The sequence below is a fragment of the Macaca fascicularis genome, chromosome 2 (assembly GCF_037993035.2).
Source record: "Macaca fascicularis isolate 582-1 chromosome 2, T2T-MFA8v1.1".
Lineage (NCBI taxonomy): Eukaryota > Metazoa > Chordata > Mammalia > Primates > Cercopithecidae > Macaca > Macaca fascicularis.
The window spans coordinates 109,280,082-109,346,702 of NC_088376.1; the positions used below are offsets into that span (position 1 = coordinate 109,280,082).

Sequence of the window (66,621 nt, forward strand, 5' to 3'; positions counted from 1 at the left end):
GACTCTTGGGATGACACACTGCTGCATCAACCCCATCATCTACGCGTTCGTGGGTGAGAAGTTCAGAAGGTATCTCTCGATGTTCTTCCGAAAGTACATCACCAAGCGCTTCTGCAAACAATGTCCAGTTTTCTACAGAGAGACAGTGGATGGAGTGACTTCAACAAACACGCCTTCCACTGCGGAGCAGGAAGTCTCGGTTGGTTTATAAAATGAGGAGCAGTTTGATTGTCATTTATGAAGAGAAATAACAATCTGTATATAACAACAAACTTCAAGGGTTTTTGAACAGTAGAAACCTGTAAAGCAGGTGCCCAGGAACCTCAGGGCTGTATGTACTAAGACAGACTATGTCACTCAATGAGTATCCAACATGTGCTCAGGGAATAATCCAGAAAACTATGGGTAGAGACTTTGAGTCTCCAGAAAACTCATCTCAGCTCTTGGAAAATGCCTCATTACCTTGTGCTAATCCTCTTTTTCTAGGCTTCATCATTTCTTCACTCAATCTCTGATTCTATCAATGTCTTGAAATCAAGGGCCAGCTGGAGGTGAGGAGGAGAATATGACAGGCACAGATGAATGGGAGTGAGGGATAGTGGGGTCAGGGCTGATAGGAGAAGGAGAGGGACATAAGCATCACTGAGCCTGGACAAAGACAAAGGTGAGCAAAAGGCTCACTCACTCAGCCAGGAGATGATACTGGTCCTTAGCCCCATCTGCCACCTACATTTAACCTCGAAGGTTTCACCAGGTCATGGAGAGTTTGGGAACTGCGATAACCTGGGAGTTTTGATGGAGTCCGATGATTCTCTTTTGCATAAGTGCACGACACATTTTTGCTTTATTACAGTTTATCTATGGCAACCATGCACCCTACATTTGAAATCTATGAAATATCATGCTCCATTGTTCAGATGCTTCTTTGGCCACATCTCCCTGTCTAAAAATTCAGAAAATTTTTGTTTATATAAGATGCATCATCTATGATATGCTAATAGATGTATATGTGTGTGTGAATATATATACACACACACACACACACACACACACACACACTCTTGATTGATTTCTCCAGGAGGTAGTGATTATGAAAAGGGGATGGAGAATGATGAGTTCCTTCACCAGGAGCAAAGCACAGGGATCGTGTGGAACCACTGCAGAACTATTTCCAGAAATAACTAAGTGGAGAGCCAGGAAGGCTGCATCAGAACCCAGTAAAGCTTCCTGTCTGGATCTGAGCTGGTTTGTTTTGCGGTTGCTGTTCCCCGCCTTGCTGCTCCCCTTGCCCCTGTCTGTTTCCCCACAGCCTTTATCACATAGCTCTTGGCTGTAGGATTGCGCCACTCCAAAAACCAGTGTGTGGAGGTCCAGGAGCGAGACCAGGAAAGAATGTGAAAGAAACTACACAAGGACTCCTTGATGGTCGTGGAAAAGGAAAGTCAAATGGCAGAGCCCCTGAAGCCAGTCTTCAGGGCAGAGAAGGAGCCTAGAGACAGAAGTAACAGACCTCTGCTTTGGAAATCACACATCTGGCCTCACGGATGTGTGATTCACAATGTGAAACTTGGTGTCTATGTTACCAGGCAGGAAGGCTGAGAGGAGAGAGACTCCAGCTGGGTTGGAAAACAGTATTTTCCAAACTACCTTCCAGTTTCTCATTTTTGGATACAGGCATAGAGTTCAGACTTTTTTAAACAGTAAAAATAAAATTAAAGCTGAAAACTGCAACTTGTAAATGTGGTAAAGTGTTAGTTTGAGTTACTGTCATGTCAAGCGTGAAAATGCTGTATTAGTCACAGAGATAATTCTAGCTTTGAGCTTAAGAATTTGGAGCAGGTGGTATGTTTGGGAGACGGCTGGGTCAACCCAATAGTTGTCGATTGGCAGGAGTTGGAAGTGTGTAATCTGTGGGCACATTAACCTATGTGGATGCAGCATCTAAGTAATGATGTCATTCGAATCACAGTACACGCTCCATTGCTGTCATCTCAGCTGGGTCTCCATTCTCTCAGGCTTGTTGCCAAAAGCCTTTTGTGTTTTGTTTTGTATCATTATGAAATCATGCGTTTAATCACATTCAAGTGTTTCAGTGCTTCACAGATGTCCTTGTTGATGCTCACATTGTTCCCTGTTTAGCCAGTGGGAACTCCTAAATCAAGTTGGCTTCTAATCAAAGCTTTTAAACCCTATTTGTAAAGAACAGAAGTTGGAGAAGCTCCCTGAAGTAAGCAAAGACTTTCCTCTTAGTCGAGCCAAGTTAAGAATGTTCTTATGTTGCCCAGTGTGTTTTTGATCTGATGCCAGCAAGAAACACTGGGCTTCTAGAACCAGGCAACTTGGAACTCGATGCCCAAGCTGGACTGTGGCTCTACTTTCAGGCCACATGGCTAAAGAAGGTTTCAGAAAGAAGTGGGAACCGAGCAGAACTTTTACCTTCATATATTTGTATTATCCTAATGAATGCATAAAATTTTAATTTGATGGTGATGAAATGTAAATACTGTTTTTAAAAGCTATGATTTGGAAAATAAATCAATGCTCTAACTATGTTGATAAAAGATTTAAAAACAACTGGCTGTTTTTTTACACTGTGGTGTGGATGATTGTGTTTTGTTCACAGCTTTCCACTTCTTCCCCTGTGTGATTACACACCTGCCCTTGTGGTGTGACTTGCAGTGCGCCCTACAGGCCACCCACCCCACGCCCTCCAGCACTGGCTCTGCTGCTGGCATGTGAGCAGAAGTGACATCTGCCTCATCCAAGCAGAGCCTCTTGCTCAGCCACGGGAAGGCCCATTCCAGATCACACCCCTCAGCCTGTGCGCCCTGGTGAATGAGAAGACACAGGGAGCTGCAGCCACATATAACATGAGCAAGAAGTCTGTGTTTGCTGTGATTAAGCCACTGAGTTTTAGGGGTTGTTTGTTAAGAAGCACAAAATCTGATTAAGACATGTGGTATGTAGTGATTTCATATATAGAATCTGGAAAACTATCCATTTATTTTCCATCATGGAATTCAATATGACAAGCACCCCGGAGGGTTGGAAACAGAAAGACAGATGTTAATGCCAGTGTCCTTTAGACCTCCAAGTCCAGGGCCAGCTGAGGAGTGGGAGGGGTAGAGAAGGTCCTGTGCACAGTCACAGTGCGCTGTGCAGGGCAGGAACAGAGGCATCTATGGAAAGTCTGAGAGCCTGGAGGACAGAGTGACTAATGCAATGACAGTCTTGCATCATAAGAATAACAACCACAGCAGGACTTCATTGCTGCCAAAGAAACTGCCATTTAAAAATTGCCAGCCATCTCATCTTCCTAAAGTGGAATCCTCGAGTCTCCTTTATTCTGGGGACTTTTGAGTGGGCTGTTCGAGTTAAGCAGGTGGAAGGTGGAGGGTCATGATTCTGAAGGATGAGTGTCTGAAGACGTTTTTGGTAAGGAAGGGTCTTGACATAGCCCACCCCATGCCACCCCCCTTGATCTGTGATATCCCCAGCAGCTGGGGAGGTTGGAGCATTTTGCAAAGAGGCCCCAAAGCCTCCAGAAAGTAAGCCTTCAAGAGCCCATCCTTCCTTCCTCTTTTGGTTTTGCTCATTATGAAAACTTCCCTGACAAATTGAAAAGGCCTCAGGTGAGATTAGCCTGCAGGAAAAACCACCAAGGGCCACCCAGAGGAGCCACACTGTGACAGAAGAGGAATGTGGGCTGGTGAGCTGACCTCTGGAAGACAGTGCATGAATTGAGGGGAAGAGATTTGTTCCACGCATGGGAGCAATGAGGCTGGAAATTTCTTCAGACATTGCCACTTCGGCACTCTGTGTGTGTGTGTGTGTGTGTGTGTGTGTGTGTGTGTGTAAACAGAGTCCTGTAATGCAAGGTCTGGCCTTGGCAGCCCCAGCCTGGGGCCACAGTGAGAGGCAAGCTGAGGGTTATGCTGGGAAAAACTTCTCCCTCCCACCACGTGAGAGGCTCTGCGGGCCCAGCAGCTCAGCAAGCAAGGGTAAGGGCATGGACTAACATCTTACTTCATACTATCCCTTATAACACATCCTAATGTAATCAGCTCACAATGTGAAATTATTCATTTCTCTCCAATCATTGTTTCAGTGGGGCCTTAGGGTCAACTGGATTCAGGAGGGCCCTTCCTAGAGGAGGGGATGCGTTCTGTCCCTATGTCCCCTCCTGCTCCATCTTCCACAGCATGTGCCTAGTGGTCTACCTTGTGGGGAACCCTTGTACCTCCCTCTTCTAGGCATGGACTAGCATTGAGAAGTGGGAGAGGAGGGTTAGGAAAAAGGGCAAATATAGACACACTTTGTCTTATTGTGCTTTACAGATATTGTTTGTTGTTGTTGTTGTTGTTGTTGTTTACAAGTTGAAGGTTTGTGGCAACCCTGCCTCAAGCAAGTCTATTGGTGCTGTTTTTCCAACAGCAGGTGTTGTTTTGCATCTCTGTGTCACATTTTGGTAATTCTCCCAATATTTCAAACTTTGTCATTATTTCTATATCTGTCATGGTGATCTATGATCAGTGATCTTTGACGTCACTATTGTAGTTGTTTTGGGGCACCACGAAGTGTACCCATATAAGATGGCAAACTTAATCAATAAATGTTGTATGTCTTCTGACTGCTCCAATGACTGCCTGTTCCTGAGACACAATAATATATAACAGGCATGAGTCACTGTGCCCAGCCCGACACAATAATATTGAAATTAAGCCAATTAATAACCCTACAATGGCATCTAAGTGTTCAAGTGAAAGGAAAAGTCCCAAGTCTCTCACTTTAAATCAAAGCTAGAAATGATTACACTTAGTAAGGAGGACATGTTGAAAGTCAAGGCCAAAAGCTCGCCTCTTGCACCAGTTAGCCAAATTGCGACTTCACAAGAAAAGTTCTTGAAGGATATTTGAGCTCTACTCCAGGGAACACGCAAATGAAGAGAAAACAAAGCAGCCATATTGCTGATATGGAGAAAGTCTAAGTGGTCTGGAGAAAAGATCCAACCAGCCACAACATTTCCTTAAGCCAAAGCCTAATCCAGAGCAAGACTCTAACTCTCTTCAATGCTATGAAGGCTGAGAGAAGTGAGGAAGCTGTAGAAGAAAAGTTTGAAGCTAGCAGCGGTTGGTTTGTGAGGTTTAATGAAAGACAACATCTCCATAACATAAAAATGCAAGATGAAGCAGCAAGTGCAAAGGGAGAAGCTGTGGCAAGTTATCCATAAAATCTAGATAAGACAATTGATCAAAGTTTCTACACCAAACAACAGATTTTCAATGTAAACAAAACAGCCTTATGTTGGAAGAGGATGCCATCCAGGACTTTCAGAGCTAGAGAGGAGATGTCAATGCAAGCTGCAAAGCTTCAAGGGACAGGCTGACTTTTTTTTTAGAGGTGAATGCAGCTGATGACTTTAAGTTGAAGTAAATGTTCATTTACTATTTTGAAAATCCTAGGTTCATTAAGAATTATGCTAAATCTACTCTACCTGTGATCCATAAATGGAACAATAAAGACTGGATGATCACACATCTGTTTACAGCATAGTTTACTGAATATTTTAAGCCCCCTATTGAGAACTATTGCTCAGAAAAAAATACTCCTTTCAAAATATTACTGCTCTGCACCATGTCACTCAAGAGCTGTGTTGGAGATGTACGAGAATATTCATGTTGCTTTCATGCCTGCTAACACAAACATCCATTCTGCAGTCCATGGACCAAGATTTCAAGTCTTATTAATAAATATATTTCATAAGGCTATTAAGAAATAGCTCTCTCTCTCTATATATATATATACACACACACACACACATAGCCTTTTAGAGTTTATATAGCTGCCATTGATAGTGATTCCATTGATGGATCTGAGCAAAGCAAATTGAAAAGCTTCTGGAAAGTAGTCATTATTCTAGATGCCATTAGGAACATTTGTAATTCATGGGAGGAGGTCAAAATACCAACATTAACAGGAGTGTGAAAGGCATTGATTCCAGCCCCCATAGGTGACTTTCAGGGGTTCACATCTTCAGTGGAGGAAGTCGCTGTAGATGTGGTGGAAACAGCAAGAGAACTAGAACTAGAAGTGGAGCGTGAAGTTGTGACTGAATTGCCGCACTCTCATGATCAAACTTGAACAGAAGAAGAGTTGCTTCTCACAGATGAGCAGTGAAAATGGTCCCTTGAGATGGAATCTCCTCCTGGTGAAGATGCTGTGAACGTGGTTAAAATGACAATTGATTTAGAATATTACATAAATTTAGTTAATAAAGCAGTGGCAGGGTTTGAGAGCATTGACTCCAATTTTGAAAGAACTGGGTAAAATGCTATCAAATAGCATCACATGGTATGGAGAAATCTTTTGTGAAGGGAAGAGTCGACCAATGTGGCAAACTGCATTGTCATCTTATTTTAAGAAATTGCCACAGCCACCCCCAGCTTTAGCAACCACCACTCTGATCAGTAAGTAGTCATCAACATCAAAACAAGAGCTCCATCCTCTTCAGCAAAAACGCTATGACTTGCTGAAGGCTCAGATGAAGGTTAGCATTTTTAGCACTAAAATTTTTTTTTTTTTTTTTTTTTTTTTTTTTTGAGACGGAGTCTTGCTCTGTCGCCCAGGCTGGGGTGCAGTGGCCGGATCTCAGCTCACTGCAAGCTCCGCCTCCCAGGTTTACGCCATTCTCCTACCTCAGCCTCCCGAGTAGCTGGGACTACAGGCGCCCGCCAACCCGCCCGGCTAGTTTTTTTGCATTTTTTAGTAGAGACGGGGTTTCACCGTGTTAGCGAGGATGGTCTCGATCTCCTGACCTTGTGATCCGCCCGTCTCGGCCTCCCAAAGTGCTGGGATTACAGGCTTGAGCCACCGCGATATTTTTAATTAAGGTACGCACATTGCTTTTTTTGACATAATACTATTGTATACTTAATAGACTACAGTATAGGGTAAACACAACTTTTATACGCACTGAGAAACCAAAAAAGTTATTTTTGTGATATTTGCTTTATTGTGGTAGTCTGAAACTGAACTCACAATCTCACCAAGGTGTGCCTGAACCTCTTTATCTAACTGGTCACTGCCACAGTCCACTCTGTTTTGGCCAAGATGCCCCAGAGTGGCAGGCACACTGTGTGGTCACATCCAAGGGCCTAGAGATGGTGGGGGCTCCATATGGATCTAGACATGCAAAATCTCTCTTTGATTTGACTTCTTCCAACCCACCATTTTCTGGGCGCCAGGCTCGTCTCACCCAGAAAGTAGGACCCAATGTGACAGTTCCTGCCCAGTTCCCTCCTGTGGCAGCCACTTGACCCAGGGGCACTCTTGATCCTTGCAGCCTCACTTCCACACCCTATCTCTACCCCTATCACCTCTCTCCAATCCCCACTCCCCCTGCTCATCTTGTCTGCTGCCCAGTGGGGGCCCCACCCATGCTGGCCTCTCCTTTTGCAAGTCCCCATTCTTCATATGGTTTCTTCAGAGCCCCTTTCCTTGGTTTTGAGGAGAGGGGTCCTCACTCTCTTCCCCACCAATCCTACCCACTTCTACAGTCCACTCGTTATCCTAATTGCCTCTGTATACAGACTGGGGTGAGAGGAGTTGATGTGATGGGTGTGGATACAGGGCTGGTGCTGTCTTCTTCTAGTAAGCCCTGGGAGAGGTGTCTGAGCCCAAGTGTCAGTGGTTTTCTTTGGATCTGTGAGTACATAACACTTCTTTGCCTTCAGCCTTAGGCCATAGTTGCTAGTTCTGGGACAACCAGAAAAGTCCTACATAATCTCGTGTTATGTGCAGAGCTGAGTATAGAGCTCCAGGTGTGATCTGACTCACTTAAGATCACAGTGAGTCTATTGTATTGTTGAACTGTTAGCTTAGACATCTGTTACTGCACCTACATTGCACTAGCCTCATGCCTAGACACTGATCTGAAAGAAATCCCCTAAATGCATACAGAAGACTTCTCAGCTGAGCTAAGGGGCTCCCACCAGGTTTGAGCCTATCTGATGAATCCATGAGGTAGACAGCCTGCACGTGTCCACCTGGTTTGATGAACTGCATAAATCCCCATGGGGGATGTGGTCCATGGCCTGGGAAGTGAGTTACCCTGGGAAAGGTCTAGAGGACAGAGGCAGGGATGGAGACAACAGCATGGTGAGTTCCCAACCCACCCACGATGATAGGTGTCTGAGGCAGAAGGTAAAGAGGCTGTCCCCTGGTGGGTGTCACAGGACCCAAGCGTCATTGCTGAGGCACGTGGATAACAAAGTGTGGCACTGGATTCTTCCTATTTCTGTGAGGATCATGGGGACTCTCTGGCTCTCTTGGTAAAGGTGGCTCTGGGAACAGGAAGAGTGTCCTTCTTGACAGGGATGTCAGAGCACTGATGGTGACAATCAGTGTGTCACTGCTCACATGACTGAACAATGGGAAGAGCCCGACTGTCTAATGACAGAACTCTGTTAAATATAATTAAGGGTATTTTGTTGAATGAATGAAGCCAGATGGGAAAGAAGACAGTATCTGTCTTCTTATAGAAGAAGTTAAAGAATTTATAGAAGTTAAAGACAGGCTCATTTAATCTCTATAAAGACAGAGTGGCCCTTACCTCTGGGTGGAGCAAAAGGCACCCTCTGAAGTGATAGGGATATCTTTTATCATCTTCATCAGGAGTGGTAGTTACATGCATGTATGCATATCAAAACTCACCAAGCTGCACTAGGATCAGTGTGTCCTTCCTCAGTAAAAATAATAAAGAACTATACTTATAAAGAATTGTTTAATAATATAGGAAAATGTCTACACTATAATCTTTAGCCAAAAAAAAGAGCCACCTACAGAATGCTATATGCATGAGAACAATTAATCAAAAAGTTCATGGGAAAAGTCAGAATTGAAACATCATGTCTTAAAAGACATTGTTTTGATATTGTGAGAATGTACCTAATTTTTTCCTTTTTTCTGCTTTTCCCAATTTAATACAATGAGCTTGTGTTGGTTTTGTAATTAGACATTTTGTTTGTTTGTTTGGTTTTGTTTTGAAACAGAGCCTTGCTGTCGCCCAGGCTGGAGTGCAATGGCCCGATCTTGGTTCACTGCAACCTCTGTCTCCTGGGTTCAAGAGATTCTCCCACTTCAGCCTCCTGACTATAGGGGCTATAGGGGCGCACCACCACGCCCAGCTAATTTTGTATATTTTTAGTAGAGATGGGGTTTCACCATGTTGGCCATGTTGGTCTCAAACTTCTGACCTCAAGTTATCCACCCGCCTTGGCTTCCCAAAGTGCTGGAATTACAGGCATGAGCCACCGCACCCGGCCTAGACATTTGTTTTTAAAAATAAAAGATTCATTTGCTCTTTTTATAGCCCATCTCACTGTTGACTGATATTGACCAGGAGTCAACTCAGGCCCCAGGGATTTTCACAACAGCTGCTGTATGGCAGGGTTCCTGCTCACTGTGCTTGTGTAGTTGGCCCTTGCACCCGCAGTGAATAATTAACATTCTCCCCATCCTGTTGATGATGGTCTGAAAATATGGTCCAGAAATGGTGTGGGCAAGAAGAAAGCAAAGCAACGCTTGGAACATAGGTACAGCGACTAGACATGGAGCAGCTGCTTAAAGACAAAAAGGCCCCAAAAAGGAGGGATGGCACGAAACACCCTCCAATATGGGCATGGAGTCTAGAGTGACAAACTGATCAAAAGTTCATTTCCCATGGGGAGTCTGAACATATTTAATAATAAAAAGAGAACAAGAGCCATGCAAACTGAGAAGGACAAAGTAGAAAGAGTAGCAGACACCAAGCAACTAAATCACAGCGTGATAAGCTGCTGGCTTGTTGCCATTATTGTATCCAGAACATTTTATTTAAATGCTGAAGAATTTCCCATGGGTCCCCACTTTCTTGTGAATCCTTGGGCTGAACTCCCCTGTCCTGAGTGATTACTAGAACACATCTCTGGACCAGAAACCCAAAAGTGGAGTAACACATACTGCAAAGCTGTGCTTCCTTGTTTCGGGCTATGAATCCTCACCTTGTTTCCCATCTAGTATATATTTTTCAAACCAACTTGTCCATGGAGTCATGTAGTATTTAGGGTGGAAGCTGCCCCAGGTCTAGCACGTCATTTAACAGATGAGGAAATGGAAGCTTGGGCAGTGGAAGTATCTTGCCAAGGTCACACAGTAAGTCAGCAGCACAGTCTGTGTGACTCCGAGCCTGCTCTGCTAGCCCACATTGCCCTCTGGGGGTGAGCATGTCTTCACATCCTCCACCACCCTAATGACAAACACGCAGAACATGGCAAAGCCTCAGCTCTGCATGGTGAAAGTAAGAACCAGCAATTGTCACAAACAGAAATACAGTGTTGGTCCGGCAGCCTCCAGCAGTTCTGCACAAGCAGATTACCAGTAAATACAAGGCTATCTTTCTAAAAACCAAAGTCGTATTTATGTTATCTATTTTCTATAAAATTTTGTATTAATTTATTTGTTACCTATTTTTGAACTCTTTCAAAAGCACACTATATTTCCCTGCTTAAACAGCCCCCTGAGGGCGGGTGCCTGAAAGCCTCTACACTTGTGTCATTCCATCTCCACCGCAGGCGTATTGAGTAAGTTTGTATTTGGGTTTTTTAAAAACCTCCACTCTACAGTTAAGAAAACTAAGGCAGAGAGCTTCAATAATTTGGTCAAAGCCAAGTAGTAGTAATGACGCTGGAGGTTAAACCCAGCAGCATGACTACAGTTCTTAATCAATGCCTTTTGAATTGCACATATGGGATGAACTTGAACATTTTCTTGATGATTCACTGTCCTTGTTATGATTACCAGTTACTGAGCTCTGTTGTAACAGAGACATATGTCCCTATGTGGGGCGGGGGTGGGGTGTCTTGATCGCGGGGCTATTTCTGTACTTTTCTGGCTTTTCCCAAGCAGTCATTTCTTTCTATTCTCCAAGCACCAGCAATGAGAATTCATTGCTTCTAGTTTGCTGAAACTAATCTGCTATAGACAGAGACTCCAGTGAAACAATTTTACTAGGGTTTAATCAAATAAACTCTCTCTGACAAAGGATTACTGAAAGAGTAACTAAGAGTTTGATGTTTACTGAGTGTATAGTATGTGCTAGATGCTGGCTGTGGATGCCTCATAGAATCCTCCCAACAACCCATGAAATGACTACTGTCATTCAGCCCAACACCCAGATGAGAAAGCTGAGGGTAAGACAGGTTTCAAGCTTGGCAGTCTGACTACAGAGGCCTCTGGCTTAACCCCTGGGTTAGGCTGCCTCTGTAGGTTTGGGGGCATATAATTTTGCTGTTTGGGGTCTCCTTTGCCTTCTTAGAGATCACAAGCCAAAGCTTTTTATTTGGTCACGGAAGCCCAGAAGGGCATCTTGTGGCTCAGGAGTAGCTCTCTGCTGTCTCCCAAGATCTGCTGACAATACTTGAGATTTTCAGACGTCACCAACCACCAAGAGAGCTTGATATGACTGTACATAATATTGTCATAAAGAACCTGAACTTGACCATATACTTCTGTCATGTGGAAAATTTCTCATAGCTCCGGATAGATTGTATCTGGGGTGAAGAATCCTGCCTCCTATGTACCTGGCATAGTGTGAGTCCTCATAAATGCTTACTGGTCTGAAGGGCCACAAAATAGTGAACAGTGAAAATCCCCACTAAGATCCTGAGTCCAGATAAAGATGGGAAACCTGGTTAGCTCACCCACCCGCCTATAGTTAAAACTCTTTAGACAACAGGTTGTTTTCATTTACGGAGTAATATTGGGTGGTGAGTTCATGTGTATGGGGAGTGGGATAGGGGATACGGGGAGAGTGGAGAAAAAGGGGGCACAGGGTTAACATGAAGTCCAGGATCCCCCTCTACATTTAAAGTTGGTTTAAGTTGGCTTCAATTGATGGCAACTCTTAAGATAATCAGAATTTTCTTACCTTTTTAGCTTTACTGTTGAAAAGCCCTGTGATCTTGTACAAATCATTTGCTTCTTGGTAGTAATTTCTTTTACTCAAACGTAGGCTTTTGACTAGGTGAATGTAAATGTTCTTCTAGCTCTAATATCCTTTATTCTTTATATTTTCTAACAGATTCTGTGTAGTTGGATGAGCAGAGAACAAAAACAAAATAATCCAGTGAGGAAAGCCCGTGAATAAACTTTCAGACCCGAGATCTACTCTCTAGCCTATTTTAAGCTCAACTTGAAAAGAAGAACTGTTCTCTGATTCTTTTCGCCTTCAATACTCAATTATTTAACTCCGCCCTCCTTCAAAAGAAACAGCATTTCCTACTTTTATACTGTCTATATGATTGATTTGCACAACTCATCTGCCAGAAGAGCTGAGACATCCGTTCCCCTACAAGAAACTCTCCCTGGTAAGTAACCTCAGCTGCTTGGCCTATTAGTTAGCTTCTGAGATGAGTAAAAGCCTTAACAGGAAACCCAGAGAAGACATTTGGCAAACACAAAGTGCTCATACAATTATCTTAAAATATAATCTTTAAGATGAGGAAAGGGTCAGAGTTTAGAATGAGTTTCAGATTATTATAACATCAAAGATACAAAACATGATTGTGAGTGAAAGACTTTAAAGGGAGCAATAGTATTTTAATAACTAACAGTCCTTACCTCTCAAAAGAAAGATTTGCAGAGAGATGAGTCTTAGCTGAAATCTTGAAATCTTATCTTCTGCTAAGGAGAACTAAACCCTCTCCAGTGAAATGCCTTCTGAATATGTGCCCACAAGAAGTTGTGTCTAAGTCTGGTTCTCTTTTTCCTTTTTCCTCCAGACAAGAGGGAAGCCTAAAAATGGTCCAAATTAATATCAAATTACAAACGTCAGATAAAATTTTCCTCTAATATATCAGTTGCATGGCACAGTTAATATGTAATTCTTTATGGCTCTAAATTAAAAGTGAGCTTTTCTAGAGGCTTCTCCCAGCTGCCTAATCTAAGATGCAGGGAATTTGAGACTCGCAGGGTTTAATAAGAGAAAATTCTCAGCTAGAGCAGCTGAACTTAAATAGACTAGGCAAGCCAGCTGGTTATAAGACTAAACTACCCAGAATGCATGACATTCATCTGTGGTGGCAGACGAAACATTTTTTTTATTTTATTATTTCTTGGGTGTGTATGAAAACTCTTAATTGTGGCAACTCAGAAACTATAAACACAAACTTCACAGAAAGTGTGAGGATTTTACAATTCTCTGTTGGCATCTATGAGCTTCTCGGGGGACTTGGGCGTCTGGCCATTTCACTCTGACTGTATCACAGCACCGAACATCTGATGGTCTTGCCTTTTAATTCTCTTTTCCAGGAGTGAGAGGGAGGGTAGCATGGTAGTTAAGAGTGCAGGCTTCCTGCATTCAAAATCAGTTGCTTCCCAGCTGGGTGGCTTTGAGCAAGTTACTCGCCCTCTGTATGCTTCAAAGTCCTTGTCTGCAAAATGTGAAAAATATTTCCTGCCTTATAAGGTTGCCCTGAGGATTAAATGAAAGAATGGGTATGACTCTTAGACAGTGATTGGCATCCAGTATGTGCCCTCGAGGTCTCTTAATTATTACTGACTTGCTCATAGTGCATGCTCTTTGTGGACTAACTCCAGAGAATGGCAGCATCAATAAACATCTTAAGACGGAGTTGCAGCCGGGCATGGTGGCTCATGTTTGCAATCCCAGCATTCTAGGAGGCTGAGGCAGGAGGATTGCTTGAGCCCAGGAGTTCGAGACCAGCCTGGGCAACATAGTGTGATCTTGTCTCTATAAAAATAAACAAAATTAGGCCAGGCGTGGTGGCTTACGCCTGTAATCCCAGCACTTTGGGAGGCCGAGGCAGGCAGATCACAGGGTCAGGAGATGGAGACCATCCTGGCTAACACGGTGAAACCCCATCTCTACTAAAAATACAAAAACAAAATTAGCCAGGTGTGGTGATGGGTGCCTGTAGTCCCAGCTACTCAGGAGGCTGAGGCAGAAGAATGGCGTGAACCCAGGAGGAGGAGCTTGCAGTGAGTTGAGATCGCGCCACTGCACTCCAGCCTGGGCAAAAGAGCAAGACTCCGTCTCAAATAAATAAATAAATAAATAACAATAAAAATAAACAAAATTAGCTGTTACAGGTGTGGTGGCACCTGTAGTCCCCAGCCACTTGGAAAGGTGAGGTGAGAGGATTGCTTGAGCCCGGGAGGTCCAGGCTTCAGTGAACCATGATCGAGCCACTGCACTCCAGCCTGAGCGACAGAGTGAGACCCTGTCTCAAAACAACGACAACAGCAACAACAAAAAGGCTGAGCTGCACCATGCTTGACCCAGTTTCTTAAAATTGTTATCAAAGCTTCATTCACTCTGTGGTGCTATAGAGCACAAGATTTTATTTGGTGAGATGGTGCTTTCATGAATTCCCCCAACAGAGCCAAGCTCTCCATCTAGTGAGCGGGAAGCTAGCAGCAAACCTTCCCTTCACTACAAAACTTCATTGTTTGGCCAAAAAGGGAGTTCATTCAATGTAGACATCTATGTATGGAATTAAAAACCTATTGATGTATAAAACTGTTTGCATTCATGGTGGGCCACTAAATACTTTCTAGGGCTTTATAAAAGATCACTTTCTACTTATTCACAGGGTGGAACAAGATGGACTATCAAGTGTCAAGTCCAACCTATGACATCGATTATTATACATCGGAACCCTGCCAAAAAATCAATGTGAAACAAATCGCAGCCCGCCTCCTGCCTCCGCTCTACTCACTGGTGTTCATCTTTGGTTTTGTGGGCAACATACTGGTCGTCCTCATCCTGATAAACTGCAAAAGGCTGAAAAGCATGACTGACATCTACCTGCTCAACCTGGCCATCTCTGACCTGCTTTTCCTTCTTACTGTCCCCTTCTGGGCTCACTATGCTGCTGCCCAGTGGGACTTTGGAAATACAATGTGTCAACTCTTGACAGGGCTCTATTTTATAGGCTTCTTCTCTGGAATCTTCTTCATCATCCTCCTGACAATCGATAGGTACCTGGCTATCGTCCATGCTGTGTTTGCTTTAAAAGCCAGGACAGTCACCTTTGGGGTGGTGACAAGTGTGATCACTTGGGTGGTGGCTGTGTTTGCCTCTCTCCCAGGAATCATCTTTACCAGATCTCAGAGAGAAGGTCTTCATTACACCTGCAGCTCTCATTTTCCATACAGTCAGTATCAATTCTGGAAGAATTTTCAGACATTAAAGATGGTCATCTTGGGGCTGGTCCTGCCGCTGCTTGTCATGGTCATCTGCTACTCGGGAATCCTGAAAACTCTGCTTCGGTGTCGAAACGAGAAGAAGAGGCACAGGGCTGTGAGGCTTATCTTCACCATCATGATTGTTTATTTTCTCTTCTGGGCTCCCTACAACATTGTCCTTCTCCTGAACACCTTCCAGGAATTCTTTGGCCTGAATAATTGCAGTAGCTCTAACAGGTTGGACCAAGCCATGCAGGTGACAGAGACTCTTGGGATGACACACTGCTGCATCAACCCCATCATCTATGCCTTCGTCGGGGAGAAGTTCAGAAACTACCTCTTAGTCTTCTTCCAAAAGCACATTGCCAAACGCTTCTGCAAATGCTGTTCCATTTTCCAGCAAGAGGCTCCCGAGCGAGCAAGTTCAGTTTACACCCGATCCACTGGGGAGCAGGAAATATCTGTGGGCTTGTGACCCGGACTCAAGTGTGCCGGTGACCCAGTCAGAGTTGTGCACATGACTTGGTGTTGATACACAGCCTGGGCTGGGGGTGGGGTGGGAGAGGTCTTTTTTAAAAGGAAGTTACTGTTACAGAAGGTCTAAGATTCATCCATTTATTTGGCATCTGTTTAAAGCAGATTTGATCTTTTAAGCCCATCAATTATAGAAAGCCAAATCAAAATATGTTGATGAAAAATAGCAACCTTTTTATCTCTCCTTCACATGCATCAAGTTATTGACAAACTCTCCCTTCTCTCCAAAAGTTCCTTATATATATTAAAAAGAAAGCCTCAGAGAATTGCTGATTCTTGAGTTTAGTGACCTGAACAGAAATACCAAAATTATTTCAGAAATGTACAACTTTTTACCTTGTACAAGGCAACATATGGGTTGTAAATGTGTTTAAAACAGGTCTTTGTCTTGCTGTGGGGAGAAAAGACATGGATATGATTAGTTAAGAAATGACACCTTTCATGTGTGATTTCCCCTCCAAGGTATGCTTAATAAGTTTCACTGACTTTTAGAACCAGGCGAGAGTCTTGTGGCCTGGGAGAGCTGGGGAAGCCTCTTAAATAAGAAGGAATTTGAGTTGGATCATCTATTGCTGGCAGAGACAGAAGCCTCACTGCAAGCACTGCATGGGCAAGCTTGGATGTAGAAGGAGACAGAGCTGGTTGGGAAGACCTGGGGAAGAAGGACAAGGCTAGGTCGTGAAGAACCTTGATGGCATTGCTCTATCTAAGTCATGAGCTGAGCAGGGAGATCCTGGTTGGTGTTGCAGAAGATTTATTCTGTGGCCAAAGGAGGGTGAGGAAGGATGAGCATTTAGGGCAAGGAGACCAGCAACAGCCTTCAGGTCAGGGTGAGGATGGCCTCCGCTAAGCTCAAGGCTTGAGGATGGGAAGGAGGGAGGTATTTGTGCAGCATATGAGGATATGGAGTCAGCAGAACTGGGGTGGATTTGGGTTGAAGCTGAGGGGCAGAGAAGATTCAGGGAGAAGCCCTAGCCTTCAAGCAGATTGGAGAAGCCCTTGAAAAGACATCAAGCACAGAAGGAGGAGGAGGAGGTTTAGGTCAAGAAGAAGAGGGATTGGTGTAAAAGGACGGGTCTGGTTTGCAGAGTTTGAACACAGTCTCACCCAGACTCCAGGCTGTCTTTCACTGAATGCTTCTGACTTCAGAGAGTTCCTTCCCATCCCAGCTCAAATACTGACAGGTCTCCAGGAGGAGACTAGATTTATGAATACATGAGGTGTGAGGACTAGGAACATACTTCAGCTCACACATGAGATCTAGGTAAGGATTGATTACCTAGTAGTCATTTCATGGGTTGTTGGGAGGATTCTATGAGGCAACCACAGGCAGCATTTAGCACATACTACACATTCAACAAGCATCAAACTCTTAGTTACTCATTCAGGGATAGCATTGAGCAAAGCATTGATCAAAGAGGTCCCATAGAGGTGAGGGAAGCCTGAAAAACTAAGATGCTGCCTGCCCAGTGCACACCAGTGTAGGTATCATTTTCTGCATTTAACCGTCAACAGGCAAAGGGGGGAAGGGACGTATTCATTTGGAAACAAGCTGCCTTGAGCCTTAAAACTCACAAAAAGTACAATTTACCAGCCTCCATATTTCAGGCTGAAGGGGTTGGGTGCGGGGCCCTTAGGTACTCATTCCAGATGCCTTCTCCAGACAAACCAGAAGCAACAGAAGAAACCTCTCTCTCTCCCTTTGAAATGAATACACCCCTTAGTGTTTTGGTATATTCATTTCAAAGGGAGAGAGAGAGGTTGTTTTCTGTTGCTTCTCTTATGATTGTGCACATACTTGAGATTGTTTTGAATTTCGGGGATGGTTAAAACCATCATAGTATATAGATAAGGTGAGGGAATAGAAAGTGGTGAGAACCACTCAGGGAATGAAGGTGTCAGAATAATAAGAGGCGCTACTGACTTTCTCAGCCTCTGAACATGAACAGTGAGCATTGTGGCTGTCAGCAGGAAGCAATGAAGGGAAATGTCTTTCCTTTTGCTCTTAAGTTGTGGAAAGTATAAGAGTAGTATAGGACCCTACCCTCTGGGCCAAGTCAAAGACATTCTGACATCTTAGTATTTGCATATTCTTGTGTATATGAAAGTTACAAGTTGCTTGAAAGAAAATATGCATCTAATAAAAAAACCTTCTAACATAATTCATTATATTCTCGCTCTTTCAGTGTACATTTAGATAATAGCACATAAAACCGCCAAAGTATTTTATAAGTAGCTGTTTTCTTCCTTAGTGTGTGTGTGGTGTATGCAAAGAGAGAGATAATTGTATTTTTGTATTTTCTTTTAAATAATTTTTAAAATTCACTCTTTTCCTGAGACAAATTGCCAGAATAGTTTGTATTTACAGATGATACCTCTAAGAGTAGGGTTGTTGAGCAATTGACTTGAAAACTTTTAAAATTCAAATTTTAATTCCACTACTCAAAAGAATTGCCATGTTTTAAAAAATAGAATCGGTGCCGTAAATCAGTTGTCTATGTTTGAAAATGAAGAAGACATGCAACGTCATGGCCTGGTCACTTACCCGCAGCCCTGTGTTGTAGGCACATCACACGTGAGAATGAGGATATGCTTTTCTTTCATTTAAAATCCCTCCCCAAAACTTGGCTCTAATTGCAATGATGACAATCATGTACATTTGGATTTATGTGCAGGAGTCTCTTACCCTGAGAGAGGACAGGTGCTCCAGGTGGAGGGGACCCGTCTGGGTCACGTTCACATCTTGAACATGCTGGTTTTCAGTCACTGCACACTCATCTCCCAGCGCAGGTCATGGGCAGCAGATGCAAGAGCTGCCCATGGTCCTATTTGGAGGTGCATGACATGAGCAGAAGACAGAATAGCTGGATCTGACTAGAAGGGCAGCTTCTCCCTACCAAGACTTGAAGGATTGCCTTTCATCTCTTAGGCTAAAAGGTAGAATGAACCAAGGAAGGGCAGGAGGAGGCTGGGGTTAGGGTAGAAGGAAGGGACCATGGAGAAGGAAGATCCATCCCGTAGGATGAAGGCAGTGTGGCAGGGAGATTGGAAGGTGTCAGCTTTTATGGCTGACATAAATGCAGCCATGTCAATTGCTGCTTTTCCTTTTCCACCTTATTAAATGCCTTCCAATGTTAGCACAAAGAAAAGCTATTTTCAGTGTTGCCAGCCTTTCCAGAGCCCATTCCCATTATCTCCCCAGGCCCATGCCTTTACTCCTTGGAGTTTTAACTCACGACCTTCAGGATCTGACTTTATTCACCATCTCTGGGGTGAATGTACCTTCTGTCTCACCCAGAGGTCCCTATCAAAGAAGAGATTGCATGCCATGGATAAAGTCAAAATAGAGGTGACTGTCCTTAACAAGGAAGAATAATGTGCAAATTCATAAACTGGGATTCTGTTTACGTTTTGTACTCCAGGGGTTCTTAGTTTAAATCGCTTTGAATAAATTAAGATGCATTGGCATTTCCACTGTAACGATTAAATTTACAAATCATTTATTTTTCTATCGGAGGAGAGACAGAGTTCCAAATGCAAACATTAACTGTTCAAGTGTTAACACTTCTAATGACAGCATAAGAATTACCACCAACTACCCTGGGGGCTGGAAGCAGAAATGTGAACTGGAAAACAAATCACGAACTTTCCTTTTTTGTTTTTTTTTTTGAGATGGAGTCTTGCTCTGTTGCCCAGGCTGGAGTGCAGTGGTGCGATCTCGGCTCACTGTAACCAGAGCCTCCCAGATTCAAGTGATTCTCCTGCCTCAGCCTCCCAAGTAGCTGGGACTACAGGTGTGCACCACCATGCACGGGGAAATTTTTGTATTTTTAGTAGAGATGGGGTTTCACTGTGTTAACCAGGATGGTCTCGATCTCCTGACCTCGTGATCCGCCCGCCTCGGCCTCCCAAAGTACTGGGATTACAGGCTTGAGCCACCGCGCCCGGCCAACAAATCATGAACTTTGTAACTGCCGTTCCTTGTAGCTTGTTAACACATCCACTTACTTATCGTCAGAGTATGTAGACATTTTCCACAATCCTCAGGGATAAGGCTGAACAGAAGAGGAAAAAACGTGAAAACATTTCGATAGCTCCTTTACTTTGAAATAAAATTCACTGTAAAAGTTGCTTGTATTTTTCCAAAACCGAGTCAACCTTTAATATTTAATACATACAAATACATATTTTATATATTAATATATAATGTCATATGACACACACTATATCTTTATATTAATATGCATGCATATAATATCTATTTCCTTCCTAATTTTCTATAAGCAATTTTACAAGTCTGACTTCTATTTGCCTCCTTATTGTTACTACATAGTTTGATAATCTGTTTTGTGTCGTTGTGATTCTGTCGTGTTTTGGGGACTTATTTTTGTTTCTCTGGGTGGTCACTAGTTTTTTTAAAGCATTCATGGAAGGAAGAGTGTGAATCTTTTCCGAGCTAGGAAGCCATGGCAAGCCTTGGGTCATACTGCCCCCGCGAGGCCACATTGGCAAATGAGCAAGGGTGTTCAACCTCCAGCCTTGGCCGTGGAGAAGACACGCGAGGAGGCTTTTCACATTCAGCTGTTTAATGTTTGTCTCTGCCGGCACCATTCCAGTTGTGAAAAAGAGGTATTTCCACAGCAGCTCAGGGTAGGTAGTGCACAGCTCACAGTCATCATTTTTGAAGACCGAGAGGAGTCTCCATTCGGGATACAGGTTGATGCCTGTTGTGGAATGAAGATTACAACACCCAGACCAATCTCTGCAGTGTGCTGATCTCATGACCCTGCAACAAGATCAGAAAGTGTTTTGTGACTAAGCATTTTTCATAACGCATAAAATGCTCCAAGCTCCTCCCTTGTTTCTCTCTATGATCCTGTATATCTGATGGTTGTGGGTAGCAAGTGTTTGAAATAATCAAATGTGATTTGATGTTGGTAAATTTCTTTATCATTCGCACTCTCCTTTCTCTATTATTGTTTATGTAACTGAACCGCAGATTAGTAACTCGTTGCTTGCAGAATCCAATTTAACAAGAGTGAGGTCAGGTATAAAGCAAATGATTTATTCTAAACCTCCTTCAGGGAAGACGTGCAGGCTCCTGCCTCTAAATGCACTGCTTTGCTGGGCATGGTGGCTCACGCCTGTAATCCCAGAACTTTGAGAGGCCAAGGAGGGTGGATCACTTGAGGTCAGGAGTTCGAGACCGGCCTGGCCAATATAGTGAAACCCCCGACTCTACTAAAAATACGAAAAATTAGCCAGGCATGGTGGCAGATGCCTGTAATCCCAGCTACTCGGGAGGCTGAGGCAGGAGAATCACTTGAACCTGGGAGGTGGAGGTTGCAGTGAGCCAACATCTTGCCACTGTACTCCAGCCTGGGTGACAGAGTGAGACTCTGTCTCTAAATAAATAAATAAATAGTAAATGCACTGCTTTGTTTTGGAGCAGAAAGCAGGCACTTTTAAAAGGCAGGGGAGGAAATGAGCAAGGGCAGGGGGTTCTGCATGCTGGCATGGTTGGTGCCTAATCTATCGGGCAGTTGAGTTGGCACTTTCATAGGCAGAAATAGGTTGAAAAAGTGACGGTAGGCCTTCAACCTGCCTTCCTGGAGGGTGAGTTCCATGGCAACCCCCTGGAGGGTGAGAGTTCCATGGAGGTCATGCTTTGGGCTGTAAATCGGCTATTAACTCTCTAGAGAGTTCTGTCTTGGAGCATATAGATGAACTTACCCTGTAAAGAATGTCTGTTGAAGGGGGGGTAAAAGGTGAGATTTGCATTTCTAAAGGGCTAAGTAGAAAGTAGGGCACAAGAGGAAAGGAGAAAAGACAAAATAATTTTTAAAATACTTGTAACATTCCCTTTTACTTAGAAAAAAATGGAGTACTCGGTTATATTATCACCTCGTTTACATCAAACCCTCTTATGGAATCCTATGGTTTGAAAACAAAAAGGTTGTTGAGGACAAGTCAGCCCAACCACTTCGCTTTATAAATGAGAGCATTGCCTGTCCCAAGCCCCAGAGACTCTGATGTCGTGGGTCTGGAGTGGGCTCCAACAGCGGCACGTTTTGATGGTGCTTCCCGATGGCAAACCATCGGCGAGCCTTTGAATAGGGAAAGTAGGAGCACTTCTGACTCCCTTCACGATCAGCACCTGTGTGCTAATAAATTCACAAAAGCCAACATATTGGAGTCACTTGGGTAGTTTTACAAACAGTGACGTTAAATCCAGCCTCAAAAGTTCTGATTCCAGCTGTCTGCATTGCTGCCCTGTGGTTGCCCACTATAGAAGCTCCCCAGGTGACTGTAAGCATAGCCAAGTCTGAGAAGTACTACCTAAAGTACTACCAACAGCAAGGGCTGTTGTCTGAGCAAGACTTTGCCTGGCCTGGGGTGGCATGTGCGCCAGGAAGAGTCTCAACTTTCATAACAGAACATTCCCCAAGCTGGTTTTTTTAAAGCATGTGAATCTAGACTTCATTGGCAATACCAGAGATCTGTATTTGAGGCTCCAAGTATTTCACTTTCATTTTTGGTTTTGGGTTATGTTTTCACCCTTCCTTTCCAAGTGAAAAGTAAACAGAAATGGGATGTCTGGCGCCCATGCTGAGCTTGGTGACTTCAAATTCAATAGAGAATAAGTCTCTTGTGTAGAAAAGGGCCTGTCTGAGATGTTTCTCAAATGAGTATAGATTTTGCTTATGTGGCTAAAGGGCTCTTCTCCCCCCATTTCCTTATCCCTGCAGCGAGCCATCCTTCTTAACTCTTTCCATGAAAGCATTATTCCTGAAGACCTGGGAGCTCATACCAGCCCTGATCAGGCAATGATAATGCTGCAGAGAATTAAAATTTAGCATTAAAATGTCAACTCTTGAATATCCTGGCAAACGGTTTAAACACATGTACACACATAAAAACACCTCCTACTATTTACTGAAGAGCAGATATCTGATAACTTAATCTTTTGGTTTTGAGTCAAGACAACTTCTCCTTTTGAAACTGCATACCACTGAATATAATAAAATGTAATTAAGATTAAAAATTAAAAAAACTAATGGGAGAATTTCAATATTGTCTATGTTCACTTTAAAATTCCTCTACTTAGGTTTATTGCCATTACCAAAGACTATTCAAAAATCCTTTTTAGGAGAATCCTAATGGTTTCCTGACATACAGTCAAGTAAGGACTCTGTTGATTGGCTAACTCAATCTTCCTGTGGCAAAAAGCAGACCCTGGCAGAGAAGAGGGCAGGGACTTGAAAGTCAGACTGACTTGAGTTCCAGCCTTGAGGCTGTGGGAGATTGGGCAAGTGACTTAACGTCTCTGGCTCTCAGGATCTACAAGGATTTCCAGTAGTAATTTGGGATGTTACCGATACAGGAGCTAAAAAGGAATTATTTAGGCGGTTAGTGAGGGTCAGAGAGTCCTCGGTAAGATTTGCTTTTAAGAAAAAGCAGCCCCAAAATTATTTGTTTGCTAACAAAGAAAAGCCTGTAAAATCAGGCTGCAGACATAGATAAGCAAGCTGGAAGCTTGCACAGGTGAATGCCGGCAGCTGTGCCAATAGGAAAAGGCTATTTGGGGGCCAGGCATGTTCAACATGGATTCTCCATCTTCCCTTTTCTTTGTCAACCACGTGTAGAGTAAAGCAAAGGGCAACATGGCACCGGCCAGGTAGAGAACCCTTCTGCATAATAAAAGAGTAGGGTGAGATGGCCAGCTTCTTCCCATGCTATGTAAATGGCATACCTGGTCCAACCAATCTTTTGGGCCCTATGTAAATCAGACACTGCCTCCTCAAGCTAGTCTATAAAACCCCATGTATTTTACCATGGAACTGGGAGATCCACTTGGAACCCCCTCTTTCTGCACGAGAGAGCTTTTCTCTTTTGCCTATTACACTTCCGCTCTTAAACTCACTCCTCCTGTGTTAGCATCCTTGATTTCTTTGGCATGAGGCAACGAACCTTGTGTATTACCCCACACAAATGATGCTGCTTCGTTATTAACAGCAACCTGACAGGGTTGTGTTGGGGTATAAATTATTTAGACCGGAGAGATGCAATAGAATTTTTTTGTAATGACAGGAATGCTTTGTATCTGCATCATCCAAAATGGTAGCCACCAGACCAGGGCGAAATGTGGCCGGTGTGACTGAGGAACTGGATGTTTTCCACGATTTAATTTAAATGTGGCCAATGGCTACTATAGGAGACAGCATGAGTCTGGCATATTAAAAATACTCAATAAATATTAATATAATTTGAACTTTGGCATCAGTGTTTCCTAGATTGGAATTACTATGCAAGTTGCTTACTGTTTCTAAGCCTTAGTTTTCTAATCTGTAATTGGGGCTAATAATAATACCTGCCTTACAGGTTCGTTCAGAGGATAAATGAGAAATTGCATGTTAAGGGCTTAACACAGTGCCTGGCACATAAAAGCTCTGGTAACTGTTAGATACTTTAATAATTTGCTAATAATGGTTATTTCTTCTTCAGATTAGGATGTGCTCTCCCAAACAGTGCTCTTAGACATAGCGGGCAGTTTAGCTCACTCTCTGCAGTGAAACAGAAGCACTGGCCAACCAGAGTCAACCAGCTATCAATAATTCTGGTCAGATGTAGACTCCATAGCTCAAAGCAAACTGAGAGAGTGAGGGCAGCAGGCCAATTCCCCACCCCTTCCTTCTGGACTCTGACAGAAGCTTACACTCAAGGAAGAGCAAGTAGGAATTAACTTATTAAGAGCTAGGTAAGCAAAACCCAATGAGAAGTTCTGGCAAAGCCCCATGGGCAGATGTGGCTTAGACACAGGAAAGAAGTAGGATTTCATACCACCCGCCTCAGTCTACATCTGGGGCCCTCATCCTCAGCTGTGCCTATGCAAAGGGGAGCAACCAATAAACCCCACCTCCACTCTCCTCCCGTGGAGGCCAGAGATGGCCAGGGGTAAGAAAGGGATGGGAAGTGTTTCCTCCAGCCCTCCTCTGAGAGGGAGAGGAAACTGGGCAGAGCTTCTGTCTTTCTTCAAGCAGAAACAGAAACCTGAGGAGAAGGGAAGTAAGGGGGTTCTTCCCAGTACTCTTCAGTTGTGCACTCACCATCTGCAGCTCAACATTCAGCATTCATTCACTGTCCTTATGAAATTCACTATTTAGAGAGAAACGCAAGCAAAAAGGCAAAGTTTGAAAAGTACTGTTGAAGTGGCATCATTGCCTGGGGTGAATGCCTGAGGTTTGTGGTCTCACGCTAAGGGAATGGAGGATGTAGACACACAAGAAGTGAGTTTAAGAGCAGAGGTTTAACAGGCAAAAGAAAGACAAAAGAGAATAGCTCTCTTGCCTGCATAGAGAGAGGGACACCTGAGTGGGTTTTCCTGTTTCATGGTGAAACACAAGGCATTTTATAAACAAGCTTGAGGAAGTGGTGTCTGATTTACTTAGGACCCGAGAGATTGGTCAGACCAGGTGTGATGTTTACACAGCACGCAAAGCAGCTGGCCGTCCCACTCTAATCTTTCATTATACAGATGAGGTCTATACCTGGCCAGTGCCATGTTGTCTGTTCCTTACTGTACACATGGTTGACAAAGAAAAGGGAAGATGAAGAATCCATGTTGAACATGACTGGCCCCCAGATAGCCTTTTCCTATTGGCACAGCTGCCTACATTCACCTGTGCAAGCTTACAGATTGCTTATCTATGTCTGCAGCCCGATTTTACAGGTTGCTCTTTGTTAGAAAAGAAATGATTTGGGGGCTGCTTTTCATTAAAACGAAAACCTTACCAAGGACTTCCTACCGTCACTATCTCCCTAAACAATTTCTTTTTAACACCTATGTTACTGTGAACAGTGTCAAGATAAGGCTCTGAGAGACAGAGGAGGATGAGTTATCCAATCCAAGGATGGGGTCTGGAGGAAGAAATCCCAGAGAGCATTGTTGCAGTTGAATAAGGATTAGTTAGAAGCTACTGAGTGGAGCATAGGAGTAGGAACCCTCACACAAATATGCAGAGGTGAAATAAAGCAAGGTATAGTCCAGGTGCCTAAAGTAGCACAGCAGACTTGAGATAGATGATAGATAGGTAGATAGATAGATAGATAGGATAGATAGATAGATAGATAGATAGATAGATAGATAGATAGATAGATAGATAGATAGATAGATAGATAGGATAGACAGACAGACAGACAGACAGACAGACAGACAGACAGACAGATAGATAGATAGATAGACAGACAGACAGACAGACAGACAGACACTGGTGTGAGTGTTGGTGTGTGTGTCTGACTGTGTGCATGCATTCCTCCTGCGGGAGATCAGGAACAGTGGGCAGTATGGAGTGACAAGAGGATCGGGAGGTACTCCCTCCAGCCCTCCCCTCTGCTCTGCCCTCCACTGGAGCAGAAGCAAAGCATATGGTGAAGGAGAACAAGGATTCTTGCCAGCCCAGTACCCGAGTGCATTAGTTATTTATCACTCCACAGTCCCCACTGACGTGTTAATTCCGCATTTATTAAATGCTTACTGTTTGCAATGTCTATGCCAAGCTGTCAAGTGTAGTTTTTATTCTACAGGCCACAGGCACCCCCTGACAGTGTTAAAAAAGAGAGTAGCATTGAGACAGGAATAATAAGTGCAGTCACAGGAGAATGGAAAATTCCAGGCAGCAATTCGACTAGTAAAAAGGAAACTGTTGAAATAGCTGCATAACCTGGGAGTCAATAAGAACCTGAAAACCAGGGTGTGAGCCACGGCTGGTTAAAACTGACTGGATCCAACATGGTGCTGGGTTTGTCCTAGGTTTTGCCTAGAACCTCATTATATGCTCAATACCAAATCACACACCCACCAGGGCCATTCCATTTCCTGGAACACCCATGGTTGGTGTAAAAGTGGGTGGCACCACAGCTCTGAGAAAATCTTTATCTTTTTCAGGAAACTTCATGAATATTCCACCTCTTGGCTAAAGAAACTCATAATGTAGAAACCCCAAACCCTACTGGGCACAACTTTCTCTTGAGTATGCCTGTACTTCCCTTTCTTATTTTATTTATTTATTTATTTATTTATTTATTTATTTATTTTTGAGACGGAGTCTCGCTCTGTCGCCCAGCCTGTAGTGCAGTGGCACGATCTCGGCTCACTGCTAGCTCTGCCTCCAGGGTTCAGGCCATTTTCCTGCCTCAGCCTCCGGAGCAGTGGAGACTACAGCCGCCCACCACCACGCCCGGCTTATTTTTTGTATTTTCAGTAGAGACGGGGTTTCACTGTATTTTATTTTATTTTTGAGACAGGGTCTCGCTTTGTCAGCTCACTGCAACCTCTGCCTCCCGGGCTCAAGCAATCCTCCAACCTCAGCCCCCCGAACAGCCCCCTGAATGGGAGAACAGGCGTGCACCACCACGCCTGGCTAATTTTTTGTATTTTTTTGTAGAGACGGGCTCTTGCCATGTTCCCCAGGCTGGTCTCGAACTCCTGGACTCAGGTGATCAGCCTGCCTCCACCTTCCAAAGTGCTGGGATTACAGGAATGAGCCACCCTGCCTGGTCACACTCCGCTTTCTTGAGTGCGTGCATTTTGCTTTGCAATAAGTCTCTCTACTTTCACTTTTCTGACTTGTCCTTAAATTCCTTCTTGTGACAATGTCAAGAGCCTGGACACCAGCTGGAGTCAACGTCTCACCAGTGTTTAGGGACCTCCCCTAATCCACCGGTATCAGCATGATCAGATTTGCTTTTTCAGAAAAAGCTTTCCGTCCATAGGACAAAGGGAAGTGACTCAGAGAAGGAGCAGGAGGAGTCACAAGCTCCCTGCCTGACAAGGCCTGGACTATGGCAGAGGCAGTGAGATGGTGAGAAAGCAAGGGTATGCAGCCAGCCAAATCCAGAATATAGAAAGTTCTACGGGAAAAGGTGGGGCCAAGGTGGAACAGGGGGAAAGGAATTGTTGCACATTAACAGTGCAATGCAATGCACTGGCCATGTTTGTGTCCAGGTTAGAACAAACCAATGAGAAAGCACATCTATGAGACTACTGGAGAAATTTGAACACTGACTAGATATATTATGTTAATTATGCTTTAATTTGGGGTACAATAATGCTTTTGTAGCTATTTCTAAAGAGTCCTATCTCTTAAGGATACACTCTAAAATACTAGTGGAAAATAATCCCGTGGGGTGAGAGGCAGAGGGAAGGGAGAGGAGCATAGATGAAACAGTTTTGGCCGTATGTTTGTAATTGTTGAAACTGAGTGATGGGAATATGGAGATTTAACATATTAATACTATTTTCTGCCCATGTAATATTGGAATATTTTCATAACAAAATTGAGAGAGAGATAAAGAAGAAAAGAGAAAAGAAGAGAAGAGAGAAGAGATGAGGGAAGTGGAGGAAAAAGAGCTTTCTGTGAAGGACCATTGCGGTGGACACAAATGAAAAAGACCACCTTCCTACCATGAATTCTAGGTGTGTACTACCCAAGATGAGTCCATCGGATTCTTGCTTCCAGAAATGGTGAGCATGATGCAACCCCACAGAGGCAGTGCCCTGGAGAATAGACCCATGACCATCCAAGGAAGATATCCCATAACAGAACTGCCCTGGGTCATGTGTTTTCCAAGTCCACATGTCCAGTAGTTCCTTCTTTCCTGTGACCAATGCCACCAATCTTCCAGCACTGGCCTATATTGCTAGGCAAACTTGAGCCATCCTCTGCTTCTTGCAACTTGTGCCTGAACTAACATGGACACAAAGCCCCCACTTCTCCCACATTCTCAGAATGAAGTAGTTCTCCCTCCACACTTTAGGTGCTAGAGGCAAGTGGATTGCTTGAGCTCGAGTTCAAGACCAGCCTGAGCAACATGGCAAAACCCCATCTCTACAAAAAATACAAAAAGTAACCAGGGGTGGTGGTGTGCACCTGTAGTCCCAGCTACTCAGGAGGCAGAGCAGGAGGATTTCTTGAGCCCTGAAGGTGGTTGTTTTACACGCATCCATGTGAAGAGACCACCAAACAGGCTTTGTGTGAGCAACAAAACATTTTAATCACGTGGGTGCAGGCAGACTGAGTCCGAAAAAGGAGTCAACAAAGGGAGATAGGAGTGGGACAGTTTTATAGGATTTGGGTAGGTAGTGGAAAATTATAGTTAAAGGGAGTTGTCCTCTTGCAGGGAGGGGCAGAGGTCACAAGGTGCTCAGTGGGAAGCTCCCGAGATTCATGTCCAGGAGAAGGAATGTCACAAGGTTAATTGCTCAGTTACGGTAGGGCAGGAACAAATTACAATGGTGGAATGTCATCTGTTAAGGCAGAAACTGGGTATTTTCACTTCTTTTGTGGTTCTTCAGTTGCTTCAGGCCATCTGGATGTATACGTGCAGGTCACAGGGGATATGATGGCTTAGCTCGGGCTCAGAGGCCTGACATTCCTGTCTTCTTATATTAATAAGAAAAACAAAACAAAATAGTGGTGAAACGTTGGGGCAGTGAAAATTTTTGGGGGTGGTATGGAGAGATAATGGGCGATGTTCTCAGGGCTGCTTCAAGCAGCATTGGGGCAGCGTGGGAACCTAGAGTGGGAGAGATTAAACTGAAGAAAGATTTTGTGGTAAGGGGTGATATTGTGGGGTTGTTAGAAGGCGCATTTGTTGTATGGAATGATTGGTCATGGCCTGGATGTGGTTTTGTATGAACTGAGAAACTAAACGGAAGGCACAAGGTCTGAGTAAAAGAAGGAGAAAAACAGGCATTAAAGGACTAAGAATTGGGAGGACACAGGACATCCAATTAGAGAGTGCCCAAGGGGGTTCAGCAAAATTATTTGCTTGGTTGGTGAGTTTTTGGTCGCTATCCTTGAGTTTTTTTACATTGTCATATACCAGGCCAGATTGATTTAGGTAAAAACAACACTCTTCATTTAAAAATATACGGAGTTCTCCTTTCTCAGCAGTGAGTTAGTTGAGGCCTCAGTGGTTTTGGAGGAGAGAGAAATGCAAAGCCAGCAATCGTTTGTTAAAGAGTGAGTATAAAAGTAAAGAATAGGACTTCATCAGGGTGAAAGTATTGGAGGGTGCCCTGTCAGCAAAGATCATCTATCCACTCCAAGAGGGAGTCAAGAGTGGCGGACTGGGGATAGTACCAGGAGATATCCATTATGATGGTTTGGAGAAAAAGTGTAAACCGGCAGTGCAAACAGGGGCAGGGCATTTATGAGTAGTTGGGAATGGTGAATAGGAGCATGACTAGACAGAAGATAGTAGAGATGACAAATTTTGGGGGCACAGTCCTAGTGGGGGTGACTGCGTAGAGCTCTGTTGCAAAAAGTAAGGTAAGGATGAATAGACTTAATAGAATGAAGGGATGTATTAGGCTCATAAGGGTTATTACTGTTCTTCAGAAATGCAAGCGAGTTTAAGGGAAGTAGGGGTGAGTACTTGCGACTTCCAGGAGGAAGAGGAGAGTTCAGGCTGGCTGTCTGATGGTCACAGCTTTATTCTGGAAAGGTGAACCCAATAGGGAGGGTCCTGCAGACGGATGGCAGCTGGGGTGCTATAAATGACCAGGTAGGGTCCAGTCCATCAAAGCTGTAGAGTCTGAGGGGTCAGACTTGAGAAGGACTGATTGTCCAACTAAGGTATCTTCATATGGCTGGGAGTTTGGAGGAGGCAAGAGAAGATTAGCAGCCTGGAGAATTTCCCGTCTAGCCTGCTGGAGGACTGGAAGATAAAGGCAACAGGTCGTGGGCCTGACTCCTGTGCGAGGACACCAGCAGCACAGCCTTGTATTTCAGCTGTGTGTAAGGAAAAAGGATGGGATGAGTCAGGGAGTGCTAGTGTGGGAGTTGTCTCCAGGGCCTTTTTGAGAGAGTGAAAGGAAGAATGGGGAAAAGAATTACAGTCTATGGGATTAGTTAAGTCACCGTTTGTGAGCTTGTAAAGTGGTTTGGTTAGGATAGCAAAGCCTGGTATCCAGAGTTGGACGTATCCAACAATGCCTAAGAAGGAAAGGAGTTGTTGCTTGGTGATGGGAGTTGGGATCTGGGAGATTAACTGAATACGGTCTGCAGGAAGGCTGTGTGTATGTTGATGCAGCATTACACCAAGATAGGTAATGCTAGGATAAGAAATGTGTGCCTTGGAGGGGGATACTTCGTACTCCTTTGAGTAGAGATGTTGAAGAAGCAGGATAGTGTCCTGCTGGGAAGATTGGTAAGAGGAGCTGCAAAGAAGAAGATCGCCAAAATATTGAATAAGATGGGAGGCAGATGGGCAAAAAGAAAGCAGATCATGAGAAAGGGCCTGGCCAAAGTAGTGTGGCTGTCCCTGAAGCCTTGGGGCAGAACAATCCAGGTGAGTTGTTGGGACTGGTGGGTGTCAGAGTCAGTCCAAGTAAAGGTGAAAAGAGGCTGGGAGGAGGGATGCAAGGGGACAGTAAAGAAGGCGTCTTTGAGGTCAATAACAGAATAGAGTTGTGGAAGGGGGTATTGAAGATAAGGGGGTGTACGGGTTTGGCACTATAGGATGGATGGGAAGGACAATTTGATCAACAAGGCGAAGATCTTGAACCAACCTGTAAGACTTGTCCATTTTCTGGACGAGTAGGAGAGGGGATTTGTAAGGAGAATTTGTAGGCTTTAAGAGGCCAAGTTGTAACAAGCAGGTGATAAAAGCTTTAACCCTTTTAAAGCGTGCTGTGGGATGGGATATTGGCATTGAGTGAGGTAAGGGTGATTACGTTTTAACGGGATGATAAAGAGTGCATGATCGGTCACCAAGGTAGGAGTAAAGGTATCTTATACTTGTGGATTAAGGTGGGGAGATACAAGGGGAGGATGTGAAAGAGGTCTCGAGTTGGGTAAAAGTGCAGCAATGAGATGTGGCTGCAGCCCAGGAATGGTCAGGGAAGCAGATAATTTGGTTAAAATGTCTCGGCCTAATAAGGGAACTGGGGAGGTGGGGATAACTAAAAAAGAGTGCTTAAAAGAATGTGGTCCAAGATGGCACCAGAGTGGGGAAGTTTTAAGGGGTTTAGAAGCCTGGCCGTCAATACCCACAACAGTTATGGAGGCAAGAGAAACAGGCCCTTGAAAAGAAGGTAATGTGGAGTGGGTAGCCTCTGCATCGATTAAGAAGAAGACAGACTTACCCTCCACTGTAAGAGTTACCTGAAGTGTCTGTGATGGTCCAGGAGGCTTCCCAGGCGATTGAGCAGTATCAGTCTTCAACTGTTAAGCCGAGAAGATCTGGGAAGGAGTCAGTCAGAGAGCCTTGGGCCAGAGTTCCAGGGGCTCTGGGAGTGGCTGCTGGGCAAGTTAAATAGTCCGATTTCCAGTGGGGTCTCTCACAGATGGAACATGGCTTAGGAGGAATCCTGGGCTGGGGGCATTCCTTGGCCCAAGGGCCAGATTTCCGGCAATTGAAGGAAGATCCTGGGGGAGGTGGTCCTGGAGGAACACCTGGCCGCTGCGTTTTAGGTGTTTTGAAGTTCTCATATGCTAGAGATGTGGCTGGGGTTTCTCTTACAGCGTAGGCAAGTAATTGCAACTCAGAAATACGTTGCCACTTGGCTGCCCCTTTTCTATTATTGTACACCTTGAAGGCGAGGTTAATTAAATCCTGTTGTGGGGCTTGAGAGCTGGAATCTAATTTTTAGAGCTTTTTCTAATGTCAGGAGTGGATTGGGTAATAAAATGCATATTGAGAATAAGACAGCCTTCTGGCCCCTCCGGGTCTAGGGTGGTAAAGCATCTAAGGGTTGTTGTCAAACAGGCCATGGACTCAGCTGGGTTTTCATATTTGATGAAAAAGAGCCTAAACACTAACTGATTTGGGAGAGGTCGGCTAAAGAAAAAGGAGCATTAACCTTGACTATGCCTTTAGCTCCAGTCACCTCTCTAAAAGGAAATTGTTGGGCAGGTAGGGGAGGGCTAGTCGCGGAACGAAACTGTAAGCCAGACTGGGTGTGAGGAGGGGAGGTGATAGAAGGATTATAGGGTGGGGCAGCAGAGGCTGAGGAAGAACTGGGACCTGGCTCGGCCTGGCGAGGAGCAGCCTGGGGAGGAGGGGAGAAGTCAGATGGGTCCGTAGAAAAGGAGGATTCAAAGGACTGAGAGCTTGGGGTGGAGACTGAAGGGACAGACAGGAGAGAAAGGAGAAGGATTTGGGACAAGTTGCCCTGGGAGCACAGACTAGGGAGGGACAGATGTGTAAAGAATGCCTGGACGTCAGGCACCTCAGACCATTTGCCCACTTTAAGACAAAAATTGTCTAGATCTTATAGAATGGATAAATCGAAAGTGTCATTCTCTGGCCACTTGGAACTACTGTCGAGTTTGTAGTGGGGCCAAGTGGTATTACAGAAGAAAATAAGATGTTTAGGTTTTAAAAAGAGTGCATAAAAGAATGTTGGAAGTGGTGTGGCTCAGCAAAAACCTGAGAACAAAGAATGAGCCTTCTGATATCTCATGGTTAAATCAGCACAAATGAAACCATTTTATAACCAAACAACCTTTTCCCTCCTGAGCTGCATTTGTCCTAGAACCCATTTAACCCTTCCTAACATGTTCAATCCAGCCCTGTGATTTTTCAGTCAAATTCAAGATGCATAGGATTCCTTTTCTGTTCAGTGCTCCCCAGCCAATCTTTTTCCCTTCCCCCACCCCACAGTTACCAATTCCAGTGTTTCAGTTCTCAGCAGAGGACGGTTCCACCAGGAGACATCTAGTGTTATCTGGAGACATTTTAGTTGTCCCAGCTGAGGGCACAGTGCTGCTGGCATCTAGTGGGTGAAGGTCAGGAATGCACCTCAACATCCTGGAACACTCGGGACAATCCCCCGCAACAAAAACCTATCCATCCAGAACATCAACAGGGCTGTGGTTGAGGAGCCCTGCTCTAGTGCTTCCTCCTTGATGTCAGGGGCTGCTACAGGCTCCTGGCAGATTTCGGCGACTTACTCCAGACTCATGAAACATTCAGGATTCTTAGCATGAACACAGGAGACTCAGGCTGTCCACAAGAACTCTCTTTTTCTTCACCCACTCATTCCCATCATGCCACCATTTCCACTGCCTTCCCAAATGCCCATCGTGAGTCCCACCAGGGGCCAGAACACCACCCTCTCGAGCCTCCCCAGTGGGGCGCGCACAACTGGAGAACCTGTCCCCCAGCTGGCAAGGTGTCTTGAGATTCCAGCACTTCTCGGTCTTTCCCAGCTTGTTTGTATATGGAGTGGGGTGGGTTCTCTCACACAGGAGAAATTACAAGGAATTACGTGAGAGGAATACAGGAATTTCTGTGGAAACGGTGTGTGAGAAAACATGGGAAGAAAACCACTTCAGGAAATGGTAAGTGGCATCTTGAGAGCAGAAAGTGAGAAGGGAGCAGAAAGAAACGCGGCTGGAACCTGGGAAGGAGAGGACAGGTGGGGATGGCCTTGCATACTGTGGGCACTGAGGACTGTGGGCCCGTGGCATGGGTGGAGTTTCAAGCCAGGGAGAAGATTCCTATTTTGAACTTTGGATTGGCCCTGGCAATGTGGAGACTGTATTGGAGGAAGGCAAGAATGGAGGAGACCCCCTAGGTGGAGGTTTGGCAATGCTCTCTCCAGAATATAGAAGAAGCCTCTTCCAAGGTAGGAAAGTCCTGAGTGGAGAGAAGTTAATGGATCTGAAGGCTGCAAGGGAAGACTTGGATCATCAGGACTTTTAGAGAGGCATATGGTCAAGGCTTGGGTCCTGGCCCATTGAAAAGGAGAGCACTGGTTTTAGGATGTGGGTCAATTAGTTTGGTTTTCAGGACAGGCTGAGTTGGATATCCTGGGGGACCTGCAGGTGGCAGTGTCAGGGGAAGCTGGATGTGCTGACATTGAACTCAGCAGAATGAGTGGAGATCTACATCTGGGGTCACAGGCAGTGGATGCCGTAGGGTGGACTCAATAGGTCAAGCAGAACCCCGAGGAATACAGGCAGCAAATGGAGCCCTAAAGAACAATGAGGAGATGTGCCAAGAAAGAGCCAAATCCAGGGCTTTGTAGCAGCCCAGGTGAGAGGGCTTGGGGAGTAAGAGGAAGTGTCAGCAATGTCAAATGTCGCAGAGACATAGAGTAAGACAAAATAGGAAAAAACATCCACGGAACCCTGTGATGCAATCACAATGCAGAACTCCTGCCTGGTCTTCTCCTCTGCCCACTCATGGCAAAGGAATACAAAGTAATGTTCCCTCCTTCCCCTAGAAAAACACAACTTCTGCCCCCAAGCTCTGGGCTCTCCGGAGAGGACAGGACTAGCCTCTGAAGTTTGAAGATCCTGGTTTACCAGGTAGGGAAGGAGCCCTTTCCAAGACCCTTTCCAGAAGGTGGGACTGAGATGGGAACTGTGGACTCTGTGCAGATGTAGGAGCTGGCTCCAGTCAAGTGCTAGGAAGCTGTGGGTCCTGGGAAGGGAGAGGCTCTGGAGCCTCTGTGGAGACTCTGGGACTGTCTGGGGGAGACGTGAGCAGGAAGAAGCAGGGCCTTGACAGCCCCCAGCTTAGGGGTCTCACCATCCAGACTGAAGACCAGGCCTAAACCCTTTCCTGTACAGTTGCAATGTGTCATTTAATTTTACTAAAGGGAATATTTTTTGAATGAGGATGCTACTTAGTGTATGAATTTTTACCTGTATTCATAAAAGAAACTTTTCTTGATTATTTAAGATTATTCATATCAGACCAGTGTCTGATTATTCATATCAGACCAAATCAACCCAACTGACCCTGTGAAAACTGGGCACTTCACACTTCAGTGATGATGGATGAGTCCCTAGCAGCATAGTTTAGGGGAGCGAGTGGGCAGTGTCGCCTCCTGTGCACGTGACTTCCTCCTTCAGTGTGCCCATATGTGGGTTCCGTGGTCTTGTGACACTGTGGCTTTAGAAATTTCAGTTTCCATTTTCTATCATTCAGAGTAAATGAAATTTGCAGGAAATTCAGAACCTCTTCCTGTACAGTGGATGCTGTAGGACTCTGCCCAGATGTCCTCTTCAAGTCAATGCATCTCTCCATGCCCCCATCCCTGTAGATGGAAACAGAGGTGCTGGAACTCACAGCTATTCCCCTTTGTGGGAACTGGAGCTGCCTGCCCAGGCAATGCCCCCTTCCCAGGGATGGCTGAGCCAATGACTGGCTAATGTCGGATTGCAGAGGCCTGGCGCCCTCCTCTCAATTCCTAATTCCTTGTAGGAATAACTGAGGCCTCCTCTGTGACCACATGGGCAGCTTTCCCTCTGCCCGGTCCTGTCTTGTTCTCTCCTTTCCAGTTGTGTCTCCTGGAAACCCTCCCTACAAGTCTGCTGCACACAACCCTCCTTCTCAGAGGGCCTGAGCCCTGGATTCCCAGGAATCCAACCTAAAATAGTCTGGCACTTGGTTTCAACTTTCTCTTTCACTAAGACTCAGTCACAGGTGCCAATAAGTAATACAATGTCACCACCTTGAATTCTATCACTCTCTCTTTTCTTGCCCCATCTCTGAGAGACAAGTAAGTGATCCCTCAAGAACCTGAAAAGCAGACATTAGGAGGAAAGGAGGGGCGGGGAAGAGGCCCACTCCTCACCTGGCCAGCTCCCATCCATGCATCCTTGACTGAGGTGACACCTTCCCTGGGGAACTTTCCCCTGCCCCTCCTGAGCCAGGCTGGGCGCCCTTGAGACGGCTCCCATCGCTCCTGTGTGCTCCCCCAGCTTGGCACATGACTCCCTGAATTATAATCAGTTCTGCACCTGAATCTCCCTCTAGAACGTCAGTGCCATGAGGACAGAGGACGGTTCCGCTTTGTTCACTATTTTCTCCCCAGGGTCTGGCAAAGTTCCTGGGACTTGGGAGAGGTGTCCTTCAGGAGCTTGGCAGAAGCCAAACGGCACACTTAAGTAGGGCAACTGAGGCAAGTTTAATGAAGGATTCCATACAAAGATTTGGACAGGGTATAGGGAAGCCACAATACACAGTGTGGTGCCTGGTGCCAGTGAGAGCAGGTCACCATTCCCATTGCAAGGCCAGATGGAGCAAGGGGAGGGAGCTGCCTGACAAGAGCTGCCCTTATGTCAAGGGACACATCAGCCCACTGAGACCCCATTAGAAGAGAGCCAGGGCCTGATTCCCCTGACCTTGCTCTCCAATCTTCTGCCTAAAATTCTCCATCAGCCAAACACAACTGAAAATCGAAAGACAGGGGAGCCTGCTGTTAACAAGGTGAGCTTCCCCCAGAATAAAGCTGGGTAGAGAGTGGAGAATGGATATGGAAGGGCAAAAGGAAGATTTATAAGACAGTGGGCACTAAATACCTACAAGATGAATAAAGGGACCACATTTTACAACAAATGTGAACCCAGTGAGACCAATCTCAGTGGAATGGTGGGGGCAGAAGCCAGGCTGCAGAGTGTAGAGTGGGGAATAAGCAGTGATGAAGTAGAAACACAGTTTGGACAACTAATGAAGCTGCCTGGAAGAGGGGGACAAGAGACATTGGTCAGACCAATGTTTGAGGTCAAGGGTGGGTTTGTAATCTTTATTTAAGGGAGAGATCTGAGCATTTAAAAATTCTGAATAATCTAATAGAGAGGAAAAAGTTGGGACTCAAAGAAAATGTGGGAAAAAATGATGAAGGTTAAATGGAATGAGATCCAGAGTGCAGGGGGAGAGATTAGCCTTTAGTGTAAGAGCAGCAACTCTGCCCGTAGAGAGAGGAAAAATGTAGACATACCACAGTTGCACTTTAAGTTGGGGCCTGAGGAGTTGAGGAGTTCTGAGAAAAGCAGAAGATGAGATCATTTCCTGAGAGTAAACGTGAGTCATTAGAATGGGGGTGAAGAGACTGGAAGCTTTAGGCAGCTTGAAATAGTTGATGGAAAAATGGGATAAAGTGACAACTTGTCACACTCAGAAGAGTTATCACAGAATCTAGAAGAGTCTCTGGAAGTTAGTTGAAGATCTTAAATTACTGATGTATCTTGTCCACGTAGTTAAGTGGTTTTATTTATTTTTATTTTTTTGAAACAAGGTCTCACTCTGGCACCCAGGCTGGAGTGTAGTAGTAGCACAATCACAGCTCAGTGCAATCTCTGCCTCCTGGACTCAAGCAATCCTCCCACCCCAGCCTCCCGGGCCTGGGATTACAGACACACACCACCACTCCCAGCTATGTTTTGTATATTTTGTAGAGACATGGTCTTGCCATATTGCCCAAGCTGGTCTTGAACTCCTGGGCTCAAGCAATCTGCCCACCTCGGTCTCCCAAAGTGCTGGCATTACAAGCTTGAGCCCCACTGCTAAGTGGTTTTATTTATTTATTTTTATTTTTTTGAGATGGAGTCTTGCTGTGTTGCCCAGGCTGGTGTGCAGTGGCATGATCTCGGCTCACTGCAAGCTCCGCCTCCTGGGTTCACACCACTCTCCTGCCTCAGCCTCCTGAGTAGCTGGGACTACAGGCACCCACCACCACGCCGGGCTAATTTTTTGAATTTTTAGTAGAGACAGGTTTCACCGTGTTAGCCAGGATGGTCTCGATCTCCTGACCTCGCAATCCGCCCGCTTCAGCCTCCTAAAGTGCTGGGATTACAGGCTTGAGCCCAGCTGCTAAGTGGTCTTAAACAGCTGTTCTCAGAAACACACACTCACAGAAAAAATGTAGAGGAGAATTTATCTAAGGCTGGATCTTCAAGAGAGGTCAGGGTGTTGACAATAGAATGACTAAGTGATAGACTACTGGATTTCAGCTAGACAAAGAGGGATGTGACCGTGGGAGGGGCTAATAGTCAGAGGCTGGAGGGCTTGATGAACAACACATATTACAGAAAGAATAAATGGAGTGAGAGAAACCAAAGGAGTAAAAGTTGTCATCAGAAAAGTGAGCAATTTTATTTTGAGAGTTCAGTGGTAAATCAATGGTAACAAACCTCAGCTGGGTACTAGTGGCGTGAAACCGAAGGCCAGAGAGTTGAGTTAATGAGCTGAGACTTGGGCACCAGATGGGCATCCACATGGACAACTAAGCCACCAGGATGATATGGGACTCTGGGGTGAATAGTAGCCCCTTATCCATGTGCACAAGTCTTGAATAAAATAGGGGCAACCAGGCAGTCAGTGGATGATAGCAGTGAGGTGGAGCAGAGGGCGATGTAGTCGGAGGACTGGAGCCCACAGCAGTCTCCTTTATATCTGGAAGGGAATTAATAGCCAAAAAGTGGCACTGAGGCCAAGGATGTCACCTTCTGACTCCCAAATCTGAGACAGAAGTGAGAGGGAAGGAGTATCCTCAAGGGACAGGAGATGGTGCGAATGTTTTGGGCATAAATCAAAGATATCAGGGAGATTGTCAGAATTCAGGTTCCAGAGACACAGAGGAAAAGCATGGGAGAAAATAGAATATTGGGAGGTGAGGTTAGGGCAGAGGAAGCACAAAGCAGAGAACAAGGAATAGAAAAAGTCATATGAGCTGAGGAGTTAGCCAAACATGACAGAATGGAAATATGATGGAATTAAGTGGCTTTATGTGTTCCAAAAGGATTGGTCCACGCAGGCCACAGGTAAACGGGAGGTAAGAAGAAAGGGATTGAGATGCGGCAAAATGTATTGCTTCATGGTAAGCAAAGGACTCAAGACTCTGGAAAATTATGTCCTTCCTTCCAAGACTATGTTGGTCCAAATCTTTCAAGATACAGAACCCAGGGTGGGGTCTGGCATACAAGAAGTGTAACAGGGGAAATGTCTGTGACATTTGCAGGACTGCAAAGGGAGCCAGGAGAAGCTAGGAAAGCCAGCAGGTCTGACTCCAAGTGAAGGAGATGGGGAAGGAAGTGGAGGTTTGGCTGAAGCATGTGCCAAAGGCACCCATCAGAGGAGTCCCTGTTCAAGACATGGGCCTGTCATAGTGTCCCTAATAGGGTCATGGAGTGGGAGCAGCCCATGGAGGGCACAGCCTTGGCATGAATGCAGACATGGGTCTCAGAGTACAGCAGCTGGGCCCCTCAGTCAATTACGGTCCCTCAGAGTTGGGCAGGGGAAGAACTAGACCACACAGTAATATTTATTTATTATTAATTAAATTACTAATAGTAACTAATTAAATTAATTAATTACACAGTAATATTTGTATGTCTAAGGAAGCATTTCTCAGAATATGCTCACTGAACTTTTAGCCTATAAGTATCTGTACGAAAATTTTAAAAGGGGTTCGAAACATTTTGGGAAACACTCCATACTTTTCTTCCTCATGGAAGATCATAATCCCTATTAGCATATGAAGGGCTCTGAGAAGTCCTGTAGTAAAGAAATTTGCTTTAATTTTTCAGTCCAGCTATTTTTCAAACTTAAATGAGCAATAGCCTCCCGTCCTTTTTTCTACACTTTTTAGTATACTGCAGAATAAACTGAACATGCATTGAGAAAGACTGCTTTAGGGAATAGTTATATATAAAATCTGTATTTCCAGGGTGGATTATCAACACAGTTGCATTTTAGAAGTATTATCTGCCCTCCCAGGTATCACAGCTACTATGTGTTGGGTGCTGAGTGGAATTTTAAGGATCAGCCAACTACAGGAAAGAAAATCTGGGGCAGGATAAGATGGTCTCAGAAGCTGTAAAATTATATGCCGTTATTTGCCTCTTCAATCTACTAATCAATATCAAACAATTAATTCAGAAGAAAATTGATTGTTTTCTAAAAGTAGTTTTTCTACATTTCCCATTAAGAAGTAGTACTATTTAAAACTTATAATGGTTATTATGTGAGATTATCACTATTATAGTTTTTCTCTATAAAAATTTTCTGTAACATTATTTGCTAATAAAAATTAGATAATGGATTGATTAATTGATAATCTAAGAAAGATTGTATTTGAAGAAGCCATAGTAAGGGACAGATTAAGTTATCATCAGTCTAAACATTCTAATACTTATTTTTCTTTTTTTGAAACTTTCCACATTTGTTATCATGCATTTACATAATAATTTTTTAGACTTTTATTTTAGGTTCTGGGGTACATGTGAAGGTTTGTTACATAGGTAAACTTTTGTCATGGGGGTTTGTTGTACAAATTATGTCATCACTCAGATATTAAGCCCAGTACTCGATAGGTATTTTTTCTGCTCCTCTCCCTCCTCCCACCCTCCAATCTCAAGTAGACCCAGTGTCCGTTGTTCCCTTCTTTGAGTTCATGTGTTCTCATCATTTAGCTCCCACTTATAAGTGACAATACGAGGTATTTGGTTTTCTCTTCCTGTGTTAGTTTGCTAAGGATAATAGCCGCCGGTTCCATTCATGTTTCCACAAAAAAACATGATCTCGTTCTTTTCATGGCTGCATAGTATTCCATGGTGTATATGTGCCACATTTTCTTTATCTAATCTATCATTGATGGGCATTTAGGTTGATTCCATGTCTTTGCTACTGTGAATAGTGCCACAATGAACGTTCACATGTATGTGTCTTTATGGTAGAAGGATTTATATTCCTCTGGGTATATACCCAGTAATGGAATTGCTGGGTTGAATGGTAGTTCTGTTTTTAGCTCTTTGGTCTAATACCTATTTCTCAAGATCAAGTCAGATCTCTAAAAAAGGCATCATCCTAGCATTCTCCCATCCCTTCCCTAAACTAAATTTAATGTGTGTATCAATCAGCATATAGTCAAGACAGAAACCACGCCAGTAGTTTGAACAATGAACATTACATATAAAGAGTTATTAACTTATAAAAGGGTATGAACTACTAAAGGGGGTAAGGAGAACTCTAAAGAATGCAGGAATGGCAGATGTAGAGAGCAGCCACGACCTCTAAGCTAAGGCAGAGCAGCCAAGGAAGGGGCAAACTAAAAAATGCCCTCCCTCCCCAGCTGATCCACACTTGTTGGAGGGGGTGTGGCTGCAACCCAATGGATGCCCAAGAAGTTTGCTGAGTTGTGGCAGGTTGGGGCTGGTGAGCAGGAAACTGCCCGAAGGGGTACCAGAGACATTTCCAAGAACGTGGGCATGCCTATGGCGAGGAAGAAGCTCTTGGGGTGCCAGCAAAATTTACTGGGAAGCTACCCACTAGAGTGCCAGCAAAAGTCAGCAGGAAGCCACTGTCATGCTGTTGGCAAAATTCACTGGGCAGTGGGCACTGCAGGGTCTCCACCCAGCACTGGCAAATCAGCCAAAAGAACAAAAACAAAATAAAAACAAATCCTGGAACCAGAAAGAAAAAACTCTGCCTCTTACTGTGACCCTCTTATGCCTTCTACAGCAGCTGGCAAAGGAGAAATGTGTATGGGGTCCAGCTCTAGACTCACAAGGCAGAACACAGAAGGGTGGATGAAGAGCTGAAAGGCAAGAAATCGATAACTGGAGCCTCACATCCTTTGCCTTTTTTATTGAGGGTCAATATATTAAGAAGAATGTCTGCGTCTTCGGTAAAATTATTGCTAAGGTTATCACCCAGTGTGTGTTTTCCACCTCCCTGATATAAGAACTTAGTGACAAGAAAGAATGAGATATTGATCATGAACTATTGGACCTAACCATTTGTGGCTTTGGTGCCCATCATCTCAGCAAGGCTTTCTCTCTCTCTCTCTTTCTCTCTCTCTCTCTCTCTTTTTTTAGATGGTGTCTCACTCTGTCACCCAGGCTGAAGTGCAGTGGCAGGATCTCGGCTCACTGCAACCTCCGCCTCCTGGTTTCGAGTGATTCTCCTGCCTCAGCCACCTGAGTAGCTGGGATTACAGGCACCCGCCGCCACCCCTCCTGGCTAATTTTTGCATTTTTAGTAGAGATGGAGTTTTGCCATGTCGGCCAGCCTGGTCTCAAACTCCTGACTTCAAGTGATCCACCCACCTCAGCCTCCCAAAGTGCTGGGATTACAGGAGTGAGCCACCACGCCCAGCTCTCAGCAAGGCTTTCTCTGACTACACTATTTAAAACGTGATCCCTGAGCCACCTTGGCCTCTCTTGCTCTCCTTCCCTGCTTCACTTTCTCCATAGCACTTCTCTCCTACTAACCTACAATTTACTTGCTTAGTTTCTGTCTGTAGAATGTGAGCTCCATGAAGGTCAGGATTTTTGCCTGTTTTGTCCATTGATGCATCCCCAGCACCTGGAACTGAGCTGGGCACAGGCTAGGCACTCTAGAAATACTAGCTGAGTAATTCAGCTGAGTAAATGACTGATCTACACAAAGTGGGGAATGAGAGTATACAGTGATAGTTCCTTTGACTAAAACTGGGGATGAATTACAGCGATAAAGAGGAACTCAGACCTTCAAAAGTAAGGTTTGTGGGCCACTTGCCAAGGCTGCAGAATGTGGTGTCGTTTCACAAGGAGGAGGCCCCATTATGGCTTCAGATATTAGAATGATAAAGAGAACTTTCCTTTCCCCTCAACTGCAGCCTTCTAAACTCTTCCTTCCTTCCTACGTAGATGAAGTTTCAAGGACCTCATGGCCTGAATGTGGATAGGCAGAATGCTGGGAATCAGGCAAAAATAAAATAATACTGAAAGTGAAGGCCATGCTAATATTAGGAAGTCAGGGTGATCCTGAATTTACAAAACATTTTTCTTTGGGAAACTTCATACCTCACATTATTCTGTGTTTTTCCTTGGGAAATTTCACAGCTCACATGATTCTGTGACATGTGGTACATGAGGTGCCCAACTGCTGTTTTTGTCCTCCACTAATGAGGAAGAGTGTGTGTACTCCCGGGGTTTTGCAAGTTTCAAAGTCTGACTTGACTTTCCTTCCTTTTTCTGGAACTGATCCATAAGCATGGAAAGTAAAGCTGCCCGCACCTATTCATTCAAGGTCCTGAGTTTCCTGCCCAGCTGCAGGAGTTGGAGAGACCCAGGAGGAGGGGCCACTGTTGATCCCAGGCTGCAGAGGGTGGGAAGAGTGTCCCAGGGCATGGTGACCCCCACTCACTCACTCACAGGAGACCCACACGAGAGAGAAAAGGGCACTTACAGCTTAGGTTCCCGCCAGCACCAACCCCTCTGCCATCGAACATCACCGTGTTTCTCTTTCTGCCTTGACTTTTGGCACACATGGAGTTAAGTTTAATGCTCAATCACATATTTGTCTGGGCTCTTTGTATGTTTATTTTTCTCTTAATAGTTCTCTCTCTGCCCCTCCTCTCCCCGCCTCTCCTCCTCCTCCTCCTCCTCCTCTTTCTTTTTTTTTTTTCCAGGGACAGCGTCTGGCTCTGCCACCCAGGCCGGAGTGCAGAGTGGCATGATCGTGGCTCACTGCAGGCTTAAACTCCTGGGCTCAAGTGATCATCCCACCTCAGCCTCTCGAATGTCTGGGATTACAGGCACTTGCCACTACATCTGGCTAATTTTTATATTGTTTATAGATACGGGGTCTCACTATGTTGCCCAGGCTGGCCACGAACTCCTGGGCTCAACCAACCCTCCCACCTCAGGCTTCTGAGCAGCTGAGACTATAGGAACGTGCCGCAGTGCCAGGCTAGTTTCTTAATTTTCTATTTTGACAGGTACACATTTTGTATTCAATCCTACCTCAGACACATCTGTGGTGTGAAAAGGACGTCATTTAATCAATATATAAATTCTAAGCAAATAGGTCTGGTCCCCAAATTAGGTTAGTCGCAGCTGCTGAGTTGTTGACCCAAGAGCAGCTCATCTAGATTTTTTCAGTATTTTCAAGTTCCTCTTCTCAGTTCATCCTTCTTCCAAACCGTGCCCTCCCCTCCCACCCTCTTCCCACAGCCTCCCCTCCACACAGCCTCCTCCCACCATTCCAAATCTGGGCTGTTCTCTCAATTTCCTTCTCTCTGGCATCAAACCTACCCTAGCCCCCAGCCTCAGTTTGGAGTTAAACTTGTCCCCCTCACATTCTCTCCCACGCGACTTGATGTCACCTCTGTGTCGTCACCACAGGACTTTCCTCCTCTGGGTTCTCCTTTGCAGAGTGGCGTCAGCTCCCCCATGAGCCCCAGCACCAATCACTTCCGGCTGCTTGCAAATCCCTTTGCTTTCCTCCATGTTGACACCCGGGGCAGCCCTATGCTCGCTGCTGCTGAGGCCCCACCTCTGCCCCTGGCCTTTTCCCAACTGACATCACCCTGTAGCTTCCATTTTCCTGGAATTCTCTTTTGAGGCCTCAGTCTTTAGACAAAGCACACAGTGTCCCTCAAAAATGACAATAAAAACCCAAACACTGTGACTCTCACGGCAGCTTCCTGGTCCCCATATCGAATCAGCGGGTGGGTTTCTGTAAACACTGGTGAGAGGCCACCTCAGAGCATCAGGACCCTCAGGTCTGGACTCGTGGTCACCATGAACATTCCTCTCTGCTGACGGTAGCTGGTACCTGTCACCTACTCAGAGTGTCACATGCCGCAAGCCAGAGGGTCTTGGCAGGTCTCAGCACCTTGACATCACTTCCTTGCTATCACTCAGAGCAGCAGTGACACAGTTCCCTTATCTCAGGCGGCCAGAAGACGACTGTCAAAGGTCACAGGGAAATCAAAGGCGGGGTACAGGGCCAGAGGGAGGAGGGAACTACTTCCCGGTTGCTCTCAGACGCTTCGGAGATCCTCTGGAGGCCTGGGGAAGCTTTAGAGTTCTTTATTTCAGTAGGTCCCTGAGCTCTGTGAGTGGCGGGGGTAGAGCCACCGGGGGAATCCACAGTGGTTTCTCGTGCCCCTCAGGGTCAGGAGCAGTCTGATCAAAAGGAGGCCATCCACTGTCTGGGGCCATTCCCACAGCTCCCGGATGCTGGGTCTGGAGGCTGCGCCCTTCCCCCCCAGGAGCTCGGCCCAGTGGTAAGTCATCTGCATGTCATCTATGTATTTAACCCCTCATGGCCATGTTGATGCTGAGCATGGTTTCACTTTTGCAAACATTTGTTTATACCCTTCAAGAGAAAAACATCTCAGCTGTTACAGGAAGCTGCTTTGGGGGGTGAGCAAACTTCTTAAACATGCAGAAATTATGATCTACACCCGTTTCTTAAAAGCAAGCCATGGTACTTGGTTCTCTTTAATGATATATTTTCTTTCATATTGTGTTCATGTAGGCAAGTCCTGTTTCTGCTGAAAGAAGGTAAGTTCTACAAAGACGGTGTCGTGCCAGCTTTATTTCCCGTGGCACCTGGAACACTGCTAAGCACTTACATGCTTGACAAGTAGATTGAGGATGGTGCCCAAGTAGATGGGAAGTGGGCACACGTGAAAGAAATGTTTATTTCAGTCTTCTGAAATAGGAAACTCCTCTGGCTAAAATGTAGCTTCAGAAAGGGAAAGTGGGGCTGTTTGAATTGGGGTCCAGTTTGTTGTTTCCTCCAGGATAAGACAGCTGTTGGAGGGGAAAATCATCTCCCGTTTCTCCGCAGGGCAGCCTGAATATGGCCAATTACACGCTGGCACCAGAGGATGAATATGATGTCCTCATAGAAGGTGAACTGGAGGGCGACGAGGCAGAGCAATGTGACAGGTATGACACCTGGGCGCTCTCAGCCCAGCTGGTGCCGTCGCTCTGCTCTGCTGTGTTCGTGGTCGGTGTCCTGGACAATCTCCTGGTTGTGCTTATCCTGGTAAAATATAAAGGACTCAAACGCGTGGAAAATATCTATCTTCTAAACTTGGCAGTTTCTAACTTGTGTTTCTTGCTTACCCTGCCCTTCTGGGCTCACGCTGGTGGCGATCCCATGTGTAAAATTCTCATTGGACTGTACTTTGTAGGCCTGTACAGTGAGACATTTTTCAATTGCCTTCTGACCGTGCAAAGGTACCTAGTGTTTTTGCACAAGGGAAACTTTTTCTCAGTCAGGAGGAGGGTGCCCTGTGGCATCGTCACAAGTGCCGTGGCGTGGGTAACAGCCATTCTGGCCACTGTGCCCGAATTTGCGGTTTATAAACCTCAGATGGAAGACCCGAAATACAAGTGTGCATTTAGCAGAACTCCCTTCCTGCCAGCTGATGAGACATTCTGGAAGCATTTTCTGACTTTAAAAATGAATGTTTCGGTTCTTGTCTTCCCCCTATTTATTTTTACATTTCTCTATGTGCAAATGAGAAAAACACTAAGGTTCGGGGAGCAGAGGTATAGCCTTTTCAAGCTTGTTTTTGCCATAATGGTAGTCTTCCTTCTGATGTGGGCGCCCTACAATATCGCACTTTTCCTGTCCACTTTCAAAGAACATTTCTCCCTGAGTGACTGCAAGAGCAACTACAACCTGGACAAAAGTGTTCTCATCACTAAACTCATCGCCACCACCCACTGCTGCGTCAACCCTCTCCTGTATGTCTTTCTTGATGGGACATTTAGGAAATACCTCTGCCGTTTTTTCCATCGGCGTAGTAACACCCCACGTCAACCCAGGCGGCGGTTTGCACAAGGCACATCGAGGGAAGAACCTGACCGTTCCACCGAAGTGTAAACTAGCATCCACCAAAGGCAAGATGACTAAACATGGATTTTCATCTTTTTGCATTATTTCACTTAAATTTTTTACACACTTGTTTACAAAATCGGATACAGGAAGAAACGGGAAAGGTGAGCTAACATTTGCTAAGCATTGAATTTGTCTCAGGCACCGTGCAAGGCCCTTTACAAACGTGAGCTCCTTCGCCTCCAACCACTTGTCCGTAGTGTGGATGGGACTAGTCTCATTTCTCTGAGAAGAAAACTGAGGCTCGGAAGTTTGTCTAAGATCACACAAGTAGGAAGTGGCAGAACTGATTCTCCAGCCCTGGTAGCGTTTGCTCAGAGCCTACGCTTGGTCCGGAACGTCGAACTCCAAACGCTGGGGACAAACTGCATGAAATAAATGTATTTTAAAACATCTATTTAATGTATTTTAAAATAATTCATAAGTTGCTTTTAAAACCAATTTAACTACATTCCGAATTATAAGCAGCACATTTACATGGGAATAATTTTTCAGGTGCATTTTCTCGCAGTTGATGAGAAGAACCAGCTAGCTAGAAGCTGTGGAAAAAAAGAGGTAAGGTAACTTGTTCTGAGGAAGTTCTCTAAATTCTCTTGGTCACTCGCCACACCCCTAGGTCCCCAGCTTCCCCTAACCCAAGGTTTCTGATGTTTTCTCGTACTTTATCAAAACTATGGAATCTTAGGGGATTTAACAAAAGCAAATGAGAAATTCTGTTTAGAATGTCTAACAAAATGAATGTTTTGTCCTTTTAAGTATAACACATACCTCAGGCCTCACCAGCACATAACTACAAAATGTTGTCCCACTTCCTTTCTATGGCTGAGTCAGTAGAACACAGGCTCCCACCTGCCACATCAGCAGAAGGTCACCTCAACATGTGAGCTACCTCCCCGGCGACCCCCCAGATCTGTAAGGATGATGTATCCTTGATCCTAAAACCATTTTCCTGTTCCTGGTGTTCAGAACTGGACTCCACACTCACTGGTCTCTTTATAATCTTGCTTCTGGCCCTTTGAGGGCTCAAAGCTACCAGCACCTTGCTGCCAGGGGACAATCATTGCTCACAGCTGAGTCCTGCAGACACAGGGCCTGGGCTGGCTGCCTCCTCCTGCTGGCCCAGCATCTTGCTTGCACTAAAGAGAACTGGAGGATTGGCACTGATACTTGCTGAAAACCTACCCAGGCCACCCATTACTGCTGCACTCCAGGGCACCAGCCCACACTTCTTCCCTCCTGGCATCAGGCACCTGTTCACAGCATTGAATCTTACAGGAAAGCAGTGGAACCCTGTCTCTCCTTCACAGGAGGCACGTGCCTTCCTAGCCAAAAATGATGATACCCACGGGCACAGCATCTCACATAGGGACACATAGAGATGTCTGACTCATTAAAACCCAAGTCTCTGGCCAGTTAAAAGGGGTCCTTAAAGTCTTACTTGATAGTGGTGGAAGGAAATTTGCTCTATATTGATGAAATGAGGTGGAGAATATCTGATTTTCCAAACATGAGAATTCTCCATATGCCACCCCATAACAAAAGACCCCCTATTTGTGTTAGACAAAACATTCAAAAAGCCTATTAGGATAGTGGATGAGACCCCCAAGGGACATGCTTATATAACAATAACTGGCTCCAAACCATACTCCATGGCAGTGGCTCTCAAACGCCAGCACACATTGCAAGCTCTATGCTGAAACACAGAGTTCGGGGCCCCATCCCTGAGTTTCTGGTTCAGGAGGTCTGGAGTGGGACCTCCGAATATGCATTTCTAACAGATTCCCAGGGGATGCAGATACTGCTAACCCGGGCCCTCCTTCTGAGCACCACTGTTCCAGGGAGAACGAACTCAGTTAAGTAAGGGTTTGGCTTTGTCCTGAGGACAATGTGGAATTTAGAGTTGAGGTGAATTATTCAGGAAAGTAGAGAGGTTTGGAGATATGAGGGTGGGAAGTGCAGTGGATGGAGGCAGAGAGGAAATATGAAGCAGCCGTCAGTTGGAGAGAAATTAGGAAGAGGAATAAAATGATATATGTCAGGGATTTCAGTTTTGCTGAGCCCATGATCACAGCCTCTTCTCTGGCCCCTTGTGTCACTCACCGAGGCCTTGTAGCTGGGTCTACTCTTTCAGAGTCGTAATAGGGCTGTGGGTCTGACCTCAAGGTGAGCTGGAGTGGGCACAGATAATAGATAACACTGCAAGAAGCCTCTCAAGGGTCCTTCCCAGAACAAAGGATCCCTCCATTCCAAAGGCGAATGCCGGTCACTATCGTAAAAGAAAAGAAAGAAAGAAATTGATGGTGACATTTTAAATGGCAATTTTTCTAGCTTCTAAAAGAATGTGGAGCAACTGGAACTTTCATACCCTGCTGGTAGGAATGTAAGATGGTATAATCACTTTGGAAAAATTGGCAGTGTCACCAAAAACAAAGCCTACACCTACTATCCATTCCACTCCTCAGTATTTACCCAAGAGAAATGAGCCTGTATGTCCATACAAAGATTTGGACCCAAATGTGCATGACAGCTTTATTTATATAGCCTCAAACTAGAAAAAGTGTGTCTATCAACAGGTGAACGAATAAGCAAACAGTGGCCTGTGTGCCTAATGGAATACTGCTCATCCACAAAAAGAAATGAGTTATTGATACACACAGGAGCATGCACGAAATCTAAAAATGCTGAACGAAGGAGGCCGGATTTTTATTTTTATTTTATTTATTTATTTATTTATTTTTGAGAGAGAGTCTCGTTGTGTCACTCAGCCTGGAATGCAACGGCATGATCTTGGCTGACTGCAACCTCTGCCTCCTGAGTTCAAGCAATTCGCATGCGTCAGCCTCGCAAGTAGCTGTGACTACAGTCATGCACAAAGGCAACTGGCTAATTTTTGTAATTTTAGTAGAGACGGGGCTTTGCCGTGTTGACCAGGCTGCTCTCAAACTCCTGACCTCAGGCGATCTGCCTGCCTCGGCCTCCCAAAGTGCTGGGATCATGAGTCACTGTGCCCAGCCGGAAGCCAGATATTTTTAAAGAGTACTTATTTTATGATTCTATTTATATAAAATTCTAGAAAATGCGAACAAATCCATATCGACAGCAAATCAGTGGTTGCTGGAGATGTTGGAGGGGAGAGGAGAGGAATAGATTGCAAAGGGGAACAAGGAAATTTGGGTGGACAGTGGATATGTCTATTTTTACTGTGGTGATGGTTTCATTGGTTTATACGTATGTCAAAAACGTAACAAATTGTATACCTTAAATGTGATTTGTTGTGTGTTGACTATACCTCAAAAAGGCTATTTTTTAAAAAGCCTCTCAGCCTCCAGGCACTCCGTTACATTGGTGTTACTCGTCTTGGAAATATACTCTGAGCATCTGCTGGAGGAGTTTGAGTGCCTGGGCCTTTGTCGCTTCTCCCAAGTAGAATTGGCAGCTAAAATACGGGATGCCCATGGGCACAACCTCTCACCCCCATCACTGACCAGGGAGCAGGGGGTGCCCCCACAGGGAGCACAGTCTCATCGGGAATTACCTTCCATGGCAAATAAAATCACCAGGGCAAGTCAAGGGAGAGACCAGGGAAGAGAGTACTCCATCCTATACTAAAAAAGGATGAGAAAGGTTGAAGAAAAGGGGGAGAAAGGACAGAAATTCTCTTCACACATTTGCAGAAGTAGTCTGGACTCTCCAGCCACTTCTCCAATGCGTAGGACAGGAATCTCAGAGGAAATGGCATCATCTTCCCTTGTTTACAGACACAGCAATGAACTCAAAGAACAATCTTATCAGGATTTTCCAAATGAAAACATGGAATGTATAGAGAATAAAGATCGGCAAACTCTTACGGTGGCTGAGTCTGAAATGGCTAATGAAAAGCAAAAGTGTGTGCTAAATGACCCAGCCACAATGGCCCGAACACTTAAGTAGTGTAGTATATTTGGAACATTGACAGCTAACAAGGCTTTCCTCCCATGTCAGACCAAGAACACAGTTTTCTAAAGATAAAAATAGCACAAGCTTTTCCACTTTTCCATAAACGACTGCAATAGAAAACTAACAAACGATGAAAAGCAAAATATGGCTAGTCTATTCAAGAAAAGCTGATGGTGTTTCTATTTTGCCTGTAAATTACTTTCCAGTACAAAAAACAATTCCTGTTACATTGATTACATTGATAACAATTCCTGTTAATTCTAAGTAGAGACATACGAGAGAAAGATTGAAATCTCATGAGCTGTCTCCTTTTCATCTCAATTTTGTGTACTCTTTCATCTCAATTCTGTGTACTTCTGGGTGCAAATGGAAATAGTGTTTGTTTGTTTGTTTGTTCGTTTTTTGAGATGGAGTCTTGCGCTGTTGCCCAGGCTGGAGTGCAATGGCGCGATCTCAGCTCACTGCAACCTCTGCCTCCTGGGTTCAAACAATTCTCCTGCCTCAGCCTCCCGAGTAGCTGAGATTATAGGTGCCTGCCACCATGCCTAATTTTTTTTCTTTTTTTTTTTTTTTTTTTTTTTAAAGTAGATATGGGGTTTCACCATGTTGGTCAGGCTGGTCTCAAACTCCTGACCTCAGGTGATATGCCCACATTGGCCTCCCAAAGTGCTGGGATTACAGGCGTAAGCCACTGCACCTGGCCCAGAACTAGTTTTAAAACAGGAAACAGTTGATATACTGAATGGAAAAACAATACAATTTGAAGTTGAAAAAGCAAAATAGGATGCCCAGTTAAATTTAAATTTCAGTTAAGCAACTAATAATTATTTAGTATAACTACATCCCATATACGACAATTGCAGTATTTGTTATTTATCTGAAATTCAAACTTACCTGGGCATCCTAGTATCCTGTTTTTTGTTTTGTTTTGTTTTGTTTTTCCTTTTGTTTTCTTTTTTTTCCTGAAATCTGACAATCTTAATTTTGACGTATTTATTCAGTTTTAAAAACTAGATCTTTTTTTGGCAGTCAGAACTAGAGCAAAGATAAATGACCCCAGGACTCCGTTTAGCAGGCAGTTAGGAAGCGTGATGGTGTGGTGGGTGGCAGCCCCGGCCAGGCCTTTCCTCTTCCCTAAACTGCCACAGCAGGACTGCCACACTCGGGAATCCCAGTTTCCATATGAGCAGCCCCTCCAGAGTTTGGAAGGAGTTAGTGCTTTAGCCCAAGGAGCTGCGGATGGCTCTAACACTTTGTTTGTTGGTTGAATAAAAATCAACACAAAGGTGGCCTACACTCATTGAAGTAGGAATGCCAGAACTTGCGTGGTGTCACATAGAAGAAAATATCCAAGTGCTTAGGGAGATGGCAGCACTAGTGGATCTACTGGATCATTAAGACTCACTCATCTATCCATCGCAGGTCTAGAGGACACACCCTTACCACATTGGGAAGTGTAAATGAGCTCCAGCATCCTTAAAAACAATCTCTCTAAGTGGTGGCTCTTCTCTGTAGATCAGGAGCTATAGTGAGAAATGATACCAAATTGGGGTTTCTAAATACAGGGGGGATGGTGGGATCCTGAGGAAGGAGGGGCCACGTGGTAACACAAAACACCAAGTGGGCATGGTTGCCACTGTGGGTGGTGGAGCCAAAGCAGTCCTCAGAATAGTCTGACCCCCAGAGATCTTTGGCTTTGGCTGGTTAATCATGGTATCCCTGGAACTGAAATAGAAGGACAGTCTGCTAAATTTTTACCTGATCTGTATAAGCAGAAGAGTTCTATCTCTAGAGAACAGAAGTCTAACTTTAGTCACCAGAACTGAGACTCAATTCCATCAATTGCCAGATTTGACATAGTTTATAGACTTAGAACCCGTTGAATGAAAGGTAAGCTGGCTCCCCTTGAGGAAGGACCCTGTTACATTTCTAGCATTTTATTCTGATAATCTTTTTCCCAGCCTTCCCCAAAGCAACCAGGGCCATTTACCAGGGAAAGTCATGGAGGAAAAGGAAATAATTAGGCTTTTTGGAGATTCCTGGACACTGGCTCTACACTGACACTAATTCTAAGAGACCTAAAACATCTCCGTGGTCTACCTGCCAAAGTAAGGCTTCATGGGGGTCAGGTGATCACTAGAGTTTTAACTCAGGTCTGTTTCACAGTGGGTCCAGAGAGTCCCTGAACTTATCCTATAGTTATCCCCCCAGTTCCAGAATGCAGAATTGAGCTGAGAGCAGTGGCTCACGCTTATAGTCCCAACACTCTGGGAGACCAAGGTGAGAGGATCGCTTGAGCCAAGCAGTTTGAGACCAGCCTGGGAAATATAGTGAGACCCCATCTTTTAAAAAAACAAAGAAAAATAAAGAAAATTGACATGGAAAAATGATATAAAATCTGAATAATCTCACATCTATTAAAGAAATTGAAACTGTAATTAGAACTCCTCCCACAGAGAACTATAAGCCCAATGCCCCATCAATTGGAGAAACAGAAAGCAACAATCTTCTTAACAGAAAGCATGATTGGAATAGAGATACTCAGCATCTGGGAAGAATCCCCACATTAATGCTCTGATCCACAGAGTGGGGGCCAAGTGGAAGCCTTTGGAACTGCCTCTACCTGCCAAGATACTAAACAAAACAACACTGCATATCTGGAGGAATTGCAGCAAGAACATGAAAGGTGAAGGATGGTGATGTCCACCTCTCTCCATTCAGCTCACCTATTTGGTTTGTGCAGAAGACAGTTAGGTGTTGGAAAATGACAGTGGACCTAATAGTGTAAACCTAATCAGGCGGGGCTCCAGCTGCAGCTGCAGGATCAGGTACTGTTTCATTTTTGCAGCTAATCAACCCTTCTGGCACCTGGTGTGCAGATGGCAGTTTTTCTTTTCTATTATCTGTTAGTAAAGACTATCGGAAGTCATTTATTTTCAGTTGACAAGGTCAGCAATACACTCCAAGGGGAGAGCAGTCTGTCTCAGATCTTACTGACGCCTGGGGATAGGGAGGGAGTGGCCCCCTCACCATCTCCATCCAAGGCCTAGTCCTCTCCTCCTGTTACTGGCAGCAAATCTATGTAGGTCAGCAACAACCTCAATTCTTGCCTCCTCAGAAGAAAGAATTCAATTGAGAGACATAAGACAGAAGGAGAGACTGAGGCAAGTTTTAGCACAGGAGTAAAAGTTTATTTAAAAGCTTTAGAATAGGAACAAAAGGAAGGAAAGTACACTTGGAATAGGGCCAAGTGGACGACTTGAAAGGCAAGTGCGTGGTTTGACCTTTTGACTTGGGGTTTTATATGTCAGCACGCTTCCGGGCTCTTGCATTATTTCTCCCCTGATTCTTCCCTTGGGGTAGGCTGTCCCATGTGCATGCTTGAGCCCGCTGGCTCAACCTCTGAGATCTTGCAGGGAAACTGCTGCTCACCAGTTTCGGGTGTTTTCTATCTATTAGGAGCCGGCCTTTCCCTGTTGCCGGGTGTGACCAATTATTACTTTAGAGAGACAGTCAACAACCGCCACCTGATGGTCACCTGACACTCCTGGTGTGTGTGTGTGTGGGATGGGGAGCCCTCTCCTGCCCTGCTCTTCCTGACTGGCTACCCACTGTAACACTCCCAGAGGGACCTGCACATTTTGTGCTCTTTGCAAGATAGTGCCTGCCCAGCACCTGTAGGCCTGCTCACTCCTTCAGGATCGTGAGTTTTGCTTTTTACCACAGGTACCCATAAGCAAAACGTGGCGTTGTTCACCATGCTTTTACATTGTTATGTAAATAACTTAAAATTATGTGAATAAAAATCCTGCTACTAGCTCATTTTGCAGTGTCTATAATGACAGGTAATGTTCCATTCTCTCCTTTATGACACTTGCAAAAACTGAGAGCATAACGCCTCCCAGTTAAGCAGGCATCTGGGCAATGTGAGGAGAACAGAAATAGACCATGCTGCATTTCTCTCTCTTGATGACAGGCATTGAGGTTTCCACTTTTTCTGGTTTTTATTATGTATCTACTGGGCATTCTCACATACATCTTGCACACCATGGAAAGTTTCTCTAGGGCAGTGGTTCACAAACTTTTTGGATACAGAATACTTTTATGTACTTGAAAATTGAGGACCCCATACAGCTTTATGTGGGTGTCAGGTTCTAGCCCAAACTGAAGTCTGAAGGGAGTTGGTGGGTGGGTGACGGGTAGCTGAAAAAACACTCGAGGAATCATAGGGAGTTTCAACATGGCTTTATCTCTCCCTGGGCATGAGCCATATGTCCAGCATCAGCAGGCTAATTGTACGTTTTACAGACATTAGTGACTCTGAAGCAATCACAAGCTCATGTGAGTGGTCACCTAATGCACCTCAAGTGGCATGGTTCATAATGTGCAGAGTCATGTGTCTGCCCTCCAAACCCGCTGAGTCATGCTGCACCAAAAAGTGGCCTCAGACTGCTCCTGACTAAAGTGCATCCATCTGCCTTACACTCCACCCCTAGGCCAAGGGCGTCTTCTGGGTAGGGACATGTGCCCATAGGGTGGAGCCCTGAATCCGTAACTCACAGCAACAATGCAAAGAGCAACACTTCTAGGATCCCAGCTATGCTACTTGAGACTATTAGGGCCCAGCGTAGGCCAGAGCCCAGAGATGTGCACCATCTCTGCAGGGGTTCATCAGTAAGGCTCTTGACTACCTTAATCTCCCATAAGACCCCTTGCAAGGCTGCTGTTATGTTCTACCAATTGTCAGAGATAAAGGTACAACATTGTCTTCCTAAAAGGGCACAGGTGCCTCCTTGGGCAATAGTTACTATGTCTAAGACCATTCGGTTTTGCAACACCACCTTTTTGATCTGATCAACCTCGTCCATTAACGGGAGGAGAGACACTCAGGTGTACTTCAGAGCCTGAGCAGCGTGCTCTGCTAGAGCAGTCACTTGTGCTTCTACAGTTATGACACCCACTCCAGGGATAGTCACTGTCAAGGAGTAGAACTACCAGGGTGCTCATCACACTGGCAAAATCCGAGAGTGTAGCACCTCCCAGTCATGCGGGCATCTGGGCAATGTGAGGAGAACGGTGGCAGGTACATAAGGCCACCCCCAGGTATAAGGTCAGTCCAGTTTGCTTATAGGTAAGGCCACCCTGTGTCCCCACAGACCCATAAACTCCCAGAGGGGCACAAAATCCATTGGGGCCCTACCTTGGTGGGGCCGCCTCTTCCACCATACCTTCGATGTGGTGACAAGTATTATGTTTACACAGGCTGTGATGGGTACCTACAGTGCTGTTGCCCCAACGTTGCTCTATGCACCGTGGCGCCTGGGCCGGGGGTACTGCACATTACCCCACTAGCCAGCCCCACCCATCATAAACGCTATGGGCCAGCCAGGGAATGGGTGTTCTGTGGATCTTGTGGCATCCTTTGTCCAAAGCTTGCCACGTTGCATTCCAGGCCTCGACCATGGGACCCAAGTCTCCAGCCATGTCCAGTTCTCTGCAGATGTTGAATGTATGTGCCAAGGCAAGCCATCTGCAGCTGCTAGAAGGGCGGTGCAGATCCAAGAGTTGGAAACATTGGTCACTTCAGCGTAGGTGTAGGCCCAGTCCACAATGCAATTGGAGCGTGTTAACCTAAGGTTGGAATGACAGAGCAGGCACAGGTACTAACAGAGGAAAATCACGTCCCTCAGGCAAAATACAGGCTAACCTTTCATCACTGGAGAACAATGCAGCCCCCAAGGGCTTCTGCTCTGGGCAATAATACCACACCTTCTCAGCTCCCCATGGTTCCTTTGGGTCCTGTATTCATGCCAAAGTCACAGGGGAGCTCGTAATAGGCCACACAGACAGTACATATGACCGCTGGAAGAAAGTTTCTTCCCTGGCCATTTTCCTACAAACAGTTAACTTCGGGGGCCATGCACTGAACACTCAGAGTGACATACACGTCATACTGTAGGCCCTCCCCATAGGGAGCTACAGTGGCCAACCACCAGCAGTCGGGGGCTTTTTGGAGGGGCCATGGCCACAGTTTTTCTGTTCCCCTGCCTTCAGGTACATTGGGGCAGGCAACAACAGGTTACCGTTCGTCCCCACACCCGGTCAGAGGAGGTTATCCTTGGTGTGTATCCGCACCTGAATGGGGGCAGCGGCCCTGTGTAACAAAGCCTCCACCTGGGCTGGGTTGCTTTTCCATGGCCATTCATTCAAGGTTTGGAGCATCAGGTCCAGCCTGGAACTCCAGCCCTGCAAAGACAGGGGTGTGACATGCAAGTATAACCCATTCTTCAAGAGCTCGTTGTATCACTCAGTCATACCCACAGCTTGCAAGTTGTGTGGTACATGGAATCCCCACTTTAGGTCCATTGTTGTGCCTGTTATCCAGTAAAATGTGTCCCCCTATTACTCTCAACGACCAGAGGGCAACCACATAGAGCACATATGTGTTGCAGGGCCCGGATGGTGTACTGTTGGTTGGCCACCCTGCAAGAATAGGCAAACAACAGGCCTGTGACTGTGTCCACAGCTGTTAGCATATACGTATACCCTTGCGACTTCTGCAGCAGCCCAATGTAATCTACTTGCCACCTGGTCAGGGGCACTGGCCCTGTTGTCACTTGTGTAGCACTGGGCAGCTGCCTCCATTTAGGGTATGCCTGAGCACATGCCGGGCATTTCTGACAAGTCTCCCAAATGTCTTTCATGGGCAGGAACAGACCCCAACGTTTATTGACCTGTTGCATCAGTTTACCCCCTGCATGTCCCAGTTTCCAGTGTAGCTACAAGGCCACATCTCATGTAGATGTCAACTCTAACCATTGGACTTTGGCCAAGGCTTTTACCTCATCATTGCTGGGCATGACCAGAGGCATATGGTCTGACAAATGATAAATAGTTACATCTTTCTGATAACCCATTTCCCAGAGGTCTTGCACATGGCTTGGCCCAAAATGGGTTGGTGGCCAACTAGCCAATTCTGTATTATCCAAGTAGTTAACCATAAGGTTAGGCCTCCATAGACTGCCCAGCTATCAGTACAGATTACCGGTTCAGGTGTCTCCTCCTTGGTGATCACCATCCATACTGCTCTAAGTTCAACCCATTGACTACTTTGTCCACACCTGGTTTCAAACCATATGGTGTTGGTACCAAGTTGGACTGCAACACTGGTCCAGGCAGGGGTAGCACCTCGGCTACACCCATCTGTGTGCCATGCCCCATCAGGAATAGAGGGATGCCCTTCCTTAAATGGCAGTGGCTCGGGGTCAAGGGGTGCCTCAGGCCCCATGGCCTTCTCTTGCATTAGCACTGCAGGTACCAAGACCTCTTGCAACTCTGCTGCTAATGGGCTTGTACTCAGCGTACTCTGCTGCTCCAAGTAAGTGCCTCACTTTGCCAAAGTGGATGTTTGCGCCATCCCAGTCCAGGGGGTCATTACACATGAAGGCACCCATCCCACTGTCAGGTAGATCATCCACACTATGACTGCAGCCCATCCTATCACTTCTCACAAGCCTGAAGGGCAGCATATACAGCTGCTAGCTATTTCTGTATCAAGGAATACCAGAGCTCAGCTCCTTTCCATAGTTGGTACCAAAAGCCTCCTGGCATTCTCAGGCACTCTATGTGCTACCACAGGGCCCAGCTAAAACCACCTGTGGTCACATGCATATCCAGTTCAAATAGGCACCCCTGGTCAACCACCCATAGGCTCATGCCTGCTGAATAGCCCACTTAGCTGCCAGGAAGGCAGTCTCAGCCACATCAGCCCAATATCAGATTGCTCTCTTCTTTGTTAACTGATGCAATGGTTTTATCATTTGAGCTAAATGGGGCACAAATGCCCACCAATATCCCAGGAGACCCACAAAAGTTTGCAGCTGCCTCACCATGGTGGGCCAGGGATATGCCTATATTTTGTCAATGATAGCCTCTTGTATGGCCTTCACCTTACCCGACCAGATAACTCTCAAGAATTTAGCAGGTAATCCAGGCCCTCGGACCTTGGATTTGTTGATGGCCCAACCACACGCTGCCAAATGTTGCCACAGGAGGGGTGCTGTCGCTTCTAAATCTGCAAGAGAATCAGAGATTAACATAATATCATCAACATAATGGAACAAGTGGGCTCCCTTTGGACATTTTCAGGCTGTTAAATCCATGGCAACAAGACATGACATATGGTGGGGCTATGCACATAGCCCTGCAGCAATACTGTGAAAGTCCATTGTCACCAAGGCAAACTGTTCACGTCTTTCTAGAGCAATGTCATTTGAGAAGAATGCTTTGGCCAAGTTCACCACATAGTGGTACTGTCCCAATTCCATTGTCGAGTGGTTCATCAAATCCATGATAGATGGCACAGCTTCCAAGCCACGTAAAATATCCACCTCCAGAATGTATTCAGGTATGGGAGAGACATACACAGTGTATAAGCGAGGAGCCAAGTGGCCAATGCCAAGGTAGAGAGATACAGGTTTCACTTTCACTGACTGGCCTCCATAACCATCAATGTATGCAGCTTTGCCCAAAAACTTAACTGGGTTCCCATAAACAAGGCTACAATCTACACCAGCACCCACTGTACACTGGTGGGGGACTAGTGGATTGCCAGTTCCATATGTGGCCTCCAGTCGTCTGGTGTTCCCCCAAGCCAGGTACCTTTGGCCAGTTCCCTAGTTGAACAGAAGAGTCTCTACATTTCCACCTGGCTGCAGCAAGTAGTGTCTGAGCTGGAGTGCCTGGGCAGGACCAGGTCACGCAGCAATGCCTTTCTCCCCTTTGAGCATTTTCTGGAATTGCTGCCCTGGATACAATGATCTCCACAAAGTTAGGATTATTTCATTGGGCTGCTTATCGATTTTTCTCTCAGTCAACACGAGCCAAAATCAAATCTATCCACATCTGTGAGCATGTCACTCGTTGGGGCCCCTTTTTTTCATGGGAGAGCCCCCTGTGGGTGCGGTACCTTCCCCTTCTTTATGGTGTGGACCCTTCAATCCCCCCGACGACCTTCTGCATCCCCGACAGCCACCATGGCAGTGGTTACTTCATGTATACAGCGCCCTATGTACAGGGTAAGGACAGCAGCTAGGGAGTCAAAGGGGCTCAGGAGCACAGAACCGAACATGAGATCCCTCATGTGGGAGGGGAAACATTCATCATCTGGCCTCCAGGTATTCGGGTCAAACATAGCCTGCCGCATACCCATCCTACACCAAATTGGCATACGACTGCCATTTACTCACATTTCACCAGCGTTATTCCACACAGTTCACATGGCTGCCTGCAGCCACTCAGTCAGGGTGTAGTCACCTTGCCCTGCCACTAACCACCTGCTCACTTGCAGCTGCTGACAGAGAGAGGGGTGAGTCATGATGGAGGCCAGCTTTTCCATCTCAGAGATGGAATGGGAGATACTATCTGCTGCCTCATTCCACAGACGAAGCATCCAGGCAGGCAGCGGTTCCCCTGGACACTGGCAGCACTGCTTGCCTAATTCCTGCAACTCAGTCGGAGTATAGGCAATGTGTGAAATGTGTTGCATTATGGTGGGGAGTCCCTGAGTCCACCCTTGGGGCCCTAGTGGCTGTTCATGATCTACCTTCTGTCAGACCACTGGGTGAGCCCGCAACGGGCATTCTTCCTCCTTGGTATGAAACTGAGTGGGGATCTCCAGACAAGATGATGGACCCAGGCCTGCATTCACGGTAGCCTCTAACTCCTTTTCCAAGCTCTGAAGCCACACCTCCCGGTGCCCTGCCTGCACCTGGAGGTCCCCATTCATGGAAGCCTCTAATTATTTTCAAGATCGGTGTAGCCAGGCCTCCAGTCTGCATCCCTCAGGGACTGGGTGTGTACTTTTCTTAGCACAGTTAAAAATGCCCATCCAACTCTGCCAGCAAAGGCTCTCTCTTTCTTGGTGCTCTCTGCTTCCAGCTGCTTCAGCGCCTTCTCCATGCTCGTGGGGGACCCATCCACTGCCATCCAGGTTTCCCCTCAGGCCCACACTCGCAGCACGGATGCCACCAGGTACCACAATCCATTTTGTGGTCACATGGCCAACCTGGAACCAGCAGGGACCGAAGGCTCACTTACCTTAGGATCCTGTTCGTGATGCCAATTGTCAGGTTCTAGTCCAAACTGAAGTCCAAGGGGAGTTGGTAGGTGGGCGGCAGGTAACTGGAAAAACACTCGAGTAGGCGTTTTCAACATGGCTTTATTCTCTCTGGGCACGAGCCATATGTACAGTGTCAGCAGGGTAATTATACCTTTTACAGACAATAGTGGCTCTGAGCCAAGCACATGATCATGTGAGTGGTCACCTAATGCACCTCACATGGCATGGTTACATAATGTGTGGAGTTGTGTGCCTGCGCTCCAAACCCAGAGTTGTGTGCCTGCACTCCAAACCCACTGAGTCATGCTGCACCAGAAGGCCACCTCGGCCTACTCCTGACTAAAGCACAACCATCTCCCTTTCAGTGGGCTAAATCTATTGCTATTTATACTATTAGAAATTTTAACACAGTTTTAAATATTTACATTATTAATTGATTTTGAAATAATAAGCCCATTACAGATTAACATAAATAACATACTTTTATTAAAAATATCTGTATTATTTAAAAGAAAAAAAATTAGCAACAACAGTGATCCTTGGAATCGTCCCACCTCAGCCTCCCAAGTCACTGGGACCACAGGCGCATACCACCATGCCCAGCTAATTTCTATATTTTTTGGTAGAGATGGCCATGCTGGCCAGGGTGGTCTTGAGCTCCTGAGCTCAAGTGATCCTCCTGCCTTGGTTTCCCAAAGTGCTGAGATTACAGGTGTGAGCCACCATGTCTGGCCAGAAGCTGGATTCTCTGTCTTGTTCTCCATCCAATCTGTTAGACTATCAAATGCCAAATAACCTTTGGAAAATTCTACTCATAAAATAAGGAGAAAGATAAATAACTTCTGAGTATCATCATTAACATAGTTTGACCTCATGGACCCACTGAAAGGGTCCCACGTGGAGAACAGCTCTAAGCTAAACAGTAGAATGGCTGGGGGCACATAAACATTCAACCCATAGCTGCTGACCAGAAGAACACATTTTAAGTCTCTTCCTCTCCTGCTCCTTGTGATTGCAGACAGACTCAGTCTGTAGGAGAGCTGTAGAGAGAACAAGCTCAAGTCCCTGATTTTACCTACAAAGAAAGCTGAGCCCAGAGACATTAAGGCACTTACCTAAGGTCACACAGTCACACAGCAGAGCTGGGGCTGAGCTCCAGGTGTCCTGCTACAGAGGCCACTTCTTTCTCCCACTAGGGACTGGCCTGTGATTACTTCAGAAAACAATGGTCAGCTAACTGATTCTGAATGCCCTTTACTGGTAAAAGCTAATCTCCTGAGGAAAAAACGTATGCATGGGCTGGGCACAGAGGCTCAAGCCTGTAATTCCAGCGCTTGGGGAGGCAGAGACAGGCAGATCACTTGAGGTCAGGAGTTTAAGACCAGCCTGGCCATCAAGGTGAAACCCCGTCTCTACTAAAATTAAGCTGGGCGTGGTGGCAGGCATCTGTAATCCCAGCTACTGGGGAGGCTGACGCAGGAGAATTGCTTGAACCCAGGAGGCAGAGGTTGCAGTGAGCCGAGATTGCACCACTGCACTGCAGCCTGGACGATAGAGTGAGACTCTGTCTCAAAAACCAATAATCGTAAAATAAAAATAAATAACTAAATAAGTATGCGTCACCTCAGGTGGTCAGTCAGCTTTCCCAGGACCCAAGAGCACACAATGTTCTTTATGATGTGAGTGACGGGGTTCACAGCACCACAGAGTCCATGACTTTTCCCTCAGAAGTGAATGCATGGCTAATTATTTTGTATTTTTTGTAGACATGGAGTTTTGCCATGTTGCCCAGGCTGGTCTCAAACTCCTGGACTCAAGTAATCCACCTGCCTCAGCCTCCCAGGGTGCTGGGATTACAAGCATGAGCCGCTGCATGGCATGCACCTATAGTCCCAGCTACTCAGGAGGCTGAAGTGGAAGGATCACCTGAACTGGGGAAGTTGAGGCTGCAGTGAGCTGTGATTGCTCCGGCGCACTCCAGCCTAGGCAACAGAGTAAGATCCTGTCTCAAAAAAAAAAAAAAAAAAAAAAGTGAACACACATGCTGGAGAAGAGGCCTGCAGGCACCCCTGCCAGTTCTGCACCAGAGCACACTGTAGCAGCCCTGCTGTGACGCAGGAAGAAGTTCCAGGTCCTGCAGCCTGGAGCGTGGAGCCTGAAGCCTGGAGCCCCCCATCCAATGCTGCGCCATGCTCGCCAGTAGCCCCCAGCATCAGCACCAAGGCACCAGCTGTAGATAAATTTCTCACCTAAGATGTTGAGAGATGTTGCTAAACTGTCCTCCTAAGGCTGTGTATAATAATATGGTCCTGCCGATATTGCATAAGACTATCTGCTTCATTACATCCTCACAATACTGAATATCATTAGCAATTTGAATTTTAAATTGTGCTAATCAATGAAAAATGATTGCTAATTACTAGCGAGTTGAAGTTATTTAACATTAATACTCCTGATGGAATATTTTGCATTTATCACGTTTTATATAAATTATCTCTATATAATTAGCACTAGAATGTCCGACTTGGTTTTCATTGTTCCTCACCTGTTTGGAAACACATTAAGAATGAGGGAGAGAATGGATGGGGACTCACTAGGGATGCATGGATCTGGTCTGCAGCCACTCTGAGGCCCTCTTAACACTTCCCCACCTCACACTCAATTTCCCCTGGTTTGTCCATAGATACATCCAACAATTTTTATGTAAATAAGAAAGAAAGACTCAGCTTTCAATGGAAAACGGTAGGTTGGATTTTATAACTGAAGTGACAAAAAGAAATAAGGGATTTTATTATGGGGGAGGTCCAAACCCTGGTAAAAAACAAAATTCATTGAAATTGTTTGAAAATTCAAGGATTAAATCAGATTATTTTGGATTCAGTAGGCATTAGATTACTCTAAAGCCCAGGGATACTTTATTTTGTAGAATTCGAGGAAAGTATAGAAAAGAGAAACGAAGAGGTGAAGTCATGGCTAATAACCTGGAAGGGGTCTGTAAGGAGCCAAAGGCCTATGGGACGTGACCAACTCAGCATTCCACTGGAGGCTATGTGATCAAACAGCAAACTGTTTATCATGAATGCAGGATGCGGGCAAACTCAACACTTCTCCCACTGCCAGAAGGTTTGCTGAGGGAAATCGCTTCCTGGCGTGGAGCTCCTTGAGGTTATCTACTGGGACATCTAGAGAATGCAGTCTTGCAAGCCTATTCTGGACCGAGCAGCTGACCCCTTCTTACACGTCCCCCTGCTCACTATCTCTTTTGCCTAATACATATGGAGAGTTGTGTAAAGCTCAGGGCCCTTGTCAACTAGAGGCAAAGTGCCCCCGACCCCTTCTTCCAAATATACTCTTTTGTCTCTTGTCTTTTATTCCCACGTTTGCCCCCTTTGTTCAGTTTCCCCAGGTTCGTGCGGGTTACATAGTGGTGCCCTGAACAGCGACAGAATCTGGTGCTCTACAGAAATAACATTTTAAAGAAAGATTTGGGACTTAGAGACCCCAGGAGACACACACAAAAATGATAAGAGGATGTGCCCAAACCAATCTTAAAGTTGTGGCACAGGGTGAGGCAGATGAAGCTGTTACTGAGCCTCGGAGAGTGACTGGTGTCACAGCAAATGTTAGCAATGGCCTGAAGGGAGGGTTTCTGAAACCAAACACGAATGATTCCCCCTCAGGAAACCCAACCTCGGGAGCTACTGCATGGTTCTCTGTATAGGGAAGTATCATCAATGCAGGACAAATTGTGAAATACCACAGGAAGCATCCTGCATCTAGTCAATCTTCTGTTTCCGGAGTGGCCTGTGCAGCTGTGCAGGCAGAGGCCCGACCAACCTGGTGAGTAGCACACAGGGACTGAGATCCAGCCACACACACCAGGCCATGCTCTGGGAAGGGGGCGGGACCCGGGCAAAGGACACCTCTCTAGGACTGCGCGGAAGCCTTTGTGGGCTGATGGGACATTCCTGTGATGGCTTTCTGGCTGGGCACTGTGAAATGCTCTGAAGATTTTTCTTTGCACTGTTGCACTAACCCCAGTCCCCCATCACTGCCTCTTCCTCCTGGGCGACCTCATTGATGTTGTGGCCACGTGAATTCTCTGGCCAATGAAATGATGAAGATGATATGGCCTCTGCCATGCAGACACTGTATTATTGTATGATGCTTTTGACTCTCTCTTTTCTTAAGTTAAAGCGGTTTATTAAGAAAATAAAGGAATGAAAGAATGGCACTCCATAGGCAGAGCAGTTGCCTCTGTCTCTTTTATTTTCCCCTCTCTCTCAAGCCCAACATGCCCAAAACTGGGGCTGCTGGTTCAGCCCGGGTCTGAGAATAAAGACGTGAGTCACAGAGCCATTGCTGACCCATGATGGAGATGGACACAAGAGAGAAACACATTTTTGTCATGTTAGCCACTAAGATTTTGACTTGGAGACCATTTCCTACAGCAATATAACCGAGCATGAACAGAGAGACACAATGGTGTTCCATTTCTTTTCAACCTGGAACAGGAGAATTTCACAGGTGGGCCTTACTTTCACTTTAGTATCTTATTTAGACAAGAAAGTTCATACTGTTCAAATGTCATGTTTTACAGTGCTGGCATTATCACTGCTGTGGCTACCCCATCAGATGTTGCTCACTGACTAATCTTCTCATATTAGTGAGGATGGACAACACATCTGGTCATAATTCGAAGTAGCAAATAGGAAAAGAGCTTCATCCTAGTATTATGGGACCTTAATTAATGTCCTTTCCTGACAGGTTTTAGAGGCTTTTGCAGACAGCAGTAGAGCTTTTCATCTCACTGACAGTGGGGAACATGGCCAAAAGGTTGCCCCCAGAATGGAGGCAGAGTTTCAGGACATTTGTCTGATCTCTGCTCTTGAAGGGACAGTCTCACCCTGATTGACACTTTTGCCTGTTATGTCCAAAGAACCAATGGAAAAGCAGGAAAATTATTCCTTCTTCATTTCTGTCTTCGTTATTTAAAGTTACTCTGTCTTCACTTGTCTCTCCTCCTTTTCTCTGCTTCCTACTTAGCCCTTTAGAAATGCAATTATAATCTTTTGTCTCCTCTTCACCAGACACTCCCAACAGGGCAAGTTCATCTAACTATGTGCTCTTAGTTAGAAGCTCCACAGCAGAACTCTCTCCCACCAAGAGACTACCTTGAGACATAACAGTCAATTTACAAGCCAAAATGTGCCCTCTATGAAATTCTTCCACCTGGAAATTTTTTGGCTGCTTTTACAACCTAGTTGTGCCCATACAGGCACCAGCAGTAACCAGCTCAACTGCCTGGTAGATAAGGCACCAAAGCTAGTACCCAGACCCCCCACCTGCTCACTTCCTGC

At 45.4% G+C, this 66,621-nt stretch overlaps 3 protein-coding genes and 1 long non-coding RNA gene across 13 annotated transcripts in view; 3 read left to right on the plus strand and 1 right to left on the minus strand.

The window, feature by feature from the left end:
- Positions 1–2,561, plus strand: part of CCR2 (C-C motif chemokine receptor 2) — a 6,844-nt gene extending 4,283 nt beyond the window's left edge. Inside the window, exons 2-3 of the mRNA XM_065540501.2 lie at positions 1–69; positions 1,310–2,561. The exon at positions 1–69 is cut by the window's left edge and continues 918 nt beyond it. Coding sequence (XP_065396573.1) covers positions 1–69; positions 1,310–1,493 — 253 coding nt within the window. The 3' untranslated portion in view covers positions 1,494–2,561. The remainder of the gene's footprint in view (positions 70–1,309) is intronic.
- Positions 2,562–5,820: 3,259 nt separating this feature from the next.
- Positions 5,821–12,762, minus strand: LOC102139843 (uncharacterized). Of its 2 annotated transcripts, XR_274618.4 has the most exons (3): positions 12,658–12,762; positions 11,966–12,121; positions 5,821–6,217 (listed from the first exon to the last, which is right to left on the minus strand). It is a non-coding gene; the product is annotated as an uncharacterized lncRNA (long non-coding RNA). The 2 variants fall into 2 exon arrangements; XR_012431073.1 differs by lacking the exon at positions 12,658–12,762 and having other exon boundaries at positions 11,966–12,298.
- CCR5 (C-C motif chemokine receptor 5) lies at positions 12,348–17,942 on the plus strand. The gene is made up of 2 exons (XM_005546902.5): positions 12,348–12,404; positions 14,652–17,942. The coding sequence occupies exon 2, from the start codon at positions 14,663–14,665 to the stop codon at positions 15,719–15,721; it is 1,059 nt and encodes a 352-aa protein (XP_005546959.2). The 5' UTR covers positions 12,348–12,404; positions 14,652–14,662; the 3' UTR covers positions 15,722–17,942.
- Positions 17,943–34,955: 17,013 nt separating this feature from the next.
- CCRL2 (C-C motif chemokine receptor like 2) lies at positions 34,956–47,600 on the plus strand. 9 transcript variants are annotated; one of them, XM_045384987.3, is made up of 4 exons: positions 34,956–35,102; positions 45,464–45,577; positions 45,832–45,857; positions 46,147–47,600. In XM_045384987.3, the coding sequence occupies exon 4, from the start codon at positions 46,159–46,161 to the stop codon at positions 47,191–47,193; it is 1,035 nt and encodes a 344-aa protein (XP_045240922.2). In that variant the 5' UTR covers positions 34,956–35,102; positions 45,464–45,577; positions 45,832–45,857; positions 46,147–46,158; the 3' UTR covers positions 47,194–47,600. The 9 variants fall into 9 exon arrangements, with proteins under 9 accessions (XP_045240922.2, XP_045240923.2, XP_065396572.1 ...); XM_065540500.2 differs by lacking the exon at positions 34,956–35,102 and adding an exon at positions 45,216–45,266; XM_045384986.3 differs by lacking the exon at positions 34,956–35,102 and adding an exon at positions 45,334–45,388.
- Positions 47,601–66,621: the final 19,021 nt, after the last annotated feature.

Excerpts from the sequence above, each read along its gene's own strand:
- CCR5 (XM_005546902.5), top strand. The coding sequence starts at position 14,663 with ATGGACTATCAAGTGTCAAGTCCAACCTATGACATCGATTATTATACA.
- CCRL2 (XM_045384983.3), top strand. The coding sequence starts at position 45,591 with ATGTCATCTATGTATTTAACCCCTCATGGCCATGTTGATGCTGAGCAT. Across the intron at positions 45,717-46,146 it reads ACAGGAAGCTGCTTTGGGGG|GGCAGCCTGAATATGGCCAA; the intron begins GTGAGCAAACTT and ends GTTTCTCCGCAG.